This window comes from Poecile atricapillus, chromosome 23 (assembly GCF_030490865.1).
Source record: "Poecile atricapillus isolate bPoeAtr1 chromosome 23, bPoeAtr1.hap1, whole genome shotgun sequence".
Classification (NCBI taxonomy): Eukaryota; Metazoa; Chordata; class Aves; order Passeriformes; family Paridae; genus Poecile; species Poecile atricapillus.
This window is the reverse complement of record NC_081271.1, coordinates 2,848,418-2,917,236: the sequence shown is the minus strand read 5'-3', so window position 1 is coordinate 2,917,236 and position 68,819 is coordinate 2,848,418. Positions and strand designations below refer to the sequence as shown.

Sequence of the window (68,819 nt, the reverse complement as noted above, 5' to 3'; positions counted from 1 at the left end):
TACTTCCCAGGGCATTCCCTCTGCATTCCCAGGACATTGCCAGGACATTCCCTCTGCATTCCCTGTGGATCTTGAGGGGCAGGGAGCTTTGGGCAGGAGCCTGTAGGGTCTGTGCTGAGCCCACTCATGTCCAGTTTCAGGGGTCAGGCTGTGACCCCAGGGCAGGCAGAGCCTTTCCCACCCCATTCCCAGGAGGAGCTGGGGGTCAGCACCATCCCCACGTTCCCCGTGGCCCTGCAGCAGCCGGGATGTGAGGCCGGGAAGGATCAACTCACCCAAACTTCATTCCTGCCTATTTCTGTCCCTCTCCTGGCCAGCTTGTTCCCGGGGGAGTTAATTTAATTGCCACCTTCCTCCCTGCGTGGCTGTGGTTGTGTGTGAGCCCTTGTGCAGGGTAATTACAAGTGTGGACACGGCAGGGACGAGCCTGGGCTCCATCCCAGCCAGAGCAGCACCCTGGATATCCCTATGGATCCATCCAGCCGGGGCTGCTGCTGTCCCACAGAGCTCCAGACTGGTCTCACCCCCAGGAAAGGGCACAAGGGATGCTCTGGAGGCAGCACAGAGGGGCAGGGACAGGGATCTGCTGGAGCTCTCCCTGTGCCAGCCCTTCTCCTGCTGCTGCACCCGATTTTCCAGCTCTTTTTCCCAATCTCTGACCTGCAGGGAAGGGGAGCTGGTGATGATGTGGCTGTTCTGAGCATTCCTGGGGGGTTTTAAGCCCTGAACACGCTCTGGGCATCTCACAGCAGAAACCAGAGCTCCTGTTCCTTCCCAGGGACTCTGTGGGAGCTTCACCCACTGTGTCCTGCCCTGGACACCTCTGGCTCCACTCAAAGCTCCTCATCCCTCAGGATTTCATGTTTGGCTTTGGATCAGGGCTGGCTTGGGCCAGTCCAGGTTGGGACATGACAGAGGCTGTGGATGCAGCAATGTGTGCATGTTATTCACCCCCACGCCCACGGGGAGATGACAGCCTGCTCTCCTCCCCTCTCCATTTTGCTCCAGGCTTTCCAGAGCCATGGGAATGGCTTTTCTCCCATCTGGGGCTCGCACACTCACGCTCCATTGGGATTTGGAGACAATGCTGGTGTGCAAAATTCAGCTGGAGCTGCTGGATTTCCCCTGGTTGAGCCCCAAAATCGCCTCACCCGTGAGGGCTGTGAGCAGGGCTCTGTGCTGGGGTGAACTTTTCTTCCCACAAAACCTCGGGAGCTCCAGCACCCCAGGCTGGATCTGCACCCTGGGGAGGGCAGAGGGGAAACTGAGGCACGTGGATGACTTTGGAAGGTCTTGTGGAGCTGGGAGACCCCTGGAGAGCCACTCCAGACCGGCTGCAGCCCCTCTGCTGCATTTCCAGGCTCCTGCTGATCCCGGGGCGCAGCTGGAAGCCCCCAACTTCCCTCCTTAGGCTCCTTTTAGTTATCCGTAATTGCCCTCCTTCCTGCTGGGCTCTGGTGTGCGGGAGCCTGGTTTTATCGAGGATAATGAAGTGTCCCAGGTCTCTTTCCCCCTTCCCCTCCCCTCCCTGGCTGCTTGCAGGACTCCTGTTACAGCCAGGGCAATTATGGCTCTGTTCTCCCTCCCTCTGCCCAGCCTATAATTTAGTTTTATATAAAGTGCGCTCCAGCCCCTGTTGTGCAAGACGTTGCTATTCCGGGGGCTGGGCAGAGGGCTGGGGCGGCGGGGAGGGGGCTGGGGCAGCGTGGAATCGCACGGAGCCCCCCCTCGAGCACCCCAAATTCCCCGTGGGATGGAGCCGCCAGCTCCCAGCAGCGCTGAAGGTGGTCCTGCCTTCTCCGGGCTTTCTGCACGGGGGTGTTCGGTACCGGGATTTCTCCCGTGGGGAATAACTCGGCTCCTTTCAGGCTTTTCCCGTCCCATCGAGGGGTCCTGCAGGGGTTCCTGCTGCTCCAGAGCGCAGGAGGATGAGGGAAGGTGGCAGCCAGCTCCCGCAGGGAAGACAGTGGCCCTTTCATGGGAAGGGGGATGAAAAATCCAGCTTGAGCTGCTGAGTGTAACCAGATCCCGTGGCTTTTTGGAGAAGGAATGTGAGGGTTTGGGAGGCTTTTGGGGATGGCGCTGCAGCGGGGTGAGCAGCTGCCGGGTGATGCAGCCCCCGCGGTGCTCCAGCTCTTGCCCCGCTCTGTGTGCGATGGGAATCAGAGCCCCGACACCCTGCCCGGAGCCAGGGGCAGTGCCGGGGCCGGCCTGGGAGCTTGGCTGACCCCGGGGAGCTCAGCTCTAACCCCGTTTCTCTTGCAGAGGTGGCTGAGCCCTCGCTCCCTGCCCCGAGGCCGATCCCAGCGCTGTCCCCGGCGGAGCCCCGGCCGCCCGCCCGTCCCGCGGTGCCGAAGAAGGAGAAACCCCTGGGAGGTGACAAATCCCCGGCGGTGCTGACGAAAGGACCCCGGGCCGAGCTCTGTGGCGCTCCCGAAGCTGTGACATGTGAGTGTTTCCCTCGGTGCCAGCTCGGACACGGCCGGGACCCTGGCCCTGCGCTGCTGCTCCGTCAGCAGCGGCGGGACTCATCAAAAAGCCGGGCAGAGGTGGGAACCCGGCTCCTCCTCGCTTTGTTCTTCCCCACATCAGAGCTCGAACCCAGCTTCAGTCACCCGCAGGGGCGAAAGTGAAGGGCGGCACCCGAGGTGGCTCCCGGTGCCCTCGGAGGAGGAGCGGGGGCAGCTGGAGCTGCCTTGGGAAGGGTTGGGGTCCCCTGGGAAAGGGATGAGCCTGCTCGGGAAAGGGATGGAGCATCCCCCAGAACCCCGGGAAGTGGGAGAGAGGACACCCACAAAGAACGTTTTTGTGGGCACAGCCGTCAGGTATTTCCGTGTCCCAGCCCCGGGATGTCCCGGTGCCCCAGCCCCGGGATGTCCCGGTGTCACAGTCCCGGGATGTCCCGGTGTCACAGCCGCGGGATGTCCCGGTGTCACACTCCCGGGATGTCCCGGTGTCACAGTCCCGGGATGTCCCGGTGTCACAGCCCTGGGATGTCCCGGTGTCCCAGCCCTGGGATGTCCCGGTGCCACAGCCCCGGGATGTCCCGGTGTCACAGCTCCGGGATCTCCCCATGGCACAGCCCCGGGATGTCCCGGTGTCACAGCCCCGGGATGTCCCGGTGCCCCAGCCCCGGGATGTCCCGGTGTCACAGCCCTGGGATGTCCCGGTGTCACAGTCCCGGGATGTCCCGGTGTCACAGTCCCGGGATGTCCCCATGGCACAGCCCCGGGATGTCCCGGTGTCACAGCTCCGGGATGTCCCGGTGTCACAGCTCCGGGATGTCCCGGTGTCACAGCCCCGGGATGTCCCGGTGTCACAGCCGCGGGACGGGGCCGCAGCAGCCGCTCGCTGGAGCTGGGACAGTTCTCCCCTTGCCGAGTGCAGGGCAGGGCAGAGGCCGAGCCGGGCTGTCCCCGCTGAGCTGTTTCTGCTGCAGGCGGTGGCGGCGCCTCCCCAGATCCGCTGCCGGTGTCCCCGCCGTGAGAAGGCCGGGCTGGGGCGGGCAGGCTGCGGCCGGGCTGCCCTCGCTCCGTGCCCCGGTGCAGGGCTGGGAGAGCGGAGCCGGCAGATGTGGGAGGCTCTCCTGGAGCCGTCCATCCTTGCCTGGCCGCCAGCCCGGATCCCAGGGTGTCTCTCCCGGGCTGCCATTCCCTTTCTGCTGGATGCGGGCAATTCCCCTTCCGAGGGGCGTAAAGAGGATGGAAGCTTCCCAGCGGGATGAGGGCGGCTGGGAACGGGGCTGCCCCTGCGGAGAGCGGGCAGGGGAGGGGAGAGGGAGGCGAAATGCGGGCGCTGCGGCGGGGAGAGCGCACGTTTCCTGCGGCGGAGCCCTCGCACAGCATCTGGGAGCTGGGCCGGCTGCCCACAGACATTCTGCACGCCTGAGTCACACCGCAGCCACTGCACGGACCCTCCCCAGCCCAGCCCAGCCCCCCGCCGCCCCCCACGGGCCCCGGGGCTGCCAGGGATTTGGGCACTCTCCTCTTGCTGCTGGGTGAAGGGACCTTCCCCTCTCCTCGCCGGGAAATGAGCGGCGTCACCTCTGGTGTCCCCCGCCCCTCACTGCGCTGCTCTTGGGGGGTTCACCATTGTTTTTGGGGGGTTATTTCCCTTTTGGAAGGACCTGGGGACCACATTTAGGCTCTCCCATGGGGTGGTGGCATTGCCGTGCCAGTCTGGCTCAGGAGGGACCGGGCAGAAGGGGCTGTGGGGTGCAGGGTCACGTCCTTGCCCACCAATGCCAGGACTGGCCCTCTCCACTCAGCACTGCTGCTCGAATCCAGTTTTCCAGCATTTTGGAACATTCGGGATTGTGGGTTTGGGGGTCTGTGTGTTGAGTTTCAGGCAGGAGCAGCAGACCCGGGTGGCCACAACATTCCAAGCCCTGGCAGTGGCTCAGGGAGGGTCCCAGCAGGGGGACCCCGGTGATGCTGCCCTGGGACAGGCTGGGGGGATCCAAACCCAAAGTGAACATCCAGGAGGTTTTGGGGTATTGAAGAGCTGGAGACAGGCAGTTTTCCCCAAAATCCTGGTTTTCCAGGGCTGGTCTCCCCACCCCTGCCCAGACTCCCACATTACTGGGGAGCTGGAGGTGCCTCTTTGAGAAGAGCTTTGGCCCCATGTTTTAAAGGCTGTCCTAAAAAAATGGAATCTATTTTCCCTAACTTTGAGGGGGGGGGGGGGGGGGGGGGGGCGATTCCTGGCTGTCTTTGGCTCCCCCTCGCCGGAGCCAGAGCATGATTTTGATTTACAAACAGTTTAATCTGAGGAATGCAGCGAAATGGGGAGCGCCAAGTGCATCCTGCTGCAATCCCAGAGAATCCAGCTGCCGTCTGAGGCTGCTGAGCTGCTGCTGAACTCAGCCCCGGGTCCCTGTGGGCTCAGCCCCTTCCCGTCACAGCTCTGGGCACCGTGGTCATCCTCGGAGCCATCTCTGTGCACACACGAGGCAGGAGAGGGCACTGCACAAGGGTACGCAGGAATTGAACACTCCATGCGGTTTTTAGGGAGAGGAGACAATTCCTGTTCTATCCAAGACCTGTTTTCTGTCTCCCCAGTCTCCCATCGTCCAGCCCACTCTTCCCGCTCAGCTCTGGTTATTTTAAGTTCCCTTCCCAGCGGGTTTCAAGGACCAAGCTCCCAGTTTAACCTCCCTGAGCAGCCTGAGCCCAGTTCAGCCTGGTAAAACCAAGCACTGGGACCATCCACTTGTGTCTTTCACCTTCCACCTATTTTATTTTCATCTTCCATCTGTTTTATTTTCGTGGATGCGGGACAGGGACCGCCTGTGCCCGCTCCACCCCTGTGTCCCCCCATGCCCTGCACAGAAAGCAGCTCCTGTTCCCTGGTGCCAAGAGGCGCCTTTGCCCTCGAGCCTCTCTCCTGAATCATCCCCTGTTTACTGCCATGGGAGAGAAAAAGCAAAGTTTGGCTGAAGATTTGATTTTATTTGTGGCATTCCTGAGGAGGATGATGGGTGCTGGAACCCCGTTCCTTGTGCTGGTTCCCAGCCCTCCCCCAGAGCACCACGGACACCGGGCAAGGGGCTGAGCCACCCCTCTGGCTCTGGCAGCGTCCTGGCAGGACATGGGGCTGCAGGGGGAGAGGCTGGAGGGACAGACACAGCACTGAGTTATTTTCCTCCTCCTGCAGAGAAGTTCAGCCAGAGGTTGGGGAGACCTCAAGGAAGTGGCCGGTTCCTGCAGGGCTGGGGAGAGGAGCAGGCTGGCTCTGCAGTGGTGCCTCATCTCTGGCTTTACAGAGGGCAGTGGGGACATCCAGGAGCTCTGTCCGGCAGTCTTGGTGGCTTCATCCCTCCTGCCTGTGCAGGGAGATCTCTTCCTTCAGGTCCTCTGATGAGTTTCAGCACATTCTTCATAACAAATCTTCATTTCATGCCTTCCTCTCTCTGAAGCCTTTGCCTCCTTCCCTCCAGCCACCTTTTCCACATCTCCTGTTCCATCTCCATCCTCTCGATCCATCAGCATCACTTCCTGGCCACCCCGTGTCCAGCTGGGGACCCAATTCCCGTTTTATTCCAGGGTCTGGGCACGCCTTTCTCCCGGCAGAGAGGGCAAAGGGGGGTAACACTCTGCTCCCTCCTCCAGGCCAGCCCCAGGTGCGGCCACCCCCGCAGCCCCCCGGTCCCTGCACCCTCCTGCTGCCCAACGGCGCCGGGCAGGGGCCAAACCCGGCCAGTGCCAACGGGGAGACGGGGAACGGGACCTGCCGGGCCGTGCCCAGCGCGCAGAAACCTCACCGAAAGCTGCAGCCACACCACTCCATCAACAGCCAGAGCAGCAAGAAGAGCAAGGGCAGCTCCAAGTCACCCTCTTCCCACATCCCCATTGAGGCGCAGGAAGGTACTGCTGTCCCCTGGGGGTCTCTTTCAGCTGTTCTCCTCGGGCCGCTCATCCCTTGGGATCCCTTGGGTGGCATCCCCCGAGTCCTGGGGCCCCTCATCCCTCGGGATCCCTTGGGTGGCATTCCCTGGGTCCTCGGGCCCCTCATCCCTTGGGATCCCTTGGGTGGCATTCCCTGGGTCCTCGGGCCCCTCATCTCTTGGGATCCCTTGGGTGGCATCCCCCGAGCCCAGCGGGACCCCCAGACCCTCCTGGCATCCTCTGGCTGAGCGGGGCCATCTCGTGTCCTCCAAAATTGGTCTCTCTTGAGGGCTGAGTGTTAAGGGAGATCCCCGGGGCAGTGGTTGCCTCCCGACCCCTTTTCCCCTCCCTCCTGTGGATTCCCGAGGGAGGATTTCCACCCTTGTGCTGCTCCCCCGGCATCCCCCATGCCGGGCGCTGTCTCACCCGCGCGTTCCTCCCCAGACTGCTGCGTCCACTGCATCCTCTCCTGCCTCTTCTGCGAGTTCCTGACCCTCTGCAACATCGTGCTGGACTGTGCCACCTGCGGCTCCTGCACCTCCGAGGACTCCTGCATCTGCTGCTGCTGCTGCAACTCGGGCGAGTGCGCGGACTGCGACCTGCCCTGCGACATGGACTGCGGCATCATCGACGCGTGCTGCGAGTCCGCCGACTGCCTGGAGATCTGCATGGAGTGCTGCGGGCTCTGCTTCTCCTCCTGAGGGGCTCCCCTGGGCCGGGGGACCCGCGCTGGGACCCCCCAGGCTCCCCCGCAGCGAGCGAGGCTCCGGCCATTCCCCCGGGAAAGCTCGCGGAGGAGGAGAGCGAATCCCCCGCTGGAATCCTGGTCCTTGGAGCCGGATCCTGCCCGGGGAAGGGTGAACCCAGGCACGGAGGGGGCTCTGGCAGTGCCCTGTCCTGCTCTACCTCTGCCTGCACCGGGGCACCGCGGGAGCCTCCTGCCACCTGAGCCGAGAGCAGGAGCGCCTGTCCTGCAGAGCCACCCTGAATCCCAGCCTTGGGGACAGCCCTGTCCTGAAGAGCCACCCTGAATCCCAGCCTTGGGGACAGCCCTGTCCTGCAGAGCTACCCTGGAGCCTTGGGGACAGCCCTGTCCTACAGAGCCACCCTGAATCCCAGCCTTAGGGACAGCCCTGTCCTGCAGAGCCACCCTGAATCCCAGCCTTGGGGACAGCCCTGTCCTGCAGAGCCACCCTGAATCCCAGCCTTGGGGACAGCCCTGTCCTGCAGAGCCACCCTGGGGCCTTGGGGACAGCCCTGTCCTGCAGAGCCACCCTGAATCCCAGCCTTGGGGACAGCCCTGTCCTGCAGAGCCACCCTGAATCCCAGCCTTGGGGACAGCCCTGTCCTGCAGAGCCACCCTGAATCCCAGCCTTGGGGACAGCCCCGTCCTGTACAGCCACCCTGGAGCCTTGGGGACAGCCCTGTCCTGCAGAGCCACCCTGAATCCCAGCCTTGGGGACAGCCCTGTCCTGCAGAGCCACCCTGGGGCCTTGGGGACAGCCCTGTCCTGAAGAGCCACCCTGAATCCCAGCCTTGGGGACAGCCCTGTCCTGAAGAGCCACCCTGGGGTTTTGGGGACAGCCCTGTCCTGAAGAGCCACCCTGGGGTTTTGGGGACAGCCCTGTCCTGTAGAGCCACCCTGGGGCCTTGGGGACAGCCCCGTCCCGCTGCCACCGCCCCAGGACTGCACTGCGGGCAGCACTGCAGGGGGTGGCACAGAGCATCCCCACTCCAGGGACATCACCAGGGACACCTCCAAGGCTGGGTGACCCCCGGGAGATGCTGGAGCCTCCAGCCCGGCTGGGGGACGCGTCCTGCCAGGGTCCCCCTGCCCTCGGTAGCCAAGTGCAATACCCGCAGCCTGTCCCCCTCCCGGGAGGAAGCTTTACCTGCAGCCGGAGCCGTCACCGAGCCGTCACCGAGCTGTCACCGAGCTGTCACCCAGCTCCGCGTGTCCCAGGCTCGGTTGGTGCCAAATGACCCCCAGCAGTTGCTGGCCCCGTACACCATCCCGAGGACAGAGGTGGTGGCTGGGTTGGGGTGGCAGACACGCCGCTGACGGGCTGGGGAGACGGGAAGTGTCACGGTATTTTATATTATTTTTGTTCCTTTTTACTGTAAATAAAGGTCTTTCTTCATTTCTGACTGGCGGCTGGCCCAGGACGTGCTGTGCGGGGCACTCCCTGGAGACTGAGGCTCCGTGTCCCCTGTCCCTGCTCCCAGCTGGCCTTGGGGACATGGGACAGGTCAGTGAAAGCCCCAGGGTGCTCCTGTTTGCTCCTTGTGCTGGGATGGGAAATTCAAGAGCTCTCTCTGTCCTTGGCTCCAGGGAACAGGTGAGGTCCTGAAGTGCCCCGGCTCCCCTGGGACAAACCCTGGCTGTGCTGTCCCACCCCCCCTGCGATGTCCCCTGCTCTGGGCTGCTCCACCAGCCCCAGGAGCAAATTCCCAAAGGAGAAAATAAATGAAGCCAATTCCTAGCGGAAGGGCCAGGGTTGCAGCCCTTGGAATTTGGGTGGCTTTGGCCACTCCCGCAGCCCCCCAGCCCTGGGTGAGACCCCCGCCCGTGCCAGGGTCAGGGACCACGACCCCACCGCGGGGTCTGGCTGCCCCTGGAAAGGCTGGGCTGGCCCGGCTCAGCTGCTGCCTGGGCTGGAGTTGAACGAGGAGGGAAAAACACTTAAAAACCGAGGCCAAATGGGTCAGTTGGTCACGGCGACAAGGGCTGCTTCGGGATCTGGGCTCGCTGCCCTCCGGCGCTGCCGCTCAGCCGGGAATCCTATTTTTAGTGGTGAGCAAGAGCCCGGCACTGTGCGAGTGCACAGAAGGGACGAGGATGGTGCGGGCAGCCTTCCTCCACCCCACACAGCGCAGGGACGGCTGGGGGTGCTGCCTTTGGGTTTCACCCCTCATTAAAGCGGTGAGGACCGGGGGTGGGACGCACATCCCTGCCCAGCCCGGCACAGGCGGGATCGGGGCCCCATGCGGCACTCGCAGGGTCGCTCAGAGCTTTTCCACAGGCTCCGGCTGAGGCTCTGCTCCAAACCCTTCGCATCCTTGGCACGGAGGCCCGGAGGCGCTGGCCTTCCCCGGCCTGGCCTCGCTTCTGCTGCTAATTAGGGAGCTTGGAGCTGGCAGGGCTGCTCCCACCAGCCGCAGGCGCTTAATGGGGAACAGATTCCCCCGGTGCCGGAGGGCCCTGAGGGCTGGCCGGGCCCTGTGTGGGTGAGTTTGGGGTGGGCTGGGGGTCACACACACCCCAGACCCCCTCCTGCTGCTCCTCCTCAGTCCTCCAGCCCTTTTAATGCTGCTCCTGAGGGAGCAGGTCCCCATCCAGAGCAGGAGGTGGGGAGCAGGGATGGGATCCTGGCGTGCTTTCCTCGATGGATGTGATGTTCAGGCCTGTGAATGGACTTTAGTGACAGCTGCCTTTGAGAAAATGCGAATAAAAGAGCAATAATCAGCGCAGGGTACCCAGATCTCTGCCCTCTGCAAAGCCTCCCTCAGAGAGCTGTTCCCACCTTCAGCAGCGGCTCCTTGGGGCTCGAAGCTGAAGGGGGCGAAGGCAGATTTATTTCAGTCCTGACCCCAAACCTGAGGCACGTTCCCTGCCCTGAGCAGGGCTGGCTGCTCTGCTCACGCCCCAGGAGCTGCTGAAAATCCCAGGGGAAGTTCTGGAATTGATGGATCGGAGCAGGGAATGACAAACCAGAGCAGACTCGAGTCCCTGCAAGGGCTTGAGAAGCCGAATTAAACCCTTCCCCTGGATTCAAGCTGGCACTGGCCATCCCGGTTACAAAACACTGGGCAAGGCAAGAGTTAAACCCCCCTGCCTGGGAATTAATTAACAACAGATGTGCTTGGTTTTAACTAATTACTCTCCTGCCAGCACTTGGTTTTTATGGTTTTCTCAGAGTTGGAGCTCCATGCCCACTCCAGTACTGACCCTGCTTGGTTTTCCTGGGCACCCTGGGCTTCCCTGCCCTCCTTCCCCAGCCTGGCTGGCCCCGAGTTTGATGTTTTAAATGAAACAAATCTGTGAAATTGGCTAAAATCCATTAAAACTCCAGTCACCTAAACCAGCACTGCTGGAATTTTGGTGCAGGATCCCCCCAGCTCTCCCTGGGGTGGGCAGTGCCTGATCCCAGCTGGCCACGGGGGTTTCCTTTTCCTACAATCCCTGCTGGACATTGATTATTCCTGGGGCATTGGAGGCCTTAATGATGGGAGCTCGTTAATTGCTGATGGATTCCAGGGGCTGCTGAGCCTGTCGTGGGTGCAGCCGGAGGGACAACGGGAGGCTTGGAAGTTCTGCAGGCAGGTGTGGAACCCCTGGGATCTGGACCTGGCTCATCCCCACTGCCCTGATCTCTCCGGACACCCGATTTTCCATGGATGGAGCAGCTCGGGATGAGCCCCACATTTGGCTGCTCCTTCGGTGGGGAGGGCTGTCAGCAGCCTGGGCTATTTCTGTCCTCAATCACGATCAATAAAACGGGAGAGGATTTTTTATTTTCCACTCCAAATACTTTCTCCATCCTGTTTCCTCCCAGTTCACACGGCAGACTGGGGAGCGCTCCAGCAAGGAGGCCCACGGAGCCTTTTCCTCCTCCTCCTCCTCCTCTTCATCCTCCTCCTCCTCCTCATGCCAACACAACCCCCACTCCTGCTCTGTGCCACCCCAAAATTCCCTTGCAATTCCCTGCAAGCCAAGGGGCAGGTTCAGCTGGGGGAGGGCAGCGAGGCCTCGCACACGTGTGTGCACACACTCACACGTAAAAGAAAACACTCCCAGAGCCAAAGGGGAAAAAAAAAAGCCCCTAAAATAAAATAAACCCGGTTTTTGGAAGGCAGAGCAGCTCATGTAATCCCAGGTTCTGGCAGGATGGGGGACGGGAGACGACTGCAGTCTATTAAACTTCCTTTGAGAACCTGCCAGACTGACAACAGCTGGAAGGAATTAACATTTCGGGTCCACCAGCTCCTCTCCTCGCTCTCACCCTTCCCCAAAACCCAGCTCCAGGCCAGAGGCCCGGCAGCATCACTTTTTCCCACTCCCTGATGTCCCACAATCTCTGGCCAGAGCCGATTCCTTTAATCCCGAACCTGCCAGAAGCGTGAGCATCCTCTGAATGAAAAATCCAGCGCCTGTGCTGGCACCAGCCCCCAGGCTGGGTCTGAGGTTCATCCCCAAAAACTGGGATAAACACCAGGATGGGAAGGGTTTGCTGGATGTGTTTGTTGTGGTTTTGGGGTGAAACTTTAGGAGCTGTCCCCAACACGGGGGTGCTGCCCCTTGGCTCCGTGTGCTGGGAGCTTGGCAGGATTTGGCTGAGGGGAGCAGGGTGGGACTGCCCTGGAGCAGAAATCCCCCAAAATTCCCGAGTTTTGAGGGGAAGGGCAGAGATTCCCAAAAAATTCCTGAGTTTCGAGGGGAGGGGCAGAGATTCCCCAAAATTCCCGAGTTTTGAGGGGAGGGGCAGAGATTCCCCAAAATTCCCGAGTTTTGAGGGGAGGGGCAGAGATTCCTCAAAATTCCTGAGTTTCAAGGGGAGGGGCAGAGATTCCCAAAAAATTCCTGAGTTTTGACGGGAGGGGCAGAGATTCCCCAAAATTCCCGAGTTTCCAGGGGAGGGGGTGCAGGAGCTGTCTGGAATCTGGCAGATTCCAGAGGCTGGGCTGCCAAAAGGCACCGAGCCCGGAGGCTGCGACCCAAACCAGAGCAGAGATCCCCACGTTGGGCTTTGCTACCAAGTTGGAGGAGGAAAATTCGGGAATGTTCCCGTTAACCCTCTCCTGGTTCCTGGGAGAAGTCTCAGCTTCACTCCTGGTTCCTGGGAGAAGCCTCAGCTTCACTCCTGGTTCCTGGGAGAAGCCTCAGCTTCACTCCTGGTTCCTGGGAGAAGTCTCAGCTTCACTCCTGGTTCCTGGGAGAAGCCTCAGCTTCCCTCACCCTCAGCTTGGAGAGGGATCTGCAATCCCAAGGGACGCAATGGGAAAATCGGGATGTGCAGAAGAGCTGGATCCATGGAGAAATGGGTGTGTGAATATTCCCAAGCACAAAAATCCAGGGATCCCACTGGGTTTGATGCCAAAGGGAGGTCAAAGCCCAGGTGTGGGAGAGTTGGAGGGACCCACGGATCCCATCCTGCTCCGGTGGGAATTCCCATCATCCAGGAATATCCTGGAGCCAGCGGGGACCAGGTGGGGAATTCAAGGAGTTTTCCAGAAGTCAGGAAAACAGGAGGGACAAAGAGGAATTCCAGGAATTAGTGGAGGGCTCGGAGCACGATCCGGCTGCCCAGGGAATTCCTGGATTGGGAATTCCAGCTCCTGGCCCAGCAGCACCAGTTACACCCACTGGGCTCCCAGTTCTGGGTGCTGGGTCCTGCCTGGACTGGGAATCGTCACCGGGAAAATCGAGGGATTCCAGTTCTGTGTTTATTAAAGAATCCCTTGATTTATTAAAGAATTCCTTGATTTATTAAAGAATTCCTTGATTTATTAAATAATTTCTTGATTTTTTAAGGAATCCCTTGATTTATTAAGGAATTCTTTGATTTATTAAGGAATTCCTTGATTTATTAAGGAATTCTTTGATTTATTAAGGAATCCCTTGATTTATTAAGGAATCCCTTGATTTATTAGAGAATTCCTTGATTTATTAAATAATTCCTTGATTTATTAAGGAATTCTTTGATTTATTAAGGAATTCTTTGATTTATTAAGGAATCCCTTGATTTATTAAGGAATCCCTTGATTTATTAAGGAATCCCTTGATTTATTAGAGAATTCCTTGATTTATTAAATAATTCCTTGATTTATTAAGGAATCCCTTGATTTATTAAGGAATCCTTTGATTTATTAAGGAATCCCTTGATTTATTAAGGAATCCCTTGATTTATTAAGGAATCCCTTGATTTCTTAAGGAATCCCTTGATTTATTAAGGAATTCTTTGATTTATAAAGGAATTCTTTGATTTATTAAGGAATTCTTTGATTTATTAAGGAATTCCTTTTCTGTGAAGATATTCATTATTTTATTAAGGAATTTCCTGTTTATTAAGGAACTCCTTAATTTATTAAGGAATTTCTTGATTTATTAAATAATTCCTTGTTCTATTAAGACATTCATTATTTTATTAAGGAATTTTTTATTTATTAAGGAATTTCTAGATTTATTAAAGAATTCCTTGTTCTATTAAGACATTCATTATTTTATTAAGGAATTTCTTTTTTATTAAGGAATTTCTTGATTTATTAAGCAATTTTTTGTTCTATGAAGGAATTCCTTGATTTATTATGGAATTTCTTGAGTTATAAAACAATTTCTTCTTTATTAAAGCATTTCTTGTTTATTAAAGAATTCTTTGATTTATCAAGGAATTTTTGATTCATTAAGGAATTACTTGTTCTATGAAGACATTCATTATTTTATTAAAGAATTTCTTGTTTATTAAGGAATTTCTTAATTTATTAAAAAATGTCTTGATTCATTAAGGAATTTCTTAATTTATTACAGAATTTCTTGAGTTTTAAAGGAATTTCTTCTTTATTAAAACATTTCTTGTTAAGGAATTTCCTGATTCATTTAGGGGATTTTTGATTTATTAAGGAATTTCTTTCCCTGCTGGAAAATCTTCAGCCGAGTGGCTTTGGAGCATCCCCTCATCCCAGCTTTTTTCCAGCTTTTCCAGAGCTTTTTCCAGCTTTTCCAGAGCTTTTTCCAGGCAGCCCCTCAGGAAGAGGAGCCTCCCAAACCCAAACAGTGATTTCCTGCCGTGTTGTTTTCCTTGGGAAGTTGGAGAGGGGCTGGGATTCGGGAATATCTGGGAGCTGGATTGGAAGGGAATTAAAGGGAATGTTTTAGGAATAGGAAAATTAATAAAAAAAATATATTAAAAATAGATGTATTCTAATTTTTAAAAAATATTATGGTTAAATATTATTTAAATATTATATTACAAATTATAAATTATAATATATAAATATAAATAATATATAAATATAAAATAATAAATATAAATATAAATATAAATATAAATATAAATATAAATATAAATATATTATAAATTATAATATATAAATATAAATCTATAATATGTATAGATTATATATATATCTATATATATCTATATCCATATCTATAATCTATAATAAAGATGCATAAATATATATAATAAAAAGAATATAAATATATAAATATAATATATAAATATATAAATATATATTATAAATATATAAATATTATATTTAAATATATTTAAAACATTTATATTATAAATATATAATATACAATATACAATATACTATATACAATATACAATATACAATATACAATATACAATATAATATATAATATACAATATATAATATAATATATAATATATAATATATAATATATAATATATAATATATAATATATAATATATAATATATAATATATAATATATAATATATAATATATAATATATAATATATAATATATAATATATAATATATAATATATAATATATTTAAAAACAATATAATATTTAAATACTATATTAAATTATTATATTAAATATTATATTAAAATCTTGCATTAAAATATTATATTAAAATCTGATATTAGAACGTTATATCAAAATGTGATATTGAAATATTATGGTAAAATATCTTATATTGGACGTGATATTAAAATTTGTTCTCTAAAATACATTTTATCAAATTCTATAAAAAGAAATAAGAAAATAATTATAATAAAAAGAAATATTATGTATATATTATACATATTATACATATTATACATGTGTATGTATTATAGACTTATGTAAAAATATAATATTAAATCAAATTTATATTAAAAATTAAATACATATTTACATTTATACATAGATTGGCTCATATATATCTATATATATTTTGCACAAATGTAGATTTTTCTATGCTCATCCAGTGGTATTTTATACACATACACACATACACATATATACATATTCTATTTTTTAATTTATATCTTTATGTGTACATATATATATATTTTATTTCTATATTTATATGCATATATATTCATTTATATATTTGTGTATATATGCATTTTATATGGTTTAAATATATATTTTCATATATTTATATCTATATATATAAATTTATATATTTGCTGATATATATGTAGGGTTGAACTAGATGATCTTAAAGGCTTTTTCCAACCTTAATTATCTGATGACTTTGGCACAAATCTATTTTATTTTATTTTATTTTATTTTATTTTATTTTATTTTATTTTATTTTATTTTATTTTATTTTATTTTATTTTATTTTATTTTATTTTATTTTATTTTATTTTATTTTATTTTATTATTTCAGTTCATTTCATTTCATTTCATTTCATTTCATTTCATTTCATTTCATTCCATTCCATTCCATTCCATTTCATTTCTGTTTTTATTTTTATTTTATTTTATTTTATTTTATTTTATTTTATTTTATTTTATTTTATTTTATTTTATTTTATTTTATTTTATTTTATTTTATTTTATTTTATTCAATTCCATTTCATTTCATTTCATTTCTCTTTTTATTTTATTTTACTTTATTCTCACTCCATTGCTACTGTATCTATGACACATATTATATATTATATATATTTTCTATATTATATCTATTTTGATATAATATATATTATATAAAATATCTTTTTAGATGTGATATCTATTTTATATCAAATATGCATATATATATATAATATAAACTATCTATATTAGATATATTAATCTGTATTATTTTATATATTATTTATATCTATCTTGTTTGGGATGTTCATATATTATTTTTATTTTTATTTTTATTTTTATTTTTATTTTTATTTTTATTTTTATTTTTATTTTTATTTTTTATTTTTTTAATTTATTTTTATTTTTATTTTTTATTCTTGTTATATTTATATTTATATTTATATTTATATTTATATTTATATTTATATTTATATTTATATTTATATTTATATTTATATTTATATTTATATTTATATTTATATTTATATTTATATTTATATTTATATTTATATCTGTATCTATATCTGTATCTGTATCTATATCTGTATCTATATCTATATCTATATCTATATCTATATCTATATCTATCTATCTATCTCTCTATATATATATACTTATATATTTCTATATTTCTATTTCTATTTCTATATATATATTTATATACTTTTATACATTTATATTTACATTTATATTTATATTTATATTTATATTTATATTTATATTTATATTTATATTTATATTTATATTTATATTTATATTTATATTTATATTTATATTTATTTTGTACAAGTCCCTCTTTCCCCACCCTGGCCCTCTGCATTCCCTGTTTCCTTCGGCTCCATCCTCTCTGGGATCCCTTTCCTTGTGGATGGCTGGGTTTCCCTCAGCTCTGAAATGCCTGGAAATTTCCATGGAATTTCCATGGAAAGCTGAAGCTCCTGCCCCATTCCAGGCTGGGCAATCCTGGAGCTGCCATTTGGGATTTGCTGCAGGGATCCTGGCAGCTCCCACCCCATTCCCATTCCCATCCTCATCCTCATCCCATTCCATTCCAATCCCATTCCCATTCCATTCCAATCCCATTCCATTCCCATTCCCATCCCATTCCATTCCCATTCCAATCCCATTCCCATTCCAATCCCATTCCCATTCCATCCCCATTCCATTCCCATTCCATTCCCATTCCATTCCCATTCCATTTCCATTCCCATCCCATCCCCATCCCATTCCATTTCCATTCCCATTCCATTCCCATTCCCATTCCATTCCCATTCCATTTCCATTCCATTCCCATTCCCATTCCCACCCCATTCGCATCCCATTCCCATTCCCACCCCATTCCAATCCCATTCCCACCCCATTCCCACCCCATTCCCATTCCCATTCCCACCCCATTCCAATCCCATTCCCATTCCATTCCCATTCCATTCCCATTCCAATCCCATCCCATCCCATTCCATTCCCACTCCATTCCCATTCCCATTCCCACCCCATTCCAATCCCATCCCATTCCATTCCCATTCCATTCCCATTCCATTCCCAATCCCATTCCAATCCCATTCCAATCCCATTCCATTCCCATTCCCACCCCATTCCCATCCCATTCCCATCCCATCCCATCCCATCCCATTCCCATTCCCATTCCCACCCCATTCCCATTCTAATCCCATTCCCACCCCATTCCCACCCCATTCCCATCCCATTCCCACCCCAATCCCATTCCCACCCCCTTCCCACCCCATTCCCATTCCCATTCCCACCCCATTCCCATCCCACCCCATTCCCACCCCATTCCCATCCGATCCCATTCCCACCCCATTCCCATTCCCACCCCATTCCCATCCCACCCCATTCCCACCCCATTCCCACCCCATTCCCATCCCATTCCTCTTCCATTCCAATCCCATTCCCACCGATCTGTGCCCCACCTGGTGAAATCCAAGGAAAGATTTTTAATTCCAGTTTCTTTAGGGAGCCTCATCCCCCGATCCCATCAATCCCACATCCCACCCCAGAAATTGTCCTTAGGGAATTCCTGTCCCCATCCCAAACCCGGCGCTTTGGGACGCGCTTTTCCCACCTTGGTGCTCCCGCTCCGCCCCGGATTTGGGATTTTTCCTGAGGATTTTGAGGGAATTCTCGGGAATTCCACAGATTTCCCAGCTGTGCTTTTCCACTTTTATCCCTCTTGGAGCTTCCCAAACCTTCCCTGTGCCAGCCGGGAAGAGGAGCCGCTCCCAAAACCCATCCAGAATAAGAGATTTGGGATTTTGGGGGATTTGGGATTTTGGGGGATTTGGGATTTTGGGGGATTTGGGATTTTTTGGGGATTTGGGATTTTGGGGGATTTGGGATTTTTTGGGGATTTGGGATTTTTGGGGAATAAGCGTCTCCCACAGAAGCCGTTCCCCAAATCTCCCCCAAATCCCAAAGCCGTGAATCCCTGGATCTCAGCCTCCAACACCGCCACCCTCCGAGGTGCGAAGTCCTTGGGATGCTCCCACCTGGCAGATCCCAAATTCCCGGGATTCCAGGCAGGTTTATTCCAGGCAGGATGCTGCCCTCTAGTGAAGCCGCCACCAGTCCGCCCAGTCCGCCCAGAGCGCTCGGACTGGGACAGAAAGGAAAGATCCTTGGAAAAATCGAGGAGGGGAAGGGGGAAAAAAAAGGGAAATCCGAGAAAAAATTAAGGGGAAAATGAAAAAATAAAGGGGGGGAAAAAATCAAGGAGAAAAACAAGGAAAAATCGAGGGGGAAATTAATTAAAAATCAACGGGAAAATCAAGGGGGAAAGCAAGGGAAAACCAAGGGAAAATCAATGGAAAATCAAAGGGAATATCAAGGGAATATCAAGGGAAAATCAAGGGAAAATCAAAGGGAATATCAAGGGAAAATCAAGGGAAAATCAAGGGAAAACCAAGGGAAAATCAAGGGAAAATCAAAGGGAATATCAAGGGAAAATCAAGGGAAAATCAAGGGGGAAATCAAGGGAAAATCAAGGGGGAAATATCAAGGAAAAATCAAGGGAATATCAAGAGGAAAACCAAGGGGACAACCAAGGGGAAATCAAGAAAAATTCAAGTGGAAAATCAAGGGGGAAATAAAAGAAAAATCAAGGGCAAAATAAAGGAAAAATTAAGGAAAAATCAAAGGAAATATCAAGGGAAAATCAAGGGAAAATCAAAGGGAATATCAAGGGGACAACCAAGGGGAAATCAAGGAAAATTCAAGTGGAAAATCAAGGGAAAATCAAGGGGGAAATAAAAGAAAAATCAAGGGCAAAATAAAGGAAAAATTAAGGAAAAATTAAAGGAAATATCAAGGGAAAATCAAGGGAAAATCAAAGGGAATAACAAGGGGAAAACCAAGGGGAAAACCAAGGGGAAATCAAGGAAAATCAAGGGGAAAATCAAGGGGAAAATCAAGGGGAAAATCAAGGGGGAAATAAAAGAAAAATCAAGGGCAAAATCAAGGAAAAAATTAAGGAAAAATCAAAGGGAATATCAAGGGAAAATCAAGGAGGAAATAAAAGAAAAATCAAGGGCAAAATAAAGGAAAAATTAAGGAAAAATCAAAGGAAATATCAAGGGAATATCAAGGGAAAATCAAGGGAAAATCAAGGGAATAACAAGGGAATAACAAGGGGAAAACCAAGGGGAAATCAAGGAAAATCAAGGGGAAAATCAAGGGGAAAATCAAGGGGGAAATAAAAGAAAAATCAAGGGCAAAATCAAGGAAAAATCAAGGAAAAATCAAGGAAAAATCAAAGGGAAAATCAAGGGAAAAATCAAAGGGAAAATCAAGGAAAAATAAAGGGCAAAATGAAGGAAAAATCAAAGGGAAAGAATCGAGGGAAATGAAGACACGAGGGTCACGTTTTCATTCCAGCTCCTCTGGAGACACCCCTGGCATGAACAAGGATTTCACCCAGCTTGATTTGAAGCAGTTTTTAGCTTTTAAAAACCCAAATAAATGATTTTACAGGAGTTTAAAGGGGCTGAAATAGGGGCAGTGAGACCCCCAGACTGAGGTTCCCTGGCGTTTCAAGTGGGTTGAGCAACCTTGCAGCTCTAAAACCGTTTAAAAGTTATTTTTAAGTGCTTCATTTTTAATTAAATACATTAAAATTTAATTATCTGGACACTCAGCACCACTCGGGGAGGATGGAGGAGGAGATTGTGGTGCCCACATTAATCCAGGTGGGCAGGGGACAGAAAAACTCCCCAGAAACCCCCAAAAAATTCCTAATCCATGGCAGGAAAATAATCCCTGCACTTGGTTTTTGGCCGATTCCTTCTGGTTTTAGCCCAAACGGGGTGGCAGATTCACAGAGCTGAGCTGGCACCTCAAATATTCCAGAAATCCTGAGGTTTTTAGGGAAATAATAAATAAAAGTTGGCTGTTAATCGGTACCAGCCTCAAGAACTCCCTGCAGTGGAATGTGGAGGAATGAATAAAAGTAGTGAGAAACGGGAGGGGAGGAGGAAAAAAAGAATAAAAGAATAAAAAAAAAAAATCTATCAAGTTCTTCTTTTGCCACCATCCCAGAGTATAAAAGGGGAAAAAAACCATAAAAACCCCGTCCCTTTGTCCCCTCCCTTGCCCTCTACAAAAAAATTTAATTAAAATTTAGCAAGAGAGAAGGGGGGAAGAGGAAAAAAAAATAATAAAAAAAAAAATACACGGGGTTTTTAGCTTTAAAAAAAAGCAAGAAGATCCTTAACAAAGGCCATAATATTAGCAGGGCTGATTCGTCAGCTGCTACCTGATAATCTCGAGTTGAGCGAGCTTTATTAACGTTGGAAGCCTCGGCTCTTTGTTAATTACGGGCTTTGCTAATGATTTGGAATATTGGCCGGTTCTGGGGGATGTTGATGAATAGAGACCTCGCCAAGATTTATTCCTAATTATCTCATTTGTCTCCCTCCATTACTTTTTATGGCTGAAATTTATGGAGCTATTACCGGGGACCTCGGCGCGGCTCCGAGATGATTTGGGAGAAGAGAGATGTTTAATAATAATAACAATAATAATAATAATAAAAAGCTGGATTAATAGGAAAGCAATTGCAGAGAGGCAGGAGGTGGGGGCTGCTCCTGGGGCGACCCCAGGGGTGGCTCCTGGGAGGGAGAAATGTCCTTGCTCAGCAGCCAAGGGGGGTCTGGGATGCTGGAAAAGTTGGGAAATTCCTCCTGGCACCTGTAAGAGTTGGGGAACTCCTTTGGAAGGAGAAATCCAGCAGGGTTTTCCCCGAGGTTTTCCCCATCCCAGTCTCCTTCCTCCCCAAACGATGCTCTTGAGTTTCTGGGATGTGCTGGCTCCACCCTAAAGCTGAAATTTGTCACCCCAAAAGAGTCACACATTTAACCCCAGTGCTGCCATTTCCAACCTCACCCCAATAAAACAATCCAGTGGTTGAACATCTGACACCTCTGGATGTGCATCAGGGAATTTCCTGTGTTCCCAAGAGGGATTTTGGTGGCCCCCTTGGCAGTGACAAGTCCCATCCACCACATCCAGCCCCAAAAATCCAGAGGTTTTCCCAGCAGTTTTCTCCATCCTGGTCTCCTCCCTCCCCTCCAAGTGATGCTTTCACTCCTGATCCACCCTAAAGCTGAAATTTGTCACCCCAAAAGTGCCCTGAATTCACTCCTTTAACCCCAGTGCTGCCATTTCCAACCTCATCCCAATAAAACAATCCAGTGGTTGAACATCTGACACCTCTGGATGTGCATCAGGGAATTCCCTGTGTTCCCAAGAGGGATTTTGGTGGCTGTAGAAGTGACAAGTCCCATCCACCACATCCAGCCCCAAAACCCCAAAAGTTTTCCCAGCAAATCAACCCTTTGCTCCCACCCCATCCTGAACCCCCAACCCTTTCATTACCCTGCAAAAAGCAATTGGGATTTTCCCTCTCAGCTGTGCTGGGGATTCGCTCTCTCCCAGATTCTCCCAGCAGAGATTTTGCCAATCCGATGGAATTTACCACACAAAGGAGAGCCAGGGCTGCACTTTATCTCCGTGGAGTATTATTCCTGTATCTTCCAGCGTGTAAACCTACTCTCATCCTGATAAGAGCCCTCACACAAAACATCAAAGGCAGCCAGACTTTCATGGAGAGAAGGTTTTTGCTTTTTTATTTTTATTTTTATTTTATTCTTTCCTTTTTTTATTTTTTATTTTTTTTTAATTTGAAATTTGTGGATCCAGAAGGAGAAGCTGCATTCCCGCCCAGGAATACAGATTAAAATAATTACCCACAGCTGGTTTCATTAGCCAAGAGGGGAGAAATAAAAATCCAAACGAGCCTTAGGGATTTGAGGAACTCCAAACTGCAGAGCTGCTCGTGGTGGGAACAGGGGCAGGAGTGTCCCAACACATCCCAGGGATGAGACAAGCGCAGGTGATGAGAAATCCAAGGAAGATGAGGGAGCTGTTTCTTCCTCCAGCTTGCTGCTGGATATTCCTGGTTGGGAGCACCGCAGGGATTGGGGTTGGAGTTGGGATTGATGGCTCTGGATGGGGCAGGGATGGACCTGGGGGCGCCCAACCCTGCAGAATCCTGGGAATCTGCACCTAAATCCAGAGTCCCAGCACAGGGGGCCACATCAAACCTGGGACCAGGCTCAGATCCCCCGTCCCCATTTTCCCCTCCTGCCCGTGGTGATGCCAACGGCACCAGCTGAGGATCGGGATTGGGATGAGGATGAGGAAAAGGATCAGAATCGGGATCAGGATCAGGATAAGGACAAGGATCTGGATCAGGATCAGGGCAAAAATCGGGATAAGGATGAGGATCAGGATCAAGATGAGGATCGGGATCAGGATTGGGACAAGGATGAGGATGAGGATCAGGATCAGGATGAGGACTGGGATCAGGATAAGGATCGGGACAAGGATCTAGATGAGGATAAGGATCAGGATTGGGATGAGAATAAGGATTTTGATTGGGTGAGGATTGGGATCAGGATAAGGATGGGGACGAGGATCAGGATCAGGATGAGGATTGGGACAAGGATCTAGATGAGGATAAGGATAAGGATCAAGATTGGGATGAGAATAAGGATCGGGATCGGGCAAGGACTGGGATCAGGATAAGGATGGGGACAAGGATCAGGATGAGGATCGGGATAAGGATGGGGATGAGGATGAAGATAAGGATGGGGACAAGGATCAGGATGAGGATCGGGATAAGAATGGGGATGAGGATCAGGATGAGGATGAGGATCGGGATCAGGATAAGGATGGGGACGAGGATGAGGATCAGGATGAGGATCGGGATGAGGATCGGGACAAGGATCGGGATGAGGATCGGGATCAGGATAAGGATGGGGATGAGGATCAGGATGAGGATCAGGATGAGGATGGGGATGAGGATGAGGATCAGGATAAGGATGGGGACGAGGATCAGGATCAGGATGAGGATCGGGATCAGGATAAGGATGGGGATGAGGATCAGGATGAGGATCAGGATAAGGATGGGGATGAGGATCAGGATAAGGATGAGGATTGGGATCAGGCTCAGCCTGGGAGTGAAGCACCCCCTTCCCACCCGAGCTGCAGCCCCATCAACACAGATGGCAAAATCTAAATGTTATGATAAGGTATTTCTCCCAAATTTCCATCTTAATAGAATTACGAGCCTGTAATTACCCTACAAGCCTGAAAACCTGCCGGAATCCCAATTAGGAATCTGAGGACATAATTGGCCCCTAATTAGAAAGATTTGTCAAATGAGCACAATTTCCTCACCTCTTCTTTTCTTTTTTTTTTTTTTTTTTTTTTTTTCTCCTTTTTCTTCCCCCCTTTTCTTTTCCTCCCCTTTTCCCCCTGGTGAAAATACAGATATTTTCTTTCCCCATCCACCTCTTTCCCCATAAACACGGGGCTGCAATCCCAGCTGCACATCCCATTCCTCCAGGCTCTTGGGAAAGACAGGCTCTGCAGCAGGTGTTGGGCCACTTTTATTTTTTTAAATTTCCTGGAAAACTGCACAATTAAAACGAAAGAAAAAAAAATTATTAAAAAATACATTAAGAAAAAACAGAGAGGGAGAGACCTGGAAAACTCCAGGCTTGTTCCCCTGTGAGGATGGGCACCGTGGGCTGCTTGGGGTGGGGAGGGAGAGGCTGGGGCAGATTTTGGGGATGTGGAGAAGGTGGAAAAAGAGAGCATCACCCCATGGCTGCCATTCCCTGTGGGTTTTGGGAAGCAGGGACTGGGATGGAGCACCCCTGGTACCCCATGGCAGTGGCACAGCTGGATCTGGGTAATTCCTCTCCCAAAATCCAGATTTGGAGGTTAAGCACGGTGGCAGGCACTGAGCCACACTGATCCACAATCCTGGAATGCTGCGGTGTCCATGGAGGGGTGAAATCCACCCCGGGAGCAAAGCCAGGGTGCCCAGGCAGGTCAGAGCACCCAGACACCCCCGTGTGCCCATTTGGGGGTGGGATTGACCCTCTCCCCTGCAAAGGAGAGGCCAAAGGAAAGCCTGAGGGGGTTTGGGGCTCATCCTGGAGGAGCTGGAACGGGGATGGATTTCATCACCAACAACCCCAAGGAGCGCTCCCAACCCCTCCACAGGTGTGCCTGCATCCCATCCCTACCCCAAATCCCACCTGGAGCCCCTTCCCATGCCACGTGCTGGCAGCACAACCCATCCTCATCCTCATCCCCATCCTCATCCCCATCTCCATCCTCATCCTCATTCCCATCCTCATCCCCATCCCCATCCCAATCCTCATCCTCATCCCCATCCCCATCCCAATCCTCATCCTCATTCCCATCCTCATCCCCATCCCAATCCTCATCCTCATTCCCATCCTCATCCCCATCCCAATCCTCATCCTCATTCCCATCCTCATCCTCATTCTCATCCTCCTCCTCATCCCCATCCTCATCCTCATTCCCATCCTCATCCTCATTCTCATCCTCCTCCTCATCCCCATCCTCATCCTCATTCCCATCCTCATCCTCATCCCCATCTCCATCCTCATCCTCATTCCCATCCTCATCCCCATCCCCATCCCAATCCTCATCCTCATCCCCATCCCCATCCCAATCCTCATCCTCATTCCCATCCTCATCCCCATCCCAATCCTCATCCTCATTCCCATCCTCATCCCCATCCCAATCCTCATCCTCATTCCCATCCTCATCCTCATTCTCATCCTCCTCCTCATCCCCATCCTCATCCTCATTCCCATCCTCATCCTCATCCCCATCTCCATCCTCATCCTCATTCCCATCCTCATCCTCATCTCCATCTTCATCCTCATTCCCATCCTCATCCCCATCCTCCTCCTCATCCTCATTCCCATCCCCATCCTCATTCCCATCCTCATCCTCATCCTCCTCCTCATCCCCATCCTCATCCTCATCCCCATCCTCATCCCCATCCTCATCGTCCTCCTCCTCCCCATCCTCATCATCCCCATCCCCATCCTCCTCCCCATCTTCATCCTCCTCCTCCTCCCAGCAGCTCCTCTTTAGTTAAAAGCGACAACAGGAGGGGAGGGATGGGGGGGGGGGGGGGGGGCATAGGGGGAAGCCTGGTTTTCCTAATTAACAATTAGCACAGAGTGTGCTGCTAATTATGTGGTTCCATGTAATTAAGAAGCTAATTAGTGCAGTGTCAATTAAGATTTAATTAGTACCCTTGTCAAAAATACTTGAAAGCGCCGTTTATATGCGAGTACTTCAATATTTCAATGGTCACGATCCCGGCGGCGCGGGGAGCGCCCGCTCCCGAGCCTGGGAACAGCGATCCCGACTTTATTGATATTGTCCTTTCAAACCTGCCACGTGTGTCCTGTCAGGCACCTGCAGCTGGGGACACGGCAGAGCTCGGCTCCCCGCCGGGATGGGGGTGTTGGTGTCCCCGGGGATGCTCCAGGTGGGTGTGGAGCATCCCTCACCTGTGGAATTCACACCTGGTGCTCGGCACATGGGGCTGGCAGGGATTTCTCCACCTCCCAGCAAGCCAAGGCCATCCCCAGGGAGCTGCCTCGGTTCCCAAAGCCAAGATCATCCTGATTTTGGGATGTTGGGTTTTGTACATCCAAGCGGTTTTATCCTTAAAATCGTTCCTGCTGCTTCTGAAGGTGGCAGCAGCAAATCTGTGTCGTTCCAGCCTGGAAAAGAGCGGAGCAGCTGGATCACAATGTCCCCAAAGGGACACCTCGGGGGGCTGTGCCTGAAGCTGCTGCTCCTCCAAACTCCAGGCACAAGAAAAATTCCCAAAAATCCTTGGGAACCACAGGCAGAGCAAGGAGGAGGCGAGAAGGGAGGCTGGGAATAACAACCAGCCCAGCTGGGAAAAGCCTCCCCTGGTCTGTGCCTGGCCCTGGCCGTGCTCCTCGGGATCACCCAGGAATTCCTCACGTCGGGAATGGCGTGGGCTGAGGCAGGAGGAGGAAAGGAAGAAATATGTGGAGGGCTCTGGAGGCTTCAGGAGGCACATAAAGCAAAACCCCCCTCCACAAACACGCCAAGGGAACCTCTGCAGTTCGTAAATCATCCCCTGCCAGCCCGGAGACCACGGAGCAGAGCCAGAGGTCAGGATTTTTCAAGGGGAAGGTGCAGGGCTGTTTGCAGGGAGTGACTTTGGATGTGCCATGGGATGGGACAAGGCTTCCCGAGCTCCACATTCCCTGGGAGTCATTCCATGGTGGTTCCAGGAGCTGCTGGTGTGTTCTCCTCCAGAAAACCCCCAGGAAATGATCCATTAAATCCAGGAGCACACTGCTGCAAAGGCAGTGTCGGGAAATCAGCCTGGCGCCCTCAGGGAGCTCTTTGCCACCTATTTCAGGTATAAATTCATTTTATTCAGCTTTTTAGCTTGCTTTGGGACCAGGTTGTTGCCCCAGGCAGCCCCAGAGAATATCCAAGCTGGAGCCCTCTCCTCATGCACATCCCAAATCCCCATCATCCCAAAAACACCTTCAGCACATTCACCAACCATCCCACCCCTTCCCCAGCAAAAATCACAACAAATTAACAACTCAAGCACAGGCTGGGAGGTTTCTGACCTCAAGGAATTTCAGGAAGCTCCATCCACCAGAGATGCTCCATTGGGCTCCAGGCTGGACCCTTGGCCTGGCACGGAGCTGTTTCCCGGGGATAAGGACAGGGAGACAGATTTCCCATCCCAGCAGGAGGAGCTGCTCAGGAGCTGCTGTTTTTTGGGATCATTTTGCAGCCGAGCTCTGTTTGTGCACTTTTGGGACTCAACACCACAGCCAGAGCGAGGTCCTGCTCACAAACTGGTTTTCATCTGCCCAAGGACCATGGGCCACATTCCATGGACCACCTCATTCCCAAACCTCCTCGAGGCCAGAAACTTCCCAGTCCACGCTGGACTCGATCATTTCTTGTTGTTTCCTGCTGAGGGTGTGGGCAGAGGGGCACGTGTGGGGTCATCAGCTCCTTAAAGGGCAGAAAGGACATGAGGGATGGAGCAGCTCATCCTAAACAGCCACAGCCACCCCCTGGAGCCAAACCTGGCACAGGCACCACTCTGGAGCGGCACAGGAGGGGATGAGGAGCTTGGGGAGAACAGAGGACACCCAGGAGAGGCTGAGATTTTTATTCCCTTTTCTTTCTCTGTATCCCCTGCCCTGGATGGAGCAGCTCATCCTCAACCATCACACCTGGAGCCAAACCTGGCACAGCCACCGCTCTGGAGCGGCACAGGAGGGGATGAGGAGCTTGGGGAGAATAGAGGACACCCAGGAGGGGCTGGGATTTTTTATTCCCCTTTTCTTTCTCTGTCTCCTCTGCCCTGGATGGAGCAGCTCATCCTCAACCATCACACCTGGAGCCAAACCTGGCACAGCCAGCGCTCTGGAGTGGCACAAGGAAGGGATGAGGAGCTTGGGGAGCACAGAGGACACCCAGGAGGGGCTGGGATTTTTTATTCCCCTTTTCTTTCTCTGTCTCCCCTGCCCTGGATGGAGCAGCTCATCCTCAACCATCACACATCCTATAGAGACAAACCTGGCAAAGGCACCGCTCTGCACTGGCACAGGAGGGGATGAGGAGTCTGGGGAGCACAGAGGACACCCAGGAGGGGCTGAGATTTTTTTATTCCCTTTCTCTTTTTCCTCCACACTGCCTTGGATGGAGCAGCTCATCCTCAACCATCACACCTGGAGCCAAACCTGGCACAGGCACCACTCTGGAGCGGTACAGGAAGGGATGAGGAGCTCGGGGACGCCGAGGAGAGGCTGGGATTTTTTATTCCCCTTTTCTTTCTCTGTCTCCTCTGCCCTGGACGGAGCAGCTCATCCACAAAGAGCCACAACCATCACACCTGGAGCCAAACCTGGCACAGGCACCGCTCTGGAGCGGCACAGGAAGGGATGAGGAGCTTGGGGAGAATAGAGGACACCCAGGAGGGGCTGGGATTTTTTATTCCCTTTCTCTGTCTCCTCTGCCCTGGCTGGAGCAGCTCATCCTCAACCATCACACCTGGAGCCAAACCTGGCAAAGGCACCGCTCTGCACTGGCACAGGAGGGGATGAGGAGTCAGGGGAGCACAGAGGACACCCAGGAGAGGCTGAGATTTTTATTCCCTTTTCTTTCTCTGTCTCCTCTGCCTTGGATGGAGCAGCTCATCCTCAACCATCACCCATCCTATAGAGACAAACCTGGCACAGGCACCGCTCTGGAGTGGCACAAGGAGGGGAAGAGAAGCTTGGGGACACCCAGGAGGGGCTGGGATTTTTTATTCGCTTTCCCTTTTTCCTCCACACTGCCCTGGCTGGAGCAGCTCATCCTCAAACAGACACAACCATCACACCTGGAGCCAAACCTGGCAAAGGCACGGCTCTGGAGCGGCACAGGAGGGGATGAGGAGCTTGGGGAGCACAGAGGACACCCAGGAGAGGCTGAGATTTTTTATTCCCCTTTTCTTTCTCTGTCTCCTCTGCCTTGGATGGAGCAGCTCATCCTCAACCATCACCCATCCTATAGAGACAAACCTGGCAAAGGCACCGCTGTGCACTGGCACAGGAAGGGATGAGGAGTCAGGGGAGCACAGAGGACACCCAGGAGGGGCTGAGATTTTTTTATTCCCTTTCTCTTTTTCCTCCACACTGCCTTGGATGGAGCAGCTCATCCTCAAAGAGCCACAACCATCACACCTGGAGCCAAACCTGGCACAGGCACCGCTCTGGAGCAGCACAGGAAGGGATGAGGAGTCTGGGGAGAACAGAGGACACCCAGGCGGGGCTGAGATTTTTTTATTCCCTTTCTCTGTCTCCTCTGCTCTGGATGGAGCAGCTCATCCTCAACCATCACACCTGGAGCCAAACCTGGCACAGGCACCACTCTGGAGCGGTACAGGAAGGGATGAGGAGCTCGGGGACGCCCAGGAGAGGCTGGGATTTTTTATTCCCCTTTTCTTTCTCTGTCTCCTCTGCCCTGGACAGAGCAGCTCATCCACAAAGAGCCACAACCATCACACCTGGAGCCAAACCTGGCAAAGGCACCGCTCTGCACTGGCACAGGAAGGGATGAGGAGCTCGGGGATGCCCAGGAGAGGCTGGGATTTTTTTATTCCCCTTTTCTTTCTCTGTCTCCTCTGCCCTGGATGGAGCAGCTCATCCTCAACCATCACACCTGGAGCCAAACCTGGCAAAGGCACTGCTCTGGAGTGGCACAGGAGGGGATGAGGAGCTTGGGGAGCACAGAGGACACCCAGGAGGGGCTGGGATTTTTTATTCCCCTTTTCTTTCTCTGTCTCCTCTGCCCTGGACGGAGCAGCTCATCCACAAAGAGCCACAACCATCACACCTGGAGCCAAACCTGGCACAGGCACCACTCTGGAGCGGCACAGGAAGGGATGAGGAGTCTGGGGAGCACAGAGGACACCCAGGAGGGGCTGAGATTTTTTTCCCCATTTTCCCTTTTTCCCTCCCCCCTGCCTTGGCCGCGGCTGAGCCGCTGCTCTCCCACAACGGCTGCCAAAATACAGCGAGACAGGGTATAATTACAGACACTTACTGCGGCCATTACACCACCAGCACGGGCTGCGCAAAGTGACACACGACCCGTCAACTCCTTATTCACGCCATTAAGGGGGCTCATTAGCATCTTCGCTCAGAAGCAAAATTACCCTCACTGCTCATTTCAAGATGTCATAAATTTTAATTTAGGACCCAAAGATAGCACAATGGGAGCGGAGCTGGCTCTCTCCCGGCTGCCGCTGGCTGGCTGAGGGAGGTGGAGGTGGTGGGAGGGAGGGAGGTGGTGGGGTTGGAGGGGGAGGAAAGGGGAATGAAAGGCTTGGTTTGATAAAAGATGGTGTGGGGTTTTTGAGGAGGGATGGGGAAGGAGGGAAGAGATGTGCCCAAAGGCCTGGGAAGTTCTCTGTCCTTTTGGAAGCGGTGGAGGAGGAGGAGGAGGAGGGATGAGGGATGAGGGATGAAGATTTCCTGGGAGGAGCAGGAGAACAGGGGCAGTGCAGGTTTGGAGCACAGCCCTTGTGAATCGCCTTCCTCACGAGGCTGCTCCATCCCTGGAAACGTCCAAGGCCAGGCTGGAATTGTGGAAGGTGTGAGGTTCCTTCAAACCCAAACAACCCAACCATTCCATGACCCAGCAGCATCACCCAGGGCTGGGCACTGGATTTATTTGGGAAAATCCCCAAAAGCCCTCAGAGAGAGATCAGGAAGGTGGATCCCAGAGGGACAGAAGCCCAGGGCTGTGATGATGCCGCTGCAGCAGAGAGCAAATCCCTGCAGGAAGAGGCTCCTCATGCCCAGGACACTTTGGTTTAGGGGGCACAAACCATCCCTGGCAATCCCAATCCCATCACACTCCTCGAGAGCAGCACTGGCACCCCCAAACCATCCAGCTTTGGGTCCATCCCCCTCACTGGACCGGGATCCCTGCAGCCCTGAGCTCGGCAGAAGGGTGGGGATGTGCTGTAATTCCCACCAAAAAAAATACAAATATTTGCTTTTATTTTAGTGCAAAAGCAGCTCCTGGAACGGCAGAGCAACTCCTGCAAAAACCTTTCCCAGCCCATCTCTGCTCCAGCCAAGCCCTGAGAACCTCCCTGGTGAGTTTTGGGGGGCCCAGCCCGTGGGTGCTGCTTTAAACCCCCCCAAGGAAGGAGAGAGGAGACCCCCCATGATCTCCCCCTTCCCTGCAAACTCTGCCAGCAGCAGAGGCAATTACAAACCCCTTAAACTTTACCAGCTACCAGGCTCGTGATTAATGAGTTCAAATGTCCACATCTCTGCAAAACAGGGCGGGGGGGAAAGAATTAGAAGCAAAGCAGCTCCAATTACAGGCAGCCGAGGGACTCCGGCCCACTCCTGCACCATAAGAACATATATCCAGAAAGGTTATGTTAATTTTTAATGTACAAGGCCGTAATTAATTTCTGGGGCTGGCTGGATTAGCAGGGAGTGTAAATTCCAGCCTCGGCTTGGGCTGCAGATAAACCAACAGCGCTCAGGGCTGGGGCCTCAGGGCTCCCCGGGCTGGAGCAAAGCCAAGGCCACGGCTTTTGGTGGCTCCTGGGGACTCTGTGTCCTCCCAGCTGGCCACAACCCCCTGTGGCAGCCCTGGGCACGCTGCAGGTGGCACCAGGGATGGAGCTGCCACAGAGGTTGGCACCACGTCGGGCCTTGGAGATGCTGAAGAGTCCAGAAGCGCTTTGGAAAGGTGAAAATCAGAATAATCCCTCCAGAAAGGCTTTGGAAGGGAAGGGTCTGCACCCTGCAGGCAGGGATCGTGTGGCCTGGAAATACAGTAAGTTTTTAAAGGAAAGAAAAGGCTCCATTATTCTCCCATTAAAGTCTCCCCCTCTCTCCCTTCCCTCTGTCAGTCTCTCCTTCGCTCACTGACTTCCCCCAGCCTCTCCGAAGACAGATCGTTCCCTTAATCATTCTGGAAAAGAACCCCAAGCTGATATAATATTATAATTAATTAATTCACTAAAAAGGTATTAAATTTCTTTTCCCCCCTGTGGATATTATCTGAATTCATTGACCTTTAGAAAAATCACCCTCTAATTGTAACCAGGTTCAAGTGCATTTCCAGCCTGTCCCTTTTACATTAATAATATCTTCCAGGACTCCACTATGCTGCTTAAATATTGTATAAATTTCACTGCCCCCTCAAAAAAGGAGAGAGAGAAAGGCATGAAATGAAAACTCGGAGCTGATTAAACCAGCTCCAGAGCGCTGGGGAGAAGAGGGGAAAAGAACTCCAGGGTGGGGTGGGAGATGGACAAACGCAGAGCGGGGCCCTGGAAGGGCTGGGGGTGAGGAATCCCACATTTCCCAGAAGGAAAATCCCGGGATGGGGATGCAGGGTGGCTCCCAGGCAGCAGGAGCAGATTGCTGGGAGAAGGGGTCTCTGTGTGTCCTCTTTGGGGGGTCTCTGTGAGAGAAGTGAATTCCCCATGGGATTTACAAACCCCGGGACAGTGAAGATGCTGCTCCCCTGGTCTGGCTGTCCTTGGGGTTCCCCTGAGCCCCGCTGTGCCCTGGGCTCCTGCTGCTGCTCTGCCCATCTCAGGTGCCTGCTGTCCCCTCGGTGCATCCAGCCAGGAGCCGCTCCAGCCTCCAGGGCTGTAAATCCAGCGGCAGGCACGGAAAATCCAGATGGGCTGGGAGTCTGTGGGGCCAGAGCTGCCCTGGCAGGAATCCCAGCCCTGCCAGGCCTGGTGGAGCGGGGCCATTTGGCTCCGGAGGGGTGCAAATCCCTGCAGATCTACAGGGGAGGCAGGACTGAGCCTCTCCCAGCACCTCAAAACAAAACCTCTGACACACCCAGAGCCTGCCAGAGCTGGGCTTTGGTCATGGGGGAGTTTGCATCCCATGGGATGCACCCCACAAAGGGCCAGGTCACTTCCCTGTGTCACCCTCAGCATCCTCACCTTACTGCTGGGGAAACTGAGGCAGGAACCTTCCCCCTGCACCTCAATTCCCCCTCCCAGGGCTTTTTGTTCCAGCACATCCATCGCCCTCTTCCCAGCTCCACCATCCTTCACCCCACAGTTCTTTGCTTTACAGCACATGGCCACTTCCAGAAATCCTCCCAGGATTTTAAATCAGGAGCGAGGGCTCCCCAAAAATTCCCAGGGATCCCCAACCCCGCAGCCTTAAAAAGCTGCTGATGGAAAAGCAGCAGGGAAACACAGCCAGGGAGAGACCCTCCCCAGCCAGAGACTCACCCAGAGACCCAGCGAGCCCCTTCTCCTTGGAACAATTTCTGGACAGGCATCAGAGGTTTTCCAGTCTCTTTATTACAAAGATTTCCGTGCTCTGGTTTCTGGGAGCCAAGGCAGCTGTGGCTGTTCTCCCACCTGAAAAAGCCATCCCTTCCTCCTGACCTCATCCCAATTCACAGCAGCCCCGGGAGAGGCCTCGGGGGTTTGGGCTCCAGGTGGGGAAGGAGCAGCAGGAGCAGCTGAAGAGCTCAAATCGCAGGGAGGGCTCAGAGGGAGCCAGAAAGGAAATGAAGGGAGACGGTGGGAGAGGGAAAAACTCAGCCAGAGCCCGGCACTGAGGCAGGGAACGGCTCCAGATCACAGAGCTGGGCTCGGGGTGCCACGTGGCCACTGGGGATGAGTTCAGAGAGTCCAAGATTTGGGGTGAAGCCCTTTGATTTTCCCCCTCTGCTCAGACATCCAGGGCTTGGCCACACAGAGGTGCTGAGGGATGGCTTTGCTCGTGCCCATCCCTTCTTCCCTCAGGATCAAGCCCATCCTCTGTTATTTTTAAGGTTTATTTCTTTTCCCCTCCCCAAGAAAAGTTTCTGCAGAAAATGCTCCAGGATTTGAGAAACAACTGGAAATGAGGATTTGGGAGAGGGTTGGAGACACATCCAAAGCTGGTGCTGGGAGGTCCCAGCTCTCCTTCCATGGATCTCTCTTTTCAGTCCATTCTGAGCATGAAGTGACAGAACTAAACCCAGATCTCAGCCCTGTCCCGTGGAGCAGCTCAGGGGATGTGGCTGGTCCTGGAGCATCGTGTGCCCTGCTCCTGCCTGGGGACGGGTGTCAGCCCCAGAACAGCACGGGGAAATTCCCAGCAAATTCCAGCAGCAGCTACCAGGGAGAGCTGGGGGTTCTGTGGTGCAGTTCCCACACAGGACTCTGAAATGGTTTGGGTTGGAAGTGACCAGAAAGTTCACCCAGTGAGGGCAGGGACAGCTTCCACCACCCCAAGCTGCTCCAGCCTGGCCTTGGGCACTGCCAGGGATCCAGGGGTGGCCCCAGCTGCTCTGGGCACCTGTGCCAGGGCCTGCCCACCCTGCCAGGGAACAATTCCTGCCCAAGATCCCATCCAGCCCTGCCCTCTGCCACTGGGAGCCATTCCCTGTGTCCTGTCCCTCCATCCCTTGTCCCCAGTCCCTCTCCAGCTCTCCTGGAGCCCCTTCAGGCCCTGCAAGGGGCTCTGAGCTCTCCCTGGAGCTTCTCCTCTCCAGGTGAACATTCCCAGCTCTCCCAGCCCGGCTCCAGAGGGGCTCCAGCCCTGGAGCATCCTGCTGCCTCCTCTGGATTTGCTCCAGCAGCTCCAGGTCCTGGGGAGCAGGGCTGGGGCAGCTCGGCAGGGCTGGGGCAGCTCGGCAAGGCTGGGGCAGCTCCGCAGGCGATGTCTCAGCTGAGCGGGGCTGTGGATCCATGGATTCGGGGGCTGGGAGCCCAAATCCCCGCGTCCAGCAGCCGGAGCCCCCCCGAGCCCCGGGGAGCGCCCCTGTGCCGCTCCCGAGCCGCGCAGCCCCGGCTCCTCCGCAACCTTCGGGCTCTCTCTTGTGGCTGCTCAGCCCCGCTGCAGCCTCGCCGCTGCCGTCCCGACCCGCCGGGGTCCTCTCCAGCCGCTCCCGGGGTCCCCATCCTTCCTCCTTCCCACGGGAAAATTCCCAAGCCCGAAACTGGGGAGAGCCCGGCGGGCAGCGTGGGACAGCGGGCGGGACCCTCCTGCTGCCCTGGCTGCCGGGCTGGCCCCGTCCCTCGGCTCTGTCTGTCCATCCCAGTCAGTCCCAGTACGCCCCAGTCCATCCCAGTCCATCTCAGTCCATCCCAGTCTGTCCCAGTCTGTCCCAGTCCATCCCAGTCAGTCCCAGTCTGTCCCAGTCCATCCCAGTCCATCCCAGTCCGTCCCAGTCCGTCCCAGTCTGTCCCAGTCTGTCCCAGTCCATCCCAGCTCATCCCAGTTCATCCCAGTCCGTCCCAGTCCGTCCCAGTCCGTCCCAGTCTGTCCCAGTCCATCCCAGCTCATCCCAGTTCATCCCAGTCCATCCCAGTCCATCCCAGTCTGTCCCAGTCTGTCCCAGTCCATCCCAGTCAGTCCCAGTCTGTCCCAGTCCATCCCAGTCCATCTCAGTCCATCCCAGTCTGTCCCAGTCCGTCCCAGTCTGTCCCAGTCTGTCCCAGTCTGTCCCAGTCCATCCCAGTCTGTCCCAGCTCATCCCAGTTCATTCCAGTCAGTCCCAGTCCATCCCAGTCCATCCCAGCCCATCCCAGTCTGTCCCAGTCTGTCCCAGTCTGTCCCAGTCCATCCCAGCCCATCCCAGTCCATCCCAGTCAGTCCCAGTCCATCCCAGCCCATCCCATCCCATCCCAGTCAGTCCCAGCCCATCCCAGTCCGTCACCACCTCATCACCCCAAGCGCTCCCTCCCTTTTCTCTCCGTTTCCACCGAGTTTCCGTGGGTGGCTCTGGGGCTGTAATTAAGAGCCTCCTCTCCCGTCTCCGTGGCCGCTGTGGAAGCTCAGGAAAGCCCCTTTCGTCCTCTCTCTCTCCTTTATAATTTTATTTTTCCCCCCTCCTCCCTGCAGCGCATAAAGGGATGACAGCGCTCCGAGCCGGGCTCTTTTGCATTTCTGAGTTGGTTCTGTTAATTGGAAGGAGGGTTAAGAATCTGCAAGGTCGTTTCAATCTCCATCTGACCTTCAGAGTAATCCTCTATGCCAACACCAGAGCATGTCATTAAAATGAGGCCCCTCTTCCATATCCCGGCATCCCTTTATTCTCTCCTTGTGCACATTAATTGCTCATAAGTTGATTTGATCTCCCTATTCTGCAAGAAGTAAATTGCCCTCTTATTTCGCCATTTTCATCCTGTTTTCTTAATTAGGCCCTTAAAAATCTCTAGGGCCTCAGCCGGGCCTCAGGCCTCATCCTGGGAATAAATTTTGATCTCAGCCTGATAAAGAGTGAGCAAAGCCCGGGCTGGAACAATGTCATTGGCTCCCCTCCCTCCCCGTGTGCTATTCTCCTGACATGAAAAGGCTATCAGTTTTTCTCTGTGTTAATATAGGAAATAATTCACACTTCAGGCGTTGTTCTCTATTTAGTGTTCACACTCCCCTGATAAATCAAATCAGGGATTTTTCTTTTTTTTTTTTTATTTTTTTTTTTACTCTCTAAAGTGTCTGGAACCACTCGCTCCTTCTCTTCCCCCTCCTCACCTTCAGCCTCTTCTCGCTCTTTTTTCCCCCCTTTCTCCTTTTAATAAAGTTTCCAAGATAAGCCCCTGTGATTTTCCAGCCTGGGAAGTCTAATTTAAGGTGGATTTTCTTGCTTTTTTTCCCCTCCTGTGTGTGTTTAACACCGGCACTGAAGGGAGTGGGAACCTGGCACGTGGCTGAGGGGCTGCAGACGTGGCTTGGGTAAGTTTTACCAGGCACAGGCTCAGCAGGACACTTTAAAAGTAGATTTTTTCCCCTTGCACTGTGCAGGAAAGTCCCCAAAATCTGCCTGGACCAGAGGTCCCAGCACCCAGAAGGGTTTTGCAGAACCCTGAGGTGATGCTGATTCAGCCTCCAGGGCAAAGAAGAAGCTGCCACGCTCCAGGATGTTGTAAATAAATATATTTTTAATGATTCTTCTTCCATTCCAGTTCATTCTTTTATACATTTATTTATAAAACAGTAGTAAAATTTTTTAATCAGAGCACAGTGCATTAAAAAAAAAAAAAAAAGAAAAAAAAAAGAAAAACAAACAAAACTCCCAAAAAGATTAAAAAAAAAAATATATTGTAATTATAATCCACAACTGTTTACTCACAGCCAGGGGAGACATCTCGTGCTGAGCAGTGCCCAAGGGCACCCTAAAGCCACAAAAATCCCAATTTCCCGTGGGATTTTGTGCTCCTGCCCTGGAGCACCCACCCAGCCCCTCAGGAGGGCACAGATCCGAGGCTCTCCCACACCCACAGGTCCCCAGCACGGCCCGGGGTGGCCCTGGAGGGGACAATTCTCTTTCCAGGCACTGATGGCAGCACGGAAAGGGTGCCAAGGCCTCCTGTGAACACCCCCAGCCTCCAGCTCAGAGCCCCTTTGGGGGTCTCCTGGATCCTTCTCTTCTCCAGGTGAGCACCTGGAGCTCCTCCCTGCTCACCCAGTGTCCCTCAGCTCCTGCTCCAACTCCTCCTCCCTCTTCCTCCCCGCCTTCCACACTTCCCCGCACCCTCACGTCCCTCAGGCCCCTCTCCAGGGCTGTCCCCCACCTCCAATCCCAATCCAGGACATCCAGGAGCAGGATGGGGGGCACAGAGTGACCCCCAGCCCCACAGGAGCACCCACAGCCCAGGGGGACAATGGCCAAGGGTCTCCTCTCCTCTCCAGCTTCCCTCCCCTCCCTTGATAAATCCCCAGAGGATTTTCCCTGTGATCCCCCTGCCCTTCCCAGCTCCCTCCCAGCCTCCAGCTGGACTGGGAAGCCTGAGGAGCCCAAAGCAGCTCCCCAGTGCAGAGCTGGGCAACAAACTGGTGACACTGGGAAGAGAAACAACCCCCGAATTCCAAGCTGGGAGCAGCAGCTCAGGTTTGGCAGCTGGCACAAACCAACCCCTGGTCACAGCCTGGAAGGACTTGCAAGAATTATCCCCCAAAAACCCTTTTATCCTCCTGGGGCTCGGTGTCACGGGGCACAGACATCTCCAGGAGGCTCAGGGTCACCTGGCAGCCTTGCCCAGAGGTTTTGGGGTGGTGGGTGCTGCCCCACAAGGTGGGGGTGACAACAGGGGGTCGGTGGAGCATCAAACCCCCCATCCCACATGTTCTGGATGCCTTCAACACCCACCTGCAGACAACCGGGTGCCCTGTTAATGAACACACACTAATTAACACCTTGTCACCCTCCTGTGAGCCCAGAGGCAGCGGGTGCTCCCAGGAAGGAGGAACTGGATGGACTGGGAAGTATCCAGGGGCTGGGGAAGACTCGGTGGGGGTGAAGGATCCCAGAGCAAGGCAAGGAGACACCAAACCGGACACAAAGCTCGCGGCACCGTCCCTCTGCTCCCGGGGCCTCAAGGCTCCAAGGCATCACCCCAGGGAAGGGGGTGAGGCCAGGAGGGTCCTGCTGAAAGGCAAAGCAGCTGAGATCTCGCTCCCAGGCTGTGGAATCTGCAGTCAGGCCAACGCCACGGCAAAGCCAGGAAGGTCCATTCCCGCTCCCGGCAAAAAGAAGCTGCGAAAGACACGGCGGCACCCGACCCCAGCCCCGTTGCATAGAGAAAGGTACTCCTGGGAAGATTCAAGTGCACGGTGGGACGGGCTCCTCCTGCCAGGAGCGTCCTGGGACTCGCCCACCCAAAGCTGGGGCTGCCCCAGCAGCTCCCCATCACAGCATGTCCGCGTCCTCCATGCTGAAGCTGCTCCGGCGACTGCTGGCCTTGGAGGCCTCCGGGGACATGGCCGAGAACAAGGGGTCAGAGGCAAGGGGCAGCATGGTGTCCTGCATCAGCATCAAGTCCAGCTCCTTCTTGGATAGGGATGGGAAGGAAGCGCTGTGCCCGGGCTCCAGGCTGTCGGGGAAGCCCTGGGAGCCGTCGTCGAAGCTCAGGCTGTGGGTGAAGTCCAGCTGGTGATAGGGAGACTGGGGCGGCGCGGGCAGCGCCGGCTGCGGCTGCGATTCAGGGTCTGGGGGTGGCAGCAGTGGCTCCAGGGTCCCCTCGTCCCCGCTGGCTTCTTGCTTGACCACCTGCTGAGCCAGCTCGGCCACGTTGACGCCCGAGGGCGAGGAGGTGGGCAGCCCATGGACGCGTGCCTGCATCTCCAGCTCCTGCCAAGGGGACACAGCGGGGCTTTGGTGGGGGTGTCACACCCGGGGACACGGCACAGGGACATTTACGGAGGTGGCAGGGACTGAGCAGCTCCCAGGGAGGGAGCCCCTGGAAGATCCACGGCGATCTATGTGAAGCTCAGCGCGCTGCAGTGAGCCTCAGACATCAGGTTTGCCTCAAGGCTCTGCTCCTGGTGACTTCCCAGCCAAAAAAAGGCAGGAGACACCCTGGCCAAGGCCTTGGCGGGGCAGGAGCGAGGGGTTGGTGGGGCTGGGGTGGAGCAGAGGCAGGGAAGAGCCCAGGGAATCTCACCTGGATGCGGAGCAGCAGCTGCTTGTTCGTCATCTCCAGGCGCCGTGAGTGATTCTCCAGGTCCCGGGACCTCTGCAGGTCCTTCTGCATCCTCTTGATGTAATCCACGGACGCCTTCAGGATTGTCCCTTTGTTCCAGCGCACGTCCCTGTCACCCAGGAGGGAAAAAGAGATGGAGCTGGGTGCCAGCAGTGTGGCCCCTCACCCCTCCTCCACCAGAAAGCCCCCGGTGACCCCAGTGCTGCGGGAGCCATGGGTACGTACAGGTCGTTGGCTTTGGGGATCAGCATTCCCAGCTCCTTGATGCGGTCGTTGATGTTGAACCTTCGCCGCCTCTCGACTGCAGGTGAGAGGAGAGGGGTGCAAGTGAGGAGGCAGCAAGAGCAGGAAAGGCTCTGTGTCCTCTCCCACACGTCCTTCATGTCCCTCATGTCCCACAACCCTGTTGTGCCCCAGCCAGAGCCTCTGGAATTGGGGAGCTCAGGATGAGGAACCTCAGGAGCCAACACAGCTCCATCCCTGGCCCAGCAGGTCTGATCTCCCCCCAGAAGGACAATGGGGTGTCTCCTGTACCCCATTTGGGAAAGAGGGGCTCAGGGGGCCCTTCCTGGAAAGGAGGACCCAGCTCAGTGGGAATGAGGATGAAGAGTGGTGGGGAAAGGCTGTGGGCTCAGGGGAGGGAAAGGCAGAGCTGAACTCACTCAGGTTGTGATTGTCCTTCTTCTGGCGCTCCTTGGCCAGGGCTCTGCTCTCAGCATCTGCAAGAGACCCCCGGTGTCACCCAGAGGGGACAAGGCTGCACCTGACCCCACCAGCATCCCGGGCTGGCACTGGAGCCCCTGTACCCCCACGGGGACAGGGCAGCCCCACATCTGTCACTGGCTCTGGGGCCATACCTGTGAGCTCTCTCTTCTGGGTGAGGTCGGCGGGGCAGGAGCTGCTGGTGACACCAACGAGTGACGCCGTCACCTGTGGGTCCCCACTGTAGACATTCATGTGACTGCTGGACATGGGCAGCTGGAGAGCAGAGGGACAGATGGGTTAGCTCTGTGCAGGGCTGGGGACCGGGATCACTCCCAGCTGGGATGGGAGTGCACAGCCTGGGCACGTGGAATTGTCTTCCCAGCTCCTTAAAGCAGCTTCCACCAGAGTAGAAAAGAAAACAGGACTTCAAAGGGCACAGCTGATCCCCTCCCGTGGCAAACATCTCAAACAGAGCAGGATGAATCCCACTGGGAGCTGCCACACTGATCTGAGCCGAGGGACACTGCTGCTCTGGGGAAGTTCCTGGAAGGGAAACCTCTCCTGGCTCTCCCATCTCCCCACCCTTGCTCCCTTCCCATGCCTCTCTCCCGCCTCTCCAGCTTTTTAAAAGGGCTCCCAACTGTCCTCAAGGGGGAAAACAGCTGGAGAACTGATTCTTGTGGGTGTTGCTGTGCTGGGGACAAGGCTGGCTTGGGCTGCCACGCGGCACCGCTGTGGGGACATGGCAGAAGGTCCCCTCTGTGCCACCTGTGTACCTGCAAGGACAGGGCTGCAGGACCCCCAGCTGTGGCCCCTTCCTGTCACCCCTCACTCACCGTGTTGGGCATGTGGACTTCAGGGTTCATGTAGCCCAAAACGTCATCCAGGCGCATGATGTCATCGATGACCTCATCGAACTGCAAGGGAAAAGGACCCGATGCCCATGGGCTGCTCTGCCCTTCCCAGCACCCTGCGTGTCCCCAGCAGCCCGGTGACACCTCCTCACCTCGCGCTCGGGGTTGGAGCCGATGTTGAGCATGGCCATGGGGCTGTTGGGAGCGCTGTTGCCCGCCGAGGAGGACAGGACATGGCCGGGCCGGACGCCGGGGGACGCGGCCGGGGGTGGCTTGGGGGAGTGGCTGGCGGGGCTGACGTGGGCGGCGAACTTGTTCCCGTAGGTTTCGGAGAGATAAGCCTGGACCTTCTTGTCCCGAGACTTCTGCAGGTGGTAGGTGGTGGGGTTCTCCAGGTAGGACTGGACCTGTGGGGACAAAACCCATCAGGGACCCCGTGGGCTGTCCCAGAGCCGGGCAGGGGGGACACCACGGTACCTTGAGGACCTCTCCGGGCACGGGCGGTGGGGACTGGAAGTGGACGGGGGTGTTGATGGCGGGGCTGGAGGCCACGGGCATGCGCTGCTGCTGCATGTAGCTCATCATCATCTGCTGCTGCACCCGCTCCCGCTCCGCTTCCTGCTGCGCCTGCTGCTTCATCAGCTCCATCCGCAGCCCGATGCGGGACGCCATGGTGGCACACGGGGCTGGGAGCCACGAGCCCGCCTGGCACGGAGGTCACCCTGGCAGGAGGACACAGAGCGTCACCGACAGCCTGGCACAGAGGGAAACTGAGGCACAGGGTGACATCCCAGAGCGCCCACACCGGATGGTGACGGATCCTGGAGGATCATCCCAGGGCTGGCTGGATGGCTCTGCCCTCCCGTCACAGAGCAGGACGTGGTCCCACCACCCAGCCTGGCTGTGAGAGCCCCCCCGGCTGCCTCCTTACAGAAAACAGGGCTGAGAAAGGCAAAAGCAAGCCCAGGGAGCTCCGGAGAAGGGGAACTGCCGAGGATGACCAAGGGGAAGGGTGGCCAGAGCTGGCATTGACAAGGAGAGGGGGGAATTAGGGTCTGGCAGGAAGGGAACCCCGAAGGAGCAGCCGGAACCCCGCGTTGTGCACTCACCCCGGAGCCACTTCCCAAACACCGCAGGCACGGCAGAACCCAGAGCGAGCCCGGCAGCGAAAGGGAAAGAGAAAGCGAGGCCAGAGCAGGAAGAAAAGGCCGGCGGGTGCCAGGAGCCGGGGGCAGGTTGAACCCCCCGGCCTGGCTGTGCCAAAGCCCGGCTCCGGCGCGGGGCGAACAAGGCGAGCTCTGTGCGGGGCCGGCACGCGAGCGAGGGGACGGGGGGGACCGCAGCGGCCCCCGCCCGGCACAGACCGGCCCTTGTTCCCCTGGACAAAGGGGACAGCGGCCCGAGGAGGGTGAAGGATGCCGGGGCACCGGGAGCTTTCCCACGCGGGGCTCGGGGATGCGGGAGGTGCCCTAGAGGGGTCCGGAGCGCAGCATCCCAAGGGAGAGGAGCACGGGGGGGCGAAGGGAAAGCTGCGAGGGGAACAGGCAGGAGGGGAAACCAGGCAGATCTGGAGGGTTTTGCTGTTTAAATGCAGAGATGGAGGGGCCACGGCTGTGGCAGCCACCCAGAGCCGGTGCCACGCGTTACCCGGAGGGGAAATTAAATCAAGGCAGCGCGGACGGCAGCGCGATTACACAGCTCAAGAGCAGCTATTGAGCGGCGAGGGGAAGGGAATTAATTAGCCATGGTGGCCTGTCCGAAGGGGGATGGGAGCCCAGAGCTGGGGACAGAGATCCATTCGTTAACGGGGATGTGCGAGCAGCCTTGGAGGAGGGCACGGGACAGGGGGAGCTGGGATGAGAAACAGCAGAACCCTGGGAAAGACCCCAGCGAGAGCCCCCAGAGGATGGAACAAGGCGGAATTAAGGGGGAAACCCGTGGCTGATACCCACGGGGGATGTACAACCCCAAACGTGAAGGGAAGGGTGAGGGGCTTTTCTCAGGAAGGGCTGGCACTCGTGGGTGTCACAGGAAGGGTGCCAAGGCACAGCCACCCACAGCACAGCACCCCTGAGCCCTGCCGACCACCCAGCCTGGCTGCAGGACCCCCCCAGCCACCCCCTTACGGAAAACGGGGCTGGGAGAATCAAATGGGCCCGAGAAGAGCTGCAGAAGATGAGGATGAGGATGAGAAAGGGTGGCCAGGGTTTGGCTTGGTGAGGAGAGGGGGGAAATTAGGTCAGGGTTAAAATAACACCTTTGGTTCTGCTTGGCTTCCCCCCACCCCCCAAAATGCTGAGCAGCTTCTGCTTTCGCTCTGAGTCAGCCCCGGCAGGAGGGCGGCAGCAGGACAGGATGGGGACCCGGGGCCCACGTCCCACCCTCCCCTGAGCCACGGGGACAGCCAGAAGAGCACATGGAATGGCAGCTCCATCCTGGTATTCCTGGGAGGGCACCCAGTGGTTCTCCCACTGAGCCAGAGCCGTCCCAGCAGCAGTGGGAGCCCCAGACTGGTCCCTACTGGGAGAACCCAAGCCAGCCTTGTCCCTGGAGGCTGCAACACCCACAAGCATCAGTTCTCCAGCTTTTTTCCCCCTTGAGGGCAGCTGGGAACCCTTTTAAAAAGCTGGAGAGGCAGGAGAGAGGCATGCAGAGGGAGCAAGGGTGAGGAGATAGAAAAATCAGGAGAAGTTTCCCAGGCTCATCCTGGTGCACAGGGAGGCACAGCAGTGCTGGGAGCCCTGGAGTGGGAGATGGAGGAGCTGGGAAGGGGATGGGGGGGCTGAAAGGGAGGGCAGATCTGGATGATCCCAGCCCCTCTCCACAGCCCTACTGGGCTTTTCCTGTCTGGAGGAACGCAGGACACGGGGCATGGAGTTGTGCTCCAGCAGCACCCCCCAGCCAGAGCCAGGGAATGCATCTCCCTTCCAAATATCTCCGCTGCTACTCAGCAGCACGGCTATTTCTGGCCCTTCCTCGCCTTCCCTCCAGGGGTGTTATTTCAGCAAGAACCCCACGTCCCAGGATGGCACTCGGGGGTGGCTCCAGCTGGAGGATCCCCAGAGCTGCTCCAACCTCTCTGGTCCCCCCCAGGACTTGCCACAAGTCCAAGTTGCGGTGACAGCCGGTGGTGACAACAGGGGCGGCTGCTCAGCAACCACTGGGACGTGCTGGAGGGACATCGGGCGCTGCCCCGCAACGCCGGGGGCCAGGCTGGTGACAGAGCCACTGCCCGAGCTGGCCAGTGCCACCTGAAGGGACACAACACCTGGAAGAGCCATAGCAGTGTCCCCAGGCTCAGGTGTGGGTGAGAAATGCCCACATTTGGGAGGCATTTCCCAGATTTAGCTTAGGGGGGATCTCGTTCCCCTCCCAGGGGAAGTGGCACAGGGTGGCAGGGCCACAGCACCCCCTGCGAGTGCCACACACCTCCTGCCACCCCCCCTCTGAGCACGGGGAGTGATGCCCTGCCGAGCTGAGAACCCCCAAACTCACTGCATGAGGCCCCACTCCTTCCTGTGCTTTATTTCCCGGTCGATCGTGGCCGTTTACGAGCGGAAAAATCCATCGGCAGCTCCGGGCAGGAGCGGGGACCCCCGGGGAAAGGCGGGGGGACAGGGCAGGGACCATCCACCCACCCAAACCCCACGCTGCTCTGGGAACTGAGGGGCAGCCAAAAGGAAAAGGAGAAGAAAGAAGTGAAAACAGCTTTGCTGCTCGCCACCCGCCGGCCCAGCCTTCCCTTCCTTCCTTCCTTCCTCGTTTTTCATTTTCAAACACCGGCAGGTGGGGAGGGACACGGCAGGGAGCACGAGGGACCCCAGCCCGGGCAGGCACAGCTGGGTCCAGGCAGCCCCAAGCCCAAGGTCTGCTCTGATGTCACCAAGCTGTCACCTCCCCAAGCACCCACAAAGCCACCCCCAGGCTGGGGACAGGCTCTGCTGTCACCCTGCTGGGTGGGGACAGAGGACAATGAGGCTGGGCTTCCCTGGGTGTGGGGCAGAGGGGCTGGGGGACCCTGCAGGTGCCAGGGCCAGCAGGTCACAGCTCCCCTCACTCCGGGCCAGCCCCGTGTTCCTCATTTTCAGCAGCCACACGGGGTGCAGGGGGGGAAGTTGCAAAAAAACCCCTCCAAAACTGCTTGTTTTTGTCACTGGGGTGAGCAACTGGGCTGAGAAAAAACATGGAAAAATTGATGTGGCTGCTGCCACCAGGGACAGGAGACAGGGCTGGGTGTGTCCCATGGGGGCTGCAGGGACACCTCTGTAAATGAAGGGGGACAAAAGCTGTCCCTGGTGACTCCAGGGGATGTGGCACACAGGGATCCCTCACCCTCCGTGTGCCCAGCGCAGCTGCAGAGCAAGCACCCGGATTACAGGTGGAAAAGAGGCTGGAAAAGATAAAATTTAAGGAGCTGATAAGAAAGATGGAGAAAGAAAAGGGTCAGGAGAGGCAGGACAAGGGGGAATGGACTCCCACTGCCAGAGGGCAGGGATAGATGGGATATTGGGAAGGAACTGGTCCCTGTGAGGGTGGGGGGGAGCAGGGATGGAATTCCCAGAGAAGCCGTGGCTGCCCCTGGATCCCTGGAAGTGTCCAAGGCCAGGCTGGAGCAGCCTGGGACAGTGGGAAGGTGTTCCTGCCCATGGAGTGAGCTGAGCTTTAAGGTCCCCAACCATTGTGACCCCACAGCCCAGCAGCACCTGGGGTGCCCCCAGCACTCCCAGCTGGTCCCAGGTGTGGCAGTGCCACCAGGACACCTGGGTGACAGTGCCAGGGACACCCCAAGGCTGCTCTGCACCACATCCCTGCGCTCCCTTCAGGCCAGGAATGCAGCTGGACCCCGTGGCCACCCCTTGGGGCACCAACCCACCCTTGGCAAGGCCAGCACGGGGGTGATTTATGCCCTGAGGGGACCCCCTGTGCCAGGGCTCAGCGAGAATCCTTCCTCTCCCTGGGAATGTTCAGGGTGGGCAGCTCCAGGAAGGAGCTGCAGGGACAGGGGGCTCAGGAAAGGATTCCTCCCCACAAACAGGGAAACCTGGCAGTAGGGCCATCCCTGGAAACCCTGAGCCAGCACTGGCCATGAGCTCAGACCAGAGGCTCCAGAGATCCCAGCCAGCCTCTGGGATGAGGATGGGTGGGAAAACAGGAGGATAACCCCATTTCCAACCCCAGAGAGCAGCAATGCCCTCCCCATCCACCCACATGGAACCATCCCAGCCCCAGCCAGGAGCTGTGTGGGGCAGAGCTCCTGGGATCATTGGGAGCCATCCCAGCCCCATCCAGAGGATCTTCCCATTCAGGAGCTGTGTGGGGCAGAGCTCCTGGGATCATTGGGAACCATCCCAGCCCCATCCCGGTGCTGTGTGGGGCAGAGCTCCTGGGATCATTTGGAACCATCCCAGCCCCATCCCGGTGCTGTGTGGGGCAGAGCTCCTGGGATCATTTGGAACCATCCCAGCCCCATCCCGGTGCTGTGTGGGGCAGAGCTCCTGGGATCATTTGGAACCATCCCAGCCCCATCCAGGAGCTGTGTGGGGCAGAGCTCCTGGGATCACTGGGAACCATCCCAGCCCCATCCCAGTGCTGTGTGGGGCAGAGCTCCTGGGATCATTGGGAACCATCCCAGCCCCAAGCAGGAGTTGTGTGGGGCAGAGCTCCTGGGATCATTGGGAACCATCCCAGCCCCATCCAGAGGCTCCTTCCCCGCGCTCCTGAGAGGGAGAAGGAGCAGGCAAAGGAGGGGTTTGGCAGAGCCACGCCGGGGTCAGTTGACAGCAGCAGCGAGGGACTGAGTCACCAGGACTGTTTTTAGCCCCGGCATCTCAGCAACGTGGAGCGGGACGTTGTTAACAGGCGCTGGGTCAGAGGCCAAATGTTTTCCCTGCCCCGCGTTAAACACCGAGCCTGGAAAAGGCTGAGGGATCCGGCACGGGAAAAACATTAACCCCAAACACCCAGGTAAGCCTGGCCCACCCAGGAGGGCTCAGGTAAGCCTGGCCCACCCAGGAGGGCTCAGGTAAGCCTGGCCCACCCAGGAGGGCTCAGGGAAACAGTGGAGGGAGAAGCATCAGGCCCTGATGCCACACAGGGCGGCGTGTCCTTTGTCACTAAATTAACAGGGTCCAGAAAAAAATCCCTTGGAATGGCCAGGAGAGCCCAGCTGGGCGTGACAGCCATTAAGGGGTTAATAATACACACACACACACACAGCCTTGCTCAACCCAAAATCCTCTCTTTCAAGCCCAAAAAAACCCAGCCAGCTGAGGGATGGCTGTGGATCATCACCCAGCTGGGCATGGCAGGGGGAGCTTGGCAAGGTTTGGGTGTGGGGAGAGGCAGGGGGACCCCCGGGACCCCCCCAAAGCTGGGCAGGAGCTGCAGAGCCCTGATTGAAACATCACTGTCCAACTGACCCGGCTGGGAATTCACAGCCCCTGCCCCCTCCACGGCCTCCCCCCGCAGACAGCAATTAAAAATAAAAGTGTGAACAGGCAGGAGGGTGGGCTCAGCCACCACCCCGGGCACGCTGAGTAATCAGGACACTGGAGGGGACCGCAGTGACCTTGGAGGGGACGGGCAGGCTCCAGGTCCTGCTCCACATCCCGGGGAAAGGAGTGAGCCAGGAGCACAGCCCCGAAGGAAAACCCCGGCTCGGGGTCACTCCGGGCGGTTTGGGTGTTGGCTTTTTGAAATAACCGCATAAATGAGCAATCAGGGGAACTGGCAGGACGGCACCGGGATCCAGCTAGGCAGACACTGCTCCAGGGGGCTGGGACAGCACCACCACCCGCTCCAAAATTCTAGAAACCATCCTAGAAAGTGCAGAGAAACCATCCCAAAAAGTGGGGAGAAACCATCCCAGAAAGTGGGGAGGAACCATGCCAAGAAGTGAGGAGAGGCCATCCCAAGAAGTGGGGAGGAACAGTCCCAAAAAATGGGGAGAAGCCATCCCAAGAAATGGGGAGGAACCATCCCAAAAAGTGGAGATGCTCAGCAAAACCTGGAGCTCCATGCACCCCAAGCTCACGGTGCCACCTGCTACCAGCACAAGGTGACAGGGCCACCCCCTGCCCCCCCTGGCAGTGCCAGAGGCACTCCCAGCGCCGCCTCCCTCCATCCCTCCTCCTCCCAGCTCCATGCTGCTGGAAGGAGGTAATATTTATAAATACGCCGTGTCCAGCCCCCAGCACCCAGCCGGGAGGCTCGGTGCAGGCAGAGCTCGTGTAACCAGGGCCAGCAGCCCCAGGAATAAACAAATTGGGGACATCCCCTGCCTTGTCCTCCCAAACCAGCCCGGGGCTCGCCATCCCCCCTGGCAGCACCTCCCGTGCCCAGCCAGCGCCGCTTACCCGCTCAGGAGAGCTTTGTGCTGTGCCCTCCTTTCTGCCAGGCTCAGCCCGGCACTTTCCTGCTCCGTGAAGGTCAAACTGGTCTCTCGGGAGCCCCCGCTACCAGCCCAGCCCCTGGCCTGGCACGGTGCCGCCTCTCCCGGGCACGTTGCGCCGGTTGGACCCGTGCAGGAGCCCAGAGGTTTCTTCCCACCAGGCTGGGATCTCTCCTCGGCCTGCCCCGTTTCCCCAAAATGCTCAGCCAAACCCGCTGGCAACTCAGCTCCCTCCTGCCCTGGCAGCAGTGTGGGAGCAGGGAAACGCTCCCCGTGTGCACCAGGTGGATGCAGCCCTCTCCTCATTTCCTCCAAAATATTCCCACCCCGTGCGGTCACCCCAAAATCCCGAGGGCACGGCCTGGGCAGGAGCCAGCGCTGCTGCCCTCGCGTGTCCCTGAGGCTCCGAGAACTCCCCCGGCGTCCCCACACTGGGAGTTTCAGGTTTATCCGGAATTTGCAGCCATTTAACCAAAGGAGGGGAGCGAGGCAGAGCTCGGGGTGTGGGGAGTTTGTTTGGAGCCCAACGCGCTCGGAGGAAAGGTGACAAAACCCCGGGGGCAATTCCTAGAAGAGGCTTTAAAGATAAGGTGGCACAACCTGTAGGGACCGTGGGGCACTGGGAGACCTTGAGCCCTTCCCAGGTGATCTCACCCAGCAAATCATCCATCCCACGGTGCCCATCCCAACGCTCCTGCTTCGGCTCTGCAGCACTCACCTCCCCAGAACACCCCCCAGAACTTCCCCTGTGCCTCCAGAGATGGAGCATCCCCCATTCCCGGTGTTCTCAGCCTCCCGGGAAGGCGAGGAGCAGCACTCGGAGCTCATCCTGGAGCACAGGATTCCCACATTCCTGGGAATTCCACGTCAGGGGGCTCTGTGCAGGCAAATCCGCAGGGAAAACCTGCTCCAACCACAAGCCAAGTGCCAGCAGGAGGGACACGAACTTGGAATGGATTAGGGAAGAGCCACTGGGGCTCTTTCTGGACGTGCCAGCGAGAGGAAAAAAAAGGATGAGCGCATAAACCCTGTGTGGTCAGGGAGAGATCGCCACTGCCACCCTTCCAAGCGTCACAGCGCCGGTGACAATGACCACGGAATCACCCGTGCGATCCTGGCTGCCTCCATGCTGGGATCACACAGCTTGGAAAAGCTCATGGAGGTGATGCCACCACGGGAAGGCCACCACGGGGCGGTGACAGCGCAGCTGGCACCTCCGAGCACCCCCTGCTCTTTTATGGGGTTGTCAAACACCCAGCGCCGGCTCCCTGGGATCCTCCTGGGATCGCTGACAGCCAACAGGGGCTCTGGGAAGTTGTCACGGAACAGCCACCAGCAGCAGGGCCACCACAGGGACGTGTGGTGGCACTGCCCCACGCCCAGGACACCGCTGCTTCCCCCTGTCTGCTTCCTCTTTGTCCGGGATACGGGATAACCCCGCACAGGGCAGTTACAAAACAGCTCCCTAGGGGTGAGTCCAGCTTGAGGTGCCCTCTAAAACCACCCCAAAACCTCCAGATGGGAATTTTTGTCCCCACAGAGGGGACAGGGATGTGGCAGCTCCATCCCTGTCTGTGCCCCAGGAAAGGAGCAATCCAGGGATGAGATCCCAACACATCAGACTCCCAGCTCCCCATTCCAACACTCCATGGGAGGAGCCAGAGGATGTTTTTACCCTCAGCACTGTGGATTTTTGGAGAGGAACACCCCCAGCGTGGCCCCCCCCAGCCCCATTTCCCTGTTTGTTGTGCTCAAACCACCCCACCCTCAGCCCTGGGAATGTCCCCTCTGCTCTGGTGACCCACCACATCATCCCAAGGGGCTCTTCCCATTCCCAACAGCACTTCCAGGGAAACAGGGAACGCAGGGCAGGGCGGATCAGGAACACACACGTGCTGCAAAGTCGGTGCCGTGAAGCGTGGAAAAAGCAATAAAATCCCTGGCTGGAATCACGGCTCCATCCCAAACACCCGGATGCTGGATGGCCCCGCTGCAGCCAGCTCCACCCCGCCGCAGTTTCCTCCTGATAAGGGCGGGCAGGCAAGGCCAGCATCCCTTGGAAAACACGCCGGGCCAGCATCCCTCGGGAGGCGAACCCAGAATCCCTCAGGAAGCAAACCCAGCATCCCTCGGAAAACACCGGGCTCCCCTCCACGTGCTGGCCTGACCATCCCCAGCCGAATCTGGGTTGTTTCCCAACTCCAGCCACCCCAATCCCAAATTCCCAGCACGCTTTTCCCAGCTGGATCCCTCCTGCAGCAGGTGAGCGAGCGCAGGCTGGGAGAAACCAGCCCCATTCCCAGCTCCGGCCGGAGCAGCCGTGCATGAAGCCAAGCAAACACGGCAGGGAAGTACAGAGAAGGGGTGGGGGTAGAGAAAAAATAACCCCCCAAACCCTCCCTTCGCTGCCTGCCGGACTCTGTTATATAAAAAACACCAACTCCCCCCCGTGCCCCAAGGGCCGGGAACACGCAGGAGCGCCGGGATTCCTGGAAACGGGCCCTGCTTTCCCCGGACTCGCACCGGCTTATTTATTTATCTTACAAGAGCACAATAACCACCAGATTTTCTTCGTGTTTCTAGTTTTTGTTGGGGGTTTTTTTGGGTGGTTTTTTTTTTTTTTTTAAGGAAATCTCCCCCATCATCTGACTGCCCGAAGCTCTGGGGGCTGCGTAATCCTTTCCTGCCTCGCAATTAATTCATGAATGTAATTAATCGGCGGCTGGAGTCTCGGGGCAGCCCTCTCTATGCCCCCCCCAAATTTCCCGGGAGAGGGGGGGACACACGCGGTGTGTCCTCTTGGTGACCCCCTAAAAGCCGTGTGACACGAGACATCCCAACTTCTCCCACCTTTTCCCACCCCAAAAAGGGGGTCCCGCTTTGTGTCCCCCAAGCCGGGGGGTGCCCGAGACACCCCCGGGTGTCCTGGAGCATCCGTGCCTCAGTTTCCCCACGCGTGGAGCACCGTGTTCGGGGGGGTTCCCGATGGGAAAGGCGACACGGGCAGGTCCCCCCGGGCTGCCGGGGGGTCTGGCAGTCCCCGGGACCGCTGGTTTTGGGGTGGGGACATCGGGATGAGCTGCCGGAGACCCCCAAAACCCCCGCAGCACCAGGAGCAGCCGGGCCGGAGCCTCCCGGGGCCCGCCGCCGGGAGCGAGGGGGAGCGTATTATTTACAGCAAAATAAGGGGAAAAAAAGCAACTACGAGCTCAAAGCGCCCCGGGATGGCGCAGGAGGGGAGGGAGCACCCCAACACCCCCATAGCACCCCCAGAAAGCGGGCTCCGAGCCGAGGGGGCCCCGCTGTGCGGCTGCTGAGCCCCCCCCTCACCAGGGACCCCCGGGACCCCTCAGCCCTGCACTCACCCCTGGGGAACGGCGAGAAACGAAGTGCTTCGGCTCCGCTCGGCTGCGCTCGGCTCTGTTCGGCCTCGCTCGGCCCGGCTCGGTTCGGCTCCTCGGCTCTGTTTAGCTCCGCTCGGGTCGGTTCGGGTCTGTTCGGCCTCGCTCGGCTGCGCTCGGCCCGGCTCGGCCCGGACCCGCTCGGATCGCTTCGGCTGTGCTCGGGCCGGCTCCTCGGCTCAGTTCGGCTCCACTCGGTTCTGCTCGTCCTCGGCTCGGCTCGGTTCGGCTAGGTTCGGTTCGGCTCGGTTCGGCTCCTCGGCTCGGTTGTGTCGGGCTCCTGGGCCCGGCTCAGCGCAGTCCGGCCCGGTTGGGCTCGGCTCGGCCCGGTTGGGCTCGGCTCGGCCCGGTTCGGCCCCGTGCCGAGGGAGGGCGGCAGCAGCGCCCGCCCGGCCCGGCGCGGCCCGTTCCGCTGCCCTCGCTCCGCTCCGCCGGCCCCGGGCACGCCGGGAGCTGAGGCCGCGCCTGCCGGGACTTGTAGTCCCCGCCCGGGCCACGGCGGGAGTTTGCGCTCGGCGCTTTCCTTCCGTGAAAGTGGGGGGGGCCTCCCCAAAAATGTTTTTTTTCCCCCTAAAGCGGGTGTTTCCACCCCAAAAACGGGTCGGGAGAGGAGGGGTGGGAGGTGCAGGTAGCGCTGGGTTTGGCTTGTGCAGTCCCGTGAACCAGGATCGTGCATCCCTTCAGGAGCACGGGGGGATCATGGAGCTCCCTGCAGCAGGATCCTGCATCCCCTCACTCCGGGATCACACAGAGATCACACAGGGATCCTGCATTTCCTCACTCCGGGATCACTCCGGGATCACACCGGGATCACACAGGGATCACACAGAGATCAGACCGGGATCACACAGGGATCCTGCATTTCCTCACTCCGGGATCACACAGAGATCACACAGAGATCACACAGGGATCCTGCAGTTCCTCACACAGGGATCACACAGGGATCCTGCAGTTCCTCACACAGGAATCCTGCAGTTCCTCACACAGGGATCACACAGAGATCCTGCAGTTCCTCGCACCAGGATCACACAGGGATCCTGCAGTTCCTCACACAGGGATCACACAGGGATCACACAGGGATCCTGCAGTTCCTCACACAGGGATCACACAGGGATCCTGCAGTTCCTCACACAGGGATCACACCAGGATCACACAGGGATCACACAGGGATCCTGCAGTTCCTCACACAGGGATCCTGCAGTTCCTCACACAGGGATCACACAGGGATCACACAGGGATCACACAGGGATCCTGCAGTTCCTCACACAGGGATCACACAGAGATCCTGCAGTTCCTCGCACCAGGATTTTGTCACTCCTTGCACCAGGATCCTGCAGCTGGTTGTGCCCATGGAGGGGAGCCATGGCCTCGAGGCTCGGGGGGCTTTGTTCCCTCTTTAGGGGTCCGGGTGTGCCAGGGAGGCTGTGCCAGGAGATTTGGGGTGAGATGAATTGGGGACAGGGGGCTGCAGCAGGAGGGGGCGGTGGGGACCCTGCCCAGCTGCAGCCAGGGCACTCCATGGCACCTCGAGTCCCCAGGTGACCCTGTCACCTCCCTGCCCGTGGCCACAGGATGGGGTTTCAGTGGCCAGGGCCATCCTGCTGGCAGTTTTGGCTGGAAACGGTGGATTTTTGGGATCTCCTGAGCATCACCCACACTGGACCTCAAGGACAGCTTCACCCTGCACCATCCCAATCCATCTGAGCCTGCTCCTCTCGGGGCCACCCACACCTCAAATCCCTCCTCCTCTCCCTCTTTGGAGGCTGCAGCCAGGAGTTTTTCCCCTGGAGAACAAACCCAGGGTGTTTTCCTCAACCTGAGCATCTTTGCTTTAATTCCTGATTTAATCCCTCATTTATTTGCAAATACACGTGGGCAAGTCCCCCTTGGAAACAACAAAAAACAAACCGAGGAACCTGGAGCTGTTCACACACAGCTGCTCCTGCTCCAAACTGGTTCCTGAAGCCTCCAGCAAGGGCTCAGCCTGAAATTCTCCCACTCATCCCAGTCTCCCAGCCAGCTCCAGCAGGGATCTGGGTGCCACGAAAAATAATTTTAAAAAGACCCCGAATTTGTCATTGCCGCAATCCAGAAACTCAGGGAGCACCTGGAAACCTCGAGCACGGGTTGGATTCACAGTCCTTTATTCACTGCTCATCACCACACCCGGATCTGAGGGAGGAGAAGGTTATTCCAGGGATAAAACCCCCCGTGGATGCTGCTCAGCATCCCTAGGATGCCCTGGCAAAGCCCACCCTGTTGTTGGCCAGGTCGAAGATGGAATAATACTGCCTGAGGAAGAGATTCCCGAGGATCCAGAGGGGCTGGCCACCGGCAGAGGACACGTAGGTGCTCTCCACCCCCACGGTGCAAATCCCATCATCCTGAGGAGAAAATAAAAGCCAATTCCAGCACAGTTCCCAAACCAATTCCCTCCCCACAGCCACAGGCAGGCAGCAGAAGCTCCGGGAAATGGGGTGCTGGGAAGAAACTCTGATTTTCTACTGGGCAGAACTGCAGGTTCCTGCTGGGATGGGGGAATCCCACCTACCTGCAGGACATAAACAGCGGGAGGCAGCGGGATCCAGGCTCCAGCGATGGCAAAGTAGAGGGTGGGCATTTCTGGGATGGTGCTGCAGTCAACGAGGAACTGCAGGAGAGGCAGGGAGGGGTCAGGACACCCTGGGCTGGCACTGGCCTTTGGCCACTGGTCAGCACAGCCACGCTCCCTAAGGGTCAGCACAGCCCTGATGGTGCCAGACCCACATTTACCAAATTATTTCATTTTTCCCCCACTGCAGGGCTGTTCCGGGGCTTTTCCTAATGGTGCCAGACCCACATTTACCAAATTATTTCATTTTTCCCCCACTGCAGGCCTGTTCTTGATGGAGCCAGAACTACATTTTTTATTTTTCCCCCACTGCAGGGCTGTTCTTGATGGAGCCAGAACCACATATTTTATTTTTCCCCCACTGCAGGGCTTTTCCTGATGGTGTCAGACCCACATTCACCAAATTATTTCATTTTTCCCCCACTGCAGGGCTGTTCCAGGGCTGCTCCTGATGCAGCCAGAGCCACATTTACCAAATTATTTCATTTTTCCCCCACTGCAGGGCCGTTCTTGATGGAGCCAGAACCACTTTTTTTATTTTTCCCCCACTGCAGAGCTACTCCTGATGCAGCCAGATCCTCATTTACCAAATTGTTTCATTTTTCCCCCACTGCAGGGCTGTTCCAGGGCTGTTCCTGATGCAGCCAGACCCACATTTACCAAATTATTTTATTTTCCCCCACTGCAGGGCTGTTCTTGATGGAGCCAGAACCACTTTTTTTTATTTTTCCCCCACTGCAGGGCTACTCCTGGTGGTGCCAGATCCACATTTACCAAATTATTTCATTTTTCCTCCACTGCAGGCCTGTTCCAGGGCTGTTCCTGATGCAGCCAGACCCACATTTACCAAATTATTTCATTTTTCCCCCACTGCAGGGCTGTTCTTGATGGAGCCAGAACCACATATTTTATTTTTCCCCCACTGCAGAGCTACTCCTGATGCAGCCAGATCCTCATTTACCAAATTATTTCATTTTCCCCCACTGCAGGGCTGTTCCAGGGCTGTTCCTGAGGCAGCCAGACCCACATTTACCAAATTATTTCATTTTTCCCTCACTGCAGGGCTACTCCTGGTGGTGCCAGACCCACATTTACCAAATTATTTAATTTTTCCCCCACTGCAGGGCTGTTCCAGGGCTGTTCCTGATGGTGCCAGACCCACATTTACCAAATTATTTCATTTTTCCCCCATTGCAGGGCTGTTCCAGGGCTGTTCCTGATGGTACCAGATCCACATTTACCAAATTATTTCATTTTTCCCCACTGCAGGGCTGTTCCGGGGCTTTTCCTAATGGTGCCAGACCCACATTTACCAAATTATTTCAATTTTCCCCCACTGCAGGGCTACTCCTGGTGGTGCCAGATCCTCATTTACCAAATTATTTCATTTTTCCCCCACTGCAGGGCTACTCCTGATGGTGCCAGACCCACATTTACCAAATTATTTCATTTTTCCCCCACTGCAGGCCTGTTCTTGATGGAGCCAGAACTACATTTTTTATTTTTCCCCCACTGCAGGGCTGTTCTTGATGGAGCCAGAACCACATATTTTATTTTTCCCCCACTGCAGGGCTTTTCCTGATGGTGTCAGATCCACATTCACCAAATTATTTCATTTTTCCCCCACTGCAGGGCTGTTCCAGGGCTGTTCCTGAGGCAGCCAGACCCACATTTACCAAATTATTTCATTTTTCCCCCACTGCAGGGCTGTTCCAGGGTTGTTCCTGAGGCAGTCAGACCCACATTTACCAAATTATTTCAATTTTCCCTCACTGCAGGGCTGTTCCAGGGCTGTTCCTGATGGTGCCAGACCCACATTTACCAAATTGTTTCATTTTTCCCCCAGTGCAAGGCTGTTCCAGGGATGTTCCAGGGCTGTTCCTGATGGTGCCAGACCCACATTTACCAAATTATTTCATTTTTCCCCCACTGCAGGCCTGTTCCAGGTGGGATATTTTGCTCTTTTGGGAACACTGGGATCTCAGCACCATCCCCACCCTGCCCCACCTACCCCATCATCGCTCTCCTGGGCGCCCAGAGCCTGCAGCAGGGCTGGCAGGAGGGGACCTGGGACGGTGAGCAGGAAGGTCCCCGTGTCCACAATCCCGTGACAACCTCGGCTGCACCAGCCAGTGACCTCCATCCCCACGGAAAACCTGGAAAAACAGCAGGAAAAGGCTTGGGAAATGTGAAAAACGAGGTTCACATAATTTTTATAGAATTTAAAAGTTTAATAAAAAAACAATTAGGAGAAAAAAAATAAAGTAAAGTATCCAGATCTGGCTGGGTGTCTCTGCATTCACGTCACTGACAAAGGATTGTCCCTTAAAAACAGAATCCTGCTACACATCCATAAATTCTCACACATATTCAGACATTCTTCTTAGGATCTTTGGTGTTCTTCTGTTTAGTTTTCTCTTGCCCCTTTCCCAATAGATCAATCCTCTTGGCACCATTGAGATTTACATTCTCTGATACCAGAAATGCAATAAATTCCTCCCCCCAGAGTTCTGGTCACTGCTGTCTTCATCTGGATAAGATTACAAATGCAGGAGTTTCTCTAGCTATTTTTTTTTCCCTCAGTCTTTGGGTTATACAAACAAAAGCAGTTTTTATTTTAATACTATGCCATAACCTAACATATATATATATATATATATATATATGTATGTATGTATGTATTATACCACTATTTCTAAATTTCATCAATAACAGAAATAAAGAAAACTATATTAACACAACAAAAATTTCTCATTCTTATACACATAACATTCATTTTAATATTTGTGAAAAGCCAACAATATAAAATGTATCTATAACAGGAAACCTTCCCAAAGCTTTCCCAAACCCCCTCTGAGCCGTGGCACGGCGCTCACCCCTCGATGTTGATCTTCCAGTACAATTCCTGGATCACGGGAGCCCATAAAACCTCCCCGGAGAAGAGCTGGGGGTCAACCCCCCCCAGGATGACTTCCCCACCGTAATTGTATGTTGGGTTGCTGGAAAGACACAAAATCAGCCCAAAATCTGAATAAAATCAGCCCCAAATGTGAATTTCTGCTCCCTAATGACTTCCTCACTGCAATTATATGTCAGGATTGCTGGAAAGACACAAAATCAGCCCAAAATCTGAATAAAATCAGCCCCAAATGTGGATTTCTGCTCCCTAATGACTTCCTCACCATAATTATATGTCAGGATTGCTGGAAAGACACAAAATCAGCCCCAAAATCTGAAATCAGCCCAAAATCTTAATGAAATCAAAAACCCCAAATGTGGATTTCTGCTCCCTAATGACTTCCCCACCATAATTATATGTCAGGATTGCTGGAAAGACACAAAATCAACCCAAAATCTTAATAAAATCAGCCCCAAATGTGGATTTCTGCTCCCTAATGACTTCCTCACCATAATTATATGTCAGGATTGCTGGAAAGACACAAAATCAGCCCCAAAATCTGAAATCAGCCCAAAATCTGAATAAAATCAGCCCCAAATGTGGATTTCTGCTCCCTAATGACTTCCCCACCATAATTACATGTCAGGATTGCTGGAAAGACACAAAATCAGCCCAAAATCTGAAATCAGCCCAAAATCTGAATAAAATCAGCCCCAAATGTGGATTTCTGCTCCCTAATGACTTCCTCACCATAATTATATGTCAGGATTGCTGGAAAGACACAAAATCAGCCCAAAATCTGAATAAAATCAGCCCCAAATGTGAATTTCTGCTCCACAATGACTTCCCCACCATAATTATATGTCAGGATTGCTGGAAAGACACAAAATCAGCCCCAAAATCTGAATAAAATCAGCCCCAAATGTGGATTTCTGCTCCCTAATGACTTCCTCACCATAATTATATGGCAGGATTGCTGGAAAGACACAAAATCGGCTCCAAAATCTGAAATCAGCCCAAAATCTGAATAAAATCAGCCCCAAATGTGAATTTCTGCTCCCTAATGACTTCCCCATCGTAATTACATGTCAGGATTGCTGGAAGGACACAAAATCAGCCCCAAAATCTGAAATCAGCCCAAAATCTGAATAAAATCAGCCCCAAAATTGGGATTTTTTTCCCCACAGAAAGCTGAGGAGCACGGAGAAGGTGCGGATGGAGGGAAGGACGGATCCTGGGGCTCTCACCGGGAGAAGTAGAAGCTGAAGATGGGTTTGCTGAGCTGCTCCTGCCACAGCAAATTCTGCAGCAACGTGGGGAAACCAGGGATGGCAACGCCCGGGTAAGCCAGGCCCAAAATCCCATCGAAATCCAGGTAGTAGAAGGGTCTGCTGGGCTCATCCAGGCTCAGGCCGAATTCCTGGTTGCTGAGGGTGATGTTCTGGATCTGCAGGGAGAGGGAAGGTGCTGGGAGATGTCAGGAATTGGTCCCAAAGGTGAATGTGCCCTGGGAGAGGCTGAGCCCATCGCTGCTGGGGTCAGGAGCAGCCTGACTCGCAGTTCTGTCCCCTCATCCTTTTTGTTCTACAGAAATAAAACACCCACAAACCCAGTTTTGCCTCTAAAATCAGTTGAAAATGGTGTTTTCTCCACCTGCAAGCCTCGCACAGAGCGTTCCTTTCTGTCCTGGAAGCACAAAGCTTGGATGGACACAAAGCAAATCCTTGTGGCCAAAGAAATCCTTCCCTTATCCCTGAGCAGGGCTGGAAAGCCCAGAGGACTGGGAATGGGTTTGTTTGCAGTTCCCAATCTCAGAGTGAATTCACTCTGACACACCTTAAATGAATCAGGAACCAATCCCCAGAATAAAGAGGCACTTTTAATTTTTACCCCACTTCAGGCCTGTTCCAGGTGGGATATTTTGCTATTTTAAGGTAAAAAAAAGAAAGTTTTTGGGTTTTTTTTCTTAAAAAACGGTTTTAAGCAGCCTGAATTTTTAAGGAAATTGAGTTTTTAAGCCAGTTGGGTTTGTTTTTCCCTGTGTCCATGCCCTCAGGGCTCACTCACTGTCACAGTGTCACATCCCAACACCACGGACAGGTCCCCAAAGCCGTAGCTCAGGGTGTAGCTGGCACCGGTGCCCAGGAAGGTGGAGGACAGGCTGTGGTTGAACCTGGCATGATCCTCTGCAGGGACAGAAGGTGACAGCCCCCAGGTCACAGCCCCGACCCCACAGAGACAGGGAATGGGGCATAAATCCAGTCCCACCGGGTTGGTGGCCCCAAAGCCCCTTGGGTGGCCCTGTCCCAGCTGCCAGGGGTGTCCCCAGGGGTGCTCACCACAGGCTGGGCTCTGGCAGTAGGTGGAGGGCACCCACAGGTTGGCAGAGCCGGTGTCAAAGATCACCAGGAAATTTTGGGGAGGGGTCCCGATGCCGATCTCCCCGAAGTAGAAGGTCTGTGAACGAGAGCTTGGGTGGGTTCCTGCTCCTGCCTGCTTTTTTGGATGAGGTTTCTGAACCCCAAAGCGCTGCTCGTGGGCACCAAAGCACAAAAAGGGACAATGATTTGCCCTGGGCAGGGTCAGGAATGGTGTGGATCCACCCTGGAAACATCAATTCTGCTTTTCTGGAGAAGGGATTTCCCTGTCTGAACTCCAGCTGATGTCTCCTGCCCTCCCAGCACCACCCAGCCCACGGGGCCAGCCTAAACCCCCCAAAAAACCCTTCCCAAAGCCCTGAACTGGGCAGTGGGAGGGAGCTGAGCCCCCCCAGCAGCCAGGAAAGCCAAGAAGGGCTCCCCAAAGAGCCAAGCCAGCCCAGAGGGGAAAGGAAAAGCCCCAGCTCTCACGTCCAGGTGGTTCAGCAGAGGTTCATAAGCCACAGCCCCTCCGAGCTGGTATTTCCTCCCTGGGTCCCCTCGCAGGTCACTCAGGAACCCCTCGGGCAGCCCCTTCTGTCTCATCACCTCCTGCACGGACCTGCCCTTCCTCAGGGTGATCCTGTGGGGCACAGAGATCCAGCTGGGCACCCTGTGCTGGGGCTGAGCCCCCCTCCAGGCACAGCCCTCATCCTCACCCTCATCCTCACCTCCAGACCCCTCATCCTCACCCCATACCCCTCATCGTCATCCTGCCCAGACCCTTCATCATCATCCTTCCCAGACCCCTCATCATCATCATCCTGCCCAGAACCCTCATCATCATCCTCACCCCATACCCCTCATCGTCATCCTGCCCAGAACTCTCATCATCATCCTGCCCAGAACCCTCATCATCATCCTCACCTCCAGACCCCTCACCCTGCCTCCAGACCCCTCATCATCATCCTGCCCAGACCCTTCATCATCATCCTTCCCAGACCCCTCATCATCATCCTTCCCAGACCCCTCATCATCATCCTTCCCAGACCCCTCATCATCATCCTTCCCAGACCCCTCATCATCATCATCATCCTGCCCAGACCCTTCATCATCATCCTGCCCAGAGCCCTCATCATCATCCTCACCCCCAGACCCCTCACCCTGCCTCCAGACCCCTCACCCCCATCCTCAGCCCAGACCCCTCATCCTCACCCTCGCCCCCAGACCCCTCATCCTCATCCTTGTCCCCAGACCCCTCATCATCATCCTGCCCAGAGCCTTCATCATCGTCCTCTCCTCCAGACGCCTCACCCTGCCTCCAGACCCCCCATCCTCACCCCATTCTCACCCCAGACCCCTCACCCTTCCTCCAGACCCCCCATCCTCACCCCATTCTCACCCCATACCCCTCATCCTCACCCCCAGACCCACCTGAGCGTTCCGTCCCCGAGTGGGAGGCACAGCAGGGTCAGCAGCAGTCCCCACATGTCGCTGGCGGTGGCGGTGGCTCGGTGGCAGCTCCGTGGCCAGGACAGGCTGGGAATGGGCAGATCCGTGCCCAGCTCCTTCCTCCTGCCCTCACTCCCTGCTCCCACCCTCGCTTTGGTCACCACATCCACCCTGATTTCCCTCCTCACCCAGCTCAGCGCCTCCCATACCGAGACCAAACACGGGACGTCTGATAAAAAGCGAAATGCTGTCCTTATCACCCAGCTAAAGGCTTTTTCTCTCGAGCTTTCCAGAAAACAAAGGCAAAAAAACCACACACACCCTTTCCAGCGAATGGAAATTCCTGCTGCTGGTGTTCTGGGAATGGGCAGGAGCAGCCGTGTTTCAGGTGCCTGCAGACCTGCTGGCCGCTTCCATCCAAGTTTTTGGGCGTGGAATGATGTTTGGAATCTTCAGAAGCTTGGAAATCCCCCCGAGTTTCCCTTTCTCCTCCATCGTATCCTGATGGATCTGCCTTGGCCTGGGCAGATCCTGCAGGGAGCAAAGGGGACAGTGAGGACCAGCAGGGACCAGCAGAGCCTGTCCCCTCCTGCCACCACCACCCTGTTTCCAGCAGAAAATTCCCATTCCAGAGGGAAGAGGAGGAGGAGGAGGAGGAGGAGGAGGAGGAACCATCCTTCTCCACTGTCCACGCCCACTTAATCTCGGTCCCAGCGCACTCAGCCTGTGTCAATATTTTGACACGAAGCTCGGAGCACTTTGTGTCCTTCCCCCAGGAAGTGACAGAGCCGTGAGCACATCTGGGAACGAGCTCCGGTGATAAAGAACATCCAAGGAACAGCTCTGGATCCTGGGAAAGAGCGGGGTCACCCAACCTCCCCTCGCCCAGGGTGTTCCCCGTCCCCTTCAGCCACACCCTGCAATTCCTGATATTCCCAGGGCAGTTTTCCCAGGCTGAGCAGCCCCACGTCAGGGTTTAGGGGTCATTTGGGTATGGTGACTCACCTCACAGCCTCAGATTCCCGCTTGGATAAACCACAGGGCTTGGGCAAACCTTTTTCAGCCTCAGGGAAGCTCAGGGGCTTCTCCCCTGAGGTTTCCTGAGGGTTGGGGGTGGAATCTGCCCATCCTTGGGGCTTTATCCCCGGGCCTGGAGCTCATCCCAGCGCTTCCCTTGCTGGAGAAAGGGATTGTGAGCCACGGAACCCCTCAGGCTCAGGCCAACAAACCCAGGGGCTCAGAGACCATTTGGGATTTTCGGGTTTATTCGTTACAGGAGGCGGTGAGGACACACCCACACACAAATCCCGAGGGATGGGGACGGAAAGGAACAGAAAGGTCCCTGGGAATGCCGTGGCACTCCATGGGCTGGGAGAGGGGCCGGAATTTGCTCCCTCTAGGCCGACGGGGCGAAGCCCACGCGGTTGTTGGCCATGTCGAAGACGGTGTAATATTCCTTCAGGAAAATGTCTCCCAGGATCCAGAGGGGCTGCCCGTCCTGGGAGGGCAGGTAGGTGACCTCGATGCCCAGGGTGCAGTAGCCATTGCTCTGCAGGAGGGGAATAACGGGGCTCAGCAGCTCCAGCAGGCGCGGGGCGAGCGGCGCCGCTGCCCGGGGAGCTCCGCGCTCCTCCCGGAGCCGCGGGAATTCTCCGGATGGATCCCACACGTACGTTCAGGACATAGGCGGAGGGGGAGAGCGGGAGCTGAGCGCCGCCGATGCTGAAGGTGATGGTGGGCATGCTCTGGGTGTTGTCGCAGTCCACTGCGTACTGTGGGGACACGAGGTGGTGGCAGGGAGGGGACAGAGGCCATCGCGTGCCAGCGTGACCGACGCTCCCTCCCCTGCCACCGTGGGGTCATGGAATGCTTGGGGTGGGAAGGGAACTTAAACATCACCCAGAGCCTCTCCACACTTTCCACCATCCCAGGCTGCTCCAGCCTGGCCTTGGACGCTCCCAGGGATCCAGGGGCAGCCACAGCTGCTCTGGGAAATCCATCCCAGGGCCTGCCCACCCTCACTGAGAGGAATTCCTCCCTGTATCAAACCTAAATTTCCTCTTGTTCAATCTGAACCCATTTCCCCTTGTCCTGTCACTCCCTTGTCCCAAGTCCCTCTCCGGCTTCTCCGTAGCCCCTTCAGATCCTGGAATGGGCTGTGAGGTTTCCACACCATGTGAGGTTTCCACACCATGTTCTCCTCTCCAGGCTGAACATCCCCACCTTTCTCAGCCTCATGTCCCCTCATCCTGTCATGCCTGCAGTCCCTTGTCCTGCAGCTGCCACATGACTTTTGTGGGCTCTGATTCCCGTGCAGGCTCCCCACTGCTCCAGACCCCCCAAAATCCCCACACTCACCCCATAGCTGGTCTCCTGGGCTCCCAGGGCCTCCAGGATGCTCTGCATGTACTCCTGGGGCACTGTCAGCAGGAATGTCCCCGTGTCCACGATGGCCTGGCAGCCCTGGCTGCACCAGCCGGTCATTGACTGCCCGATGGCAAACCTGGCAGGGGAACGGGGACAAGGCCGTGGCTTTGGGCACCTGCTGGCCCCTAAACCCAAAACATCGAGTCCCAGACCCTGCAAAGCTGCAGCTGAGCCACGGCGTGGTGGCCAGAGGTACAAACACCACTCACTCCTCAAGTGCCACCTGCCAGTAAAGCTCCTGTGTCACCGGCACCCATGTGATGTCCCCCTGGAAGAGCTGAGGGTCGACACCCCCGAGGATGAGCTCTCCCCCATACTCATAGGTGGGCTGGCTGCAAAAAAAAAAACCAGTCACAGCAGCAGAAATCAGGAAATTCATGTGGTAATCATGGGCTAGAGAGGGATAAATCCCCAGGGAACCCTCATGGGGACAGGCAGGGCACACCAGGACCTGCAGAGCGCCCTGGAATGTTTTTACCGTGAGAAGTAAAAGCTGAAGATGGGCTCAGCGAGCTGGTTCTGCTCCAGCATCCCCTCCAGAGCTGTGGCCATCCCTCCCACTGCCAGAGAGGGGTAGGCCATGCCCAGGATGCCATCGAAATCCGCAAAGTAGAAAGGCTGGGTGGGCTCGTCCTGGCTGAGCCCGAACGCCTGGTTTGTGACAGTGATGCTCTGGATCTGCAGGGGAAGGGGATCCGAGCTCAGCCAGGCAAAGCCGAGGCAGGGCTGCTGCTCTGAAAGCGCTGCAGGGTCACAGCTGCTGCCAACAGCGCCAGGCAGAGGGGAAAATCGGGAAAAAACCCAGGAATTGGGTTAAAAGCCAGCCCAAGGCCAGCTGGGTGACTGAGGGTGGCAGGAAAGGCTTCGTGTCCACCCAGGGTTTGTCCAGGTCCAGCACAGGACATGAGATGGGCCCTTTGGCTGCTCCAGGGCTCATCCCATGGGGCAGGACACGGCAGGGGAGGCAGGGATGGCACGGGCAGCACTCACCCTGAGCGTGTCAGAGCCCAGCACCATGGTGACAGAGCCGCTGCCGTAGGACACCGTGGAGGACTGGCCACTGGGGGTGAAGGTGGCCGAGTCACTGGCCTTGAACTTGGCGTGGTTGACTGGGGGAGAGAGGAGAGAGGGAAGCCCTGGGCATGGGCTGCAGTGGGATTTCACTGCTGGATATTCCCCTGGGATAATTCCCAAGGAGCAGGCCCTGTGCTGCAGTGGGATTTCACTGCTGGATATTCCATTGGGATAATTCCCAAGGAGCAGCTCCTGTGCTGCAGTGGGATTTCACTGCTGGATATTCCCCTGGGATAATTCCCAAGGAGCAGATCCTGTGCTGCAGTGGGATTTCACTGCTGGATATTCCATTGGGATAATTCCCAAGGAGCAGCTCCTGTGCTGCAGTGGGATTTCACTGCTGGATATTCCATTGGGATAATTCCCAAGGAGCAGTTCCTGTGCTGCAGTGGGATTTCACTGCTGGATATTCCATTGAGATAATTCCCAAGGAGCAGCTCCTGTGCTGCAGTGGAATTTCACTGCTGGATATTCCCCTGGGATAATTCCCAAGGAGCAGGCCCTGTGCTGCAGTGGGATTTCACTGCTGGATATTCCCCTGGGATAATTCCCAAGGAGCAGGCCCTGTGCTGCAGTGGGATTTCACTGCTGGATATTCCATTGGGACAATTCCCAAGGAGCAGTTCCTGTGCTGCAGTGGGATTTCACTGCTGGATATTCCATTGGGATAATTCCCAAGGAGCAGTTCCTGTGCTGCAGTGGGATTTCACTGCTGGATATTCCCCTGGGACAATTCCCAAGGAGCAGTTCCTGTGCTGCAGTGGGATTTCACTGCTGGATATTCCCCTGGGATAATTCCCAAGGAGCAGCTCCTGTGCTGCAGTGGGATTTCACTGCTGGATATTCCATTGGGATAATTCCCAAGGAGCAGCTCCTGTGCTGCAGTGGGATTTCACTGCTGGATATTCCCCTGGGATAATTCCCAAGGAGCAGCTCCTGTGCTGCAGTGGGATTTCACTGCTGGATATTCCATTGGGATAATTCCCAAGGAGCAGATCCTGGGGATGGGGACAGGCTGCTCCTCTGTCCTGTGGTTCTCTTTCGGGTTGTGGGCTTTGCATCCCAGTTTTGCCTGGATCGCTCTCCAGGCATTTTAGCATTTCTGTTTTTCATACATTTGTAATCCTGCAATTCTTTAGTGCAGACTGAACTCCACGGACAGCGCTGGCTGCTCTCTTCACATCACAGGGGGCACAAGGGCAAAGCCCTCACAGTGAAATCCCCATCGCTCTCCCGCAATTCCCAATTTTCCTCTTCCCTCTGCCCGGCCAGGGAGCACCCCTGAGATTCCTGGGATGGCTGTGGGGGTTCAGCTGTCTCCCTTAGCCAGGCAGAGGGCTCTGAGCTTCCCCAGGAAGGCAGCAGCTATCCCAGATCAGCATCCCGGGGTCATTTCTGGTCTGGCATCGTGATGTCCCCACCGTGACAGGGGAAGGATGTGGAAGAACAGGGACAAGGACGTGGCTTTGGGCACCCTCTGGCACCTAAACCCATCTTGGCTTGGTCAGTCTGGGATGCTCTGAAACGCAGGGAGCCTGGAGCCCTGCAGTGCCGGGACAGTGGGTACTAATTAGTGAGTGCTAATTACTCCTAGGAGCAGTAATAGCTCCGCTCACAGCACCCCGGGGTACTCACAGCAAGCGGGACTCTTGCAGTCCGTGGAGGGCACCCACAGGTTGGAGGAGCCGGTGTCAAAGAGCACCAAAAACTTCTGGGGGGGCTCCCCAATGCTGATCTCCCCAAAATAGGAGGACTGAGAAAAAAAAAAACCCAGAATTTCCATTGGCCACAGCCTCAGGGACAGACCAGGATTCCCCCTGGCATCTTAAACCCACCCAGGCAGGAGCAGACTGAGCTCTCATCCTGCTTTTACTGCCCCACAAAGTGAAATATTAAATCATTATTGAGGGTTTGTTTCATACAGAAAAGCCTCACTCTTTGTGGCTGGGGATCAACTTCCTTGAGGTTTAAAACAGAAGCTTAAAAGAGTGGGGAAAAAATCAATTTAAGAATGCGGGGAAAAGCAATTTCTCAGTCCTGGAGGCTCAGGGGAGTCCAGATTGCTGTGGCAGCTGGGAAGGAGGAAGGGCAGGCAGGAGGGGGAGTGTGGGGCACTCACATCCAGGTGGTTGGTGATGGGCTCCCTCACCACCGAGCCCTGCCTGGGCTGGTATTTCTTCACTGAATCATATTTAATGTTCTTCAGGAAATCATCCAGCACCCCAGCTGCCCTCATCTTGTCCCGGATGGACAGGCCTTTCTTCAGACTGATCCTGCACCCAGAGAGGCAAAACACAACAAACACAGCAGGAAATAAGATTTGGGCATTTTCAAAGGCTCAGTTCTGTGGGCTCCTTTGAGCCACGAGAGGAGCTCTCCATGTTCCAGGAGCTCCCCATGCCCCAGGAGCTCTCCAGATCCCAGGAGCTCCCCACATTCCAGGAATTCCCCATGCCCCAGTAGCTGCTCCCCATGTCCCAGGAGCTCCCCATGCCCCAGGAGCTCCCCACATCCCAGGAGCTCTCCACTCCTCAGGAGTTCTCCAGACCCCAGGAGCTCTCCAGACCCCAGGAGCTCTCCAGACCCCAGGAGCTGCTCTCCAGATCCCAGGAGCTGCTCTCCATTCCCCAGGAGCTCTCCAGATCCCAGGAGCTCTCCATGCCCCAGGAGCTCCCCATGCCCCAGGAGCTCTCCACTCCCCAGGAGCTCTCCACTCCCCAGGAGCTCTCCATGCCCCAGGAGCTCTCCACTCCCCAGGAGCTCCCCACTCCCCAGGAGCTCTCCATGCCCCAGGAGCTCCCCACTCCCCAGGAGCTTCCCACTCCCCAGGAGCTCTCCATGCCCCAGGAGCTCCCCACTCCCCAGGAGCTCCCCACTCCCCAGGAGCTCCCTATGTCCCAGGAGCTCTCCATGCCCCAGGAGCTCCCCACTCCCCAGGAGCTTCCCACTCCCCAGGAGCTCTCCATGCCCCAGGAGCTCTCCATGCCCCAGGAGCTCCCCATGCCCCAGGAGCTGCCCGGGGCTGTGACCAGCTCGTGGAGCTGCAGGACTCCGCGGTCCCAGAGCATCCTCACGCTCCTCTCCCTGCCCTCTCACCCACCTCACCGCCCCCTCCGCCAGCTGCAGACACGCCAGGACCACCAGGATCCACTTCATGGTGCCGAAGCCGTCCGCGTTCAGCCCTCGGGAGGCGGCAGCAGCCGGGCAGGACCGCCCGGGCTCCCGCTTTTATCCCGGGAGGCAGCGCCGGCTCTTATCTGCTGACCTCCGCTTTCCATTAGCGCCTCTCGCAGCCCGGCCTCAAGGGCTGCTTTGTGCTTCGGGCCACGAGGATCCTGCGGCATCGCCCCCGGGGGCGAGATCAAAGGCAGCGATCCGATAAGGGGGCAGCGCTTATCGGGGACGAGCGGCCCGACGTCACCGCTCCGCTCGCCAAAACCTGCGCCAACCTTGCCCCAGGACAAAGGGACTCGAGGCTCCTGGCGAGGGAGAGAAACGCTTTTGGCTGCCCTCCTTCCGTCCCTGGAGAGAGCGGGGATGGAGGAGGACAGGCTGTCCCGGGACACGGGCCGAGGAGATGGAGCCCATCAGAGTCCTTCTCTCGGATTTCCCAGAACAGTGTCCAGGTTCCCCCTTTCATCTCCTCCAAGGTGATTCCCAGGTTCCTTCTCTTGGATTTCCCAGAACAGTGTCCAGGTTCCCCCTTTTATCTCCTCCAAGGTGATTCCCAGGTTCCTTCTCTTGGATTTCCCAGAATAGTGTGCAGGTTCCTCCTTTCATCTCCTCCAAGGTGATTCCCAGGTTCCTTCTCTTGGATTTCCCAGAATGGTGTCCAGGTTCCCCCTTTCATCTCCTCCAAGGTGATTCCCAGGTTCCTTCTCTCGGATTTCCCAGAATGGTGCCCAGGTTCCTTCTCTCATTTCTCCCAAGGCGATTCCCAGGTTCCTTCTCTCTTTTTCTCCAGGATGGTCCCCAGATTCCTTCTCTCTTTTCTTCCAGGGTGGTCCCCAGGTTCCCCCTTTCATCTCCTCCAAGGTGATTCCCGTGTTCTTTCTCTTGGATTTTCCAGGATGGTCCCCACCTTCTTTCTCTCCTTTCCTCCAGGATAGTCCCCAGGTTCCTTCTCTCATTTCTCCCAAGGTGATTCCCAGGTTCCTCCTTTCATCTCCTCCAAGGTGATTCCCGTGTTCTTTCTCTTGGATTTTCCAGGATGGTCCCCAGGTTCCTTCTCTCTTTTCTTCCAGGGTGGTCCCCAGGGTCCTTCTTTCATCTCCTCCAAGGTGATTCCCAGGTTCCTTCTCTCAGTTTTTCCAAGATGGTGCCCAGGTTCCTTCTCTC

General features: G+C 54.7%; 4 protein-coding genes across 5 annotated transcripts in view; 1 reads left to right on the top strand and 3 right to left on the bottom strand.

Moving 5' to 3' along the window:
* MDFI (MyoD family inhibitor) overlaps positions 1 to 7,103 on the top strand; it is a 21,578-nt gene extending 14,475 nt beyond the window's left edge. The window contains exons 5-7 of the mRNA XM_058855574.1: positions 2,266 to 2,448; positions 6,111 to 6,365; positions 6,831 to 7,103. Coding sequence (XP_058711557.1) covers positions 2,266 to 2,448; positions 6,111 to 6,365; positions 6,831 to 7,087 — 695 coding nt within the window. The 3' untranslated portion in view covers positions 7,088 to 7,103. The remainder of the gene's footprint in view (positions 1 to 2,265; positions 2,449 to 6,110; positions 6,366 to 6,830) is intronic.
* A 29,646-nt stretch (positions 7,104 to 36,749) lies between these two features.
* Positions 36,750 to 52,113, bottom strand: TFEB (transcription factor EB). Of its 2 annotated transcripts, none has more exons than XM_058855899.1 (9): positions 51,626 to 52,113; positions 41,348 to 41,592; positions 41,023 to 41,277; positions 40,853 to 40,933; positions 40,169 to 40,289; positions 39,974 to 40,030; positions 39,537 to 39,612; positions 39,273 to 39,420; positions 36,750 to 38,959 (listed from the first exon to the last, which is right to left on the bottom strand). In XM_058855899.1, exons 2-9 carry the CDS (start codon positions 41,540 to 41,542, stop codon positions 38,519 to 38,521), a joined length of 1,374 nt encoding a protein of 457 aa, XP_058711882.1. In that variant the 5' UTR covers positions 41,543 to 41,592; positions 51,626 to 52,113; the 3' UTR covers positions 36,750 to 38,518. The 2 variants fall into 2 exon arrangements, with proteins under 2 accessions (XP_058711882.1, XP_058711883.1); XM_058855900.1 differs by lacking the exon at positions 51,626 to 52,113 and adding an exon at positions 48,226 to 48,589.
* Positions 52,114 to 53,798: 1,685 nt separating this feature from the next.
* LOC131587719 (pepsin B-like) lies at positions 53,799 to 61,600 on the bottom strand. Its single transcript, XM_058855901.1, has 9 exons — positions 60,963 to 61,600; positions 60,021 to 60,171; positions 59,511 to 59,628; positions 59,239 to 59,357; positions 58,419 to 58,618; positions 57,149 to 57,271; positions 56,284 to 56,428; positions 54,213 to 54,311; positions 53,799 to 54,045 (listed from the first exon to the last, which is right to left on the bottom strand). Exons 1-9 carry the CDS (start codon positions 61,016 to 61,018, stop codon positions 53,893 to 53,895), a joined length of 1,164 nt encoding a protein of 387 aa, XP_058711884.1. The 5' UTR covers positions 61,019 to 61,600; the 3' UTR covers positions 53,799 to 53,892.
* Positions 61,601 to 62,376: 776 nt separating this feature from the next.
* On the bottom strand, positions 62,377 to 67,637 carry PGC (progastricsin). The gene is made up of 9 exons (XM_058856025.1): positions 67,582 to 67,637; positions 66,601 to 66,754; positions 66,117 to 66,234; positions 64,398 to 64,516; positions 63,886 to 64,085; positions 63,617 to 63,739; positions 63,333 to 63,483; positions 62,654 to 62,752; positions 62,377 to 62,529 (listed from the first exon to the last, which is right to left on the bottom strand). The coding sequence occupies exons 1-9, from the start codon at positions 67,635 to 67,637 to the stop codon at positions 62,377 to 62,379; spliced, it is 1,173 nt and encodes a 390-aa protein (XP_058712008.1).
* Positions 67,638 to 68,819: the final 1,182 nt, after the last annotated feature.

Bases quoted from the DNA above. Each gene is read 5' to 3' on its own strand.
- PGC (XM_058856025.1), bottom strand. From the start codon at position 67,637: ATGAAGTGGATCCTGGTGGTCCTGGCGTGTCTGCAGCTGGCGGAGGGG. The intron at 62,753-63,332 runs GTGGGGATTTTG...GTGTCCCCACAG, and splicing joins AGACCAGCTATGGGGTGAGT to TACGCAGTGGACTGCGACAA. The intron at 62,530-62,653 runs GTACGTGTGGGA...CCCCTCCTGCAG, and splicing joins CCTCCGCCTATGTCCTGAAC to AGCAATGGCTACTGCACCCT.
- TFEB (XM_058855899.1), bottom strand. From the start codon at position 41,542: ATGGCGTCCCGCATCGGGCTGCGGATGGAGCTGATGAAGCAGCAGGCG. The intron at 40,290-40,852 runs GTGAGTGAGGGG...TCTGCTCTCCAG, and splicing joins AAGTCCACATGCCCAACACG to CTGCCCATGTCCAGCAGTCA. The intron at 38,960-39,272 runs GTGAGATTCCCT...TCCCCTTGGCAG, and splicing joins AGCTGCTGCTCCGCATCCAG to GAGCTGGAGATGCAGGCACG.
- LOC131587719 (XM_058855901.1), bottom strand. From the start codon at position 61,018: ATGTGGGGACTGCTGCTGACCCTGCTGTGCCTCCCACTCGGGGACGGA. The intron at 57,272-58,418 runs GTGAGAGCCCCA...GTGTCTTTCCAG, and splicing joins TTCAGCTTCTACTTCTCCCG to CAACCCAACATACAATTACG. The intron at 56,429-57,148 runs GTGAGCGCCGTG...CTGTTTTTCCAG, and splicing joins TGGAAGATCAACATCGAGGG to GTTTTCCGTGGGGATGGAGG.